We start from the raw sequence: 60,948 nt of genomic DNA, 5'->3' as shown, positions 1-60,948 counted from the left end.
TTGGATGGTTTACGTTGGTGGACTGCCATCTTCAAATCTTTTCACAGATTTTCAATGGGATTTAGTTCTGGGCCACATGAGGACATTCACTTTTTTTCTCCTTCAGCCACTGTGCAGTCAATTTTGCTGTGAGCTTTGGGTCATTGTCATGTTGAAAGGTGAACATTCTGCCCATCTTCAACTTTATGGGCAGAGAGGACTGGAATTTGGCGGTATTTTGTCCCATCCATTCCAGAGAAACACCCCCACAACAGGATGCTGCCATTCCATGCTTTACTGTAGGTATGGTGTGTTGTGGATGGTGCGCTGCATTGGATTTCCACCAGGTGTACCACTTGGTATTGAGGCCAGATAGTTTGATTTTGGTCTCATCTGACCATAAGACCTTTTTCCACTTGGCATCAGAATCTTCAAGGTGCATTCTGGCAAAGCTCAAACGAGCCTTAATGTGGCCCTTCTTGAGAAGTGTTTTTTCCCTTGCAACCCACCTGAACAAGCCACAATTGTGGAGCGCTTGTGAAATTGTTGTCACATGCACACAATGCGCACTCTTTGCCATAAAATCCTGTAACTCCTTCAAAGAGGCCATTGGCCTCTTGGTAGCCTCTCTTACCAGTTTCCTCCTTGCTCTTCCATCCAGTTTGGAGGGACAGCCGGATCCAGGGAGGGTACTAGTAGTACAAACACTTGCCACTTCTTTATTATGGACTTTGGGATTGATAAAGCCTTTGTGATTTCTTTGTATCCATCTCCTGCCTTATGTCTGTCCACAACTCCATCCCTGAGATCTTTTGAAAGTGGCTTGCCACCCATAGTTAGTTGTTTGCCGTCAGTTGCACTACCAAGCAAGCGAATGCTCCAGGAACAGCAGTTTTTATGCTTCACTAATCACACTGAATACAACTGATCACAGGTTTAAGCCAGTAACCATGGTCTGCAATGGAAATGACGCTTACTTACACCTGATTGAGTTTAGGAGGGCGGTGATCCTTTATTAATCTCAGTATTTCTTGTTTTTTGATTTTTTAAAATTCTTCTAAACTGTAGCTGTGATATCTTTCCCTTGGATGTTATAGACTGCACTGAGTAAGTAAAGCTGGAAAAAATATTGGTTTGGGTGTTTTCATTTAAGGATGTAAAGCAAAAAAAAAAGGGAATATTTTGAAGGGGATGATTCTTTTCTATACCCACTGTATATATACACAGACTTATTTTGCACTTTATTGGCTCAGTGAAGTTTGTGTACATTTTCTTCATTCCAGTAAATCACTTTCCATTTTGTTACAGAATACAAACTATAAGAAAATAAGAGAAACGTATCCCCCCCCACAACCAAATACAGTTAGTTAGGCCAAATAAAAACTAATATGGGCTTCACAAAGAGGAAAAAAGTGGAATAGTAAATAGTTCAGCTGTCCTTATGGAATCCTGTCACCAGTCTGAAGAGAAATGTGTGGTTTCGTCGCTGTTGTAAAACAGCACGGTCAGCTTCTGCAGTTCCTCCTCATCAACACCACTCTGTCTTTTGCACCGTATTAGCTTTTCCAGCCCAAGGCTGCGGTCTGTATCAGCCCAGTTAGCAACACTATTTACCCAGCTCAGTGCAAGAGAGGCAAGTGCTGGTATCCGGGAAGATGCATGTGTCCAGAAAGCTTGCAGGTCAGCCTCCCCTGTAGAACCACATACCAGGATCTGTTTGTACATCTCAAACTCCTCATCTGGAATGCTGTCCCAGCCAGGAATCACGTTGTAGTCTTCTTTTCTCTGTGATAGAAAGTGAGCTTTTGCTGGAGCAAAGATTCTCACTGCCTTTAAAAACTCATAACCGGGTTGCCCATCTTCCATAATATAATGAGCAAGCTGGCAACTGGCTTCCTGGAAGGCATCTCGGAAGAGTTGGGAAAGTTCAGCTTCAAGTGCCCTAGAGATGCCAGGCTCTTCCCAGCTTTCTGTTTCTACTGGAAGCTGTGACTCCAGGTATGCACGCAGTTCATCCAAGGTGTCCACTACTTCCGTTGCAACAGGTACATGCAGCTTGAAGCGACCAAGTAGGTTTGCAATATTTTCTAATTTTTCTGAGATAAAACTTAGCTGCAGTCGTAGAAGGCATCCCTCATCATCAAGCATCTCCTAGAATTGGACAAGAAGCAAATGATTGGTAAAAGTGGGTGCTAAGTTAATGGGGAAGCCCACCTTTTCACATATGCACACAACAACAGGGCATGCTGCTATACAACAAACTGCTTTATGTCAGTGTTTCTCTTCAACATTTTCAAGTTTAAGGAGAACAAGTAAGTACTCATGTCTCCCTGTTTTACTATATTATTAAAAGCAGGTTAGTATTGAATTCTAAAAAAAATATTTTTACATTTTGACGGATTAAGAAAAAAGCATGAGTTGATGTTCTCCTTAGTGAAAACTGTATTTTTTAATCTTTTGTTGGTTCTGTGAGGTTCACTGGTCCTTGGGGTCATTCTCAAATATTTTGGGAATGTCTGCTTGTATATATTGAACCTCCATGTTAATTTTCCATTAGGATGTAATTTGGAACAGATTTTGTAAAGGTCAAATTTAATAGTAATACTTTGAGAAAAATGTCCTAGTATAAAAAACAATACTTGCAAAAAAGAGCTATTCACCTATTCTGTGTTAGGGTACTGGCAACAGAAAAAAGAAATTGGAAATAATGTGGAAATAAATTAATGGCCTCTCTTCTTTCTCACCAAAATAAAATACATAAGACTACAAAAGCACTTACTGTTATGATGTTCTTCAATAAAAATAAATAAATGTACTACACAGCATGTCATATCTATATACCTTCAATATTTAGAATATATATTTTATGTATAAAAGTAAATGTTTTGAAAATTTACAAATATTTTAAATAATGATTCATACCTTAAGGCTTTGAAGTGTGTGACATGGAGTTTTCATTTGCTCCATTTCTTTCTCAACAAACTGCTGCTGAATGTCAAAGTGCTCACTGTGGTACTTCGCAGCAGCAAGGAATGAACTGCATTCAGACAGGCGCACTTGTGGGGGAATTGTGGCAATATTTGAAGGGTTATCTTCACGCAGGCACTGCAGGTAGCGAGACTTTATTCCCCCTGGCAATGCAAACAATTTTTGAAAGAGTTCCACATATTGGCGGGCCAGCCAAAATGGCTTCTGGAAAGCAGATGTCACAAGCTCCACTATGTGTTCCAGACGTGTGACATGAATGCAGTTTGTCAGAAGCCCTTTCAGTACGCAGCTGTAACTTCTCCTCATATATGTAGTATTGTCTGTATCCAAAATGTGGACATCATCAAAATCTATGTCATACTGGGACAATATTTGTACTACTGATTGTGCTACAGAGCTGTGTGAAATAGTTGACCAAAATTTTGTTTCAAGTAAATACGGTTGGAGGTGACCTTGACCATCTCTCTCCATTGGTGCAGCCAAGATGCTGAGAACTTTCCGCTCATCGATGTCACTAGCTTCTTCTACAATAATAGCCAGTTTCTTTTTGTGAAGCTTTAGCCTTATTGTATTTTTCTTTTCATTGTACATCTCTAAAATGTATTTTCTACGCAGCCCATCTGCCCCTGGGATAGAAGTGCCATTGTTTACATGTGTCAACAGAAAATTTCGAATTGATGGGTGATCTGCCTTCTCTAATGGAATTCCAGCTTCCAAAAAAGATATAAATAAATCCCTGGCCACATCTCTGGTTCCCACCGAGTGCCCAGGCCCAATCTGCTGAAATGTTGTGGTCAGAGTTCGTTGTTTCTTCCTGAAGCGGTCATCCTCCTGTGCCTGCTTTTCCCTCTTAATGTGTCCCTGTGATTTCAAGTGATCGATGATGACAGAGCGGCGAGTGTGATCAAGAACTACACTACAGCATGTACAAAAAAGCTTGCCACCATCTTCATGCAGCTTGTTTTTGAACTCAAGGCTGCGGTCCTTTGCAGTAATACGTAGCACCTTCTTTGTGCGTGCACTGTCCACAACAATGCCTTTTGACAAAGAACGATCTGAAGAGGGTACAACAATTGCATCCAGTTTGGAAACTTCTTTTGGTTTCAGAAACACAGCCTGGAAAAGCAGAAAAGAAAAATCAACAAATGTCAGTAGACATACACTGTATTTCTCTCAGGTTACTATGTATGTCAGCTTAATGCTTGACTAACAGTTTAAATTTAAAAAACTGATGTGATCTTTGAAATTTTCTTTGAACTCCAGTTGTTTATCTCACAAACAACAAAACATATATTTCAAGTCTTCGCAAGAAAGGTTGAAGAAAATTATGCTAATGCCAAGGTAGTGGAATTATGTCAACTACATCCCACCTGATAACTGGTTTTCAACAATCAATAAGAGGATGAACCGTAGAAGTATTAAATGCACTGCAATACAAATTTAAATAATTGAGATTACCCTATCAGATTGTTAAATCTGCATAAAATGAGCAACAAGTAGTACTGTTTATTGTTTCAGAACATCACAAAATTGGTAGTCTACCATGCTGACAATCTATCTCTCTATTATATAAAAAACAATCCTGGAACAAGACAAGACAAGACTTTTTTCAAGAGATTTTTTCAAGTCACGCCCTCCTCTCAACCATTTTTAAACCACGCACACGGTACTCTCACCTCCCATTCGCGTGAATGGTTTTGACAGACACAGTTCCTGCACTCTCAGCTCTTATAAATTTTAACCTAGACGAGACCAAATAACTCCAAACACAGAATCAAAATTCAAAGTGATATTGACAAAAAGTTAATTCAAAAAATTGTTTTTACTAAAGTTTTACAGTAAAAGTGTAAGTTTATAAAGTATTTGCGTGTTAATTTCAAAGCCAAACAGAACAAAATCATATTATGCAATGAATAATTCTTAATGTAACATGAAACATAATTTACTTATAAATTATTACGTTTTTCTATGTTTTATTATGGTTAACTACTCGCTATAATGTAAAATAGTTAGTTCTATTATGCATTTGTAACATTACCCATGAAAATAACAATCTGTTTAAATTGTACATCCACATTCCCATACGTGAGCAGCAGAACTGCAAAGAGGCTAGTGCGTAGCGCAGGCCCAGGGGTTGGCAAGCAAAGCAACCAGGGGGAAAAACCCCCTAGTATTTATAAAAATTAAAATAATGACAGACCAAATGTAGGCTCTTCACAGCAAAGACCTGTAGAGTGAGGCTATGGAGCAAATGTGTAGAAATCCCATTAGAAAGGACGTCATAGGTTCTGAGATGAGCCAATCCATGATCTTACAACTTTAACAATCCAATTGCCGACAAGGGAAAAATGATACAGTCAAAAGAAAATGGATCTTGAAATGATAATACGGATTTTGATACTCACATTCTCCCTGATGTCTTAAGTTTATCTAGCTACATTAGACAAAACCCCTCAGCCTGATATTAATAACATAACCAAAAGAGCTCTGAACTTATAGTAAACCCAAGTTAGAACTACCTTTGTGCAAATACTTATTACAAAAATGTCCTAATCTTATACTATACTAATACTATCCTATACTATGGATAATCACACAACTGCTGCTCAGACAGATTCACAGTTGTTATTCTTTAAGATAGTAAAAGGTCTCCTTGGTTATTAAAATATATTACAACTTTCGAACAAACTTTTTTGAAATTAGCAATGAGTGCATTTCATAACGCTCTTGTTTATAGACTTTGATCATAATCACATTCTGTAAACAAAAAAATCACATTTATTGTATTTTATATGCACCCAGTTACATAGTACTGTCCCCATGTTTAATCCAGTCAAAAATAGTAACATTAATAACTAACACTGTAAAAACATGTCCCTTCCACACTGTCATCTCAATTTTGTTCATGACCTCCAAAGGATAAAATCATTTACACAGCAACTATGTATTTGTCATGAAGCTTAACAATATGGAAGCTATCAGCTCACTATCTTCAGTCTCTTTCACTCTCTTTTAAATCCTTGTTTCTGGTTCTTGTTAACTAAGGCAAGGAATATAGTAATGCAAAATAAGCAACCCCTGGATCGAAAGTTCTATGAAGAGTTAAAGTAATGCTTTCTTTCCATCTTGTCTGCTTACTTCCTACCAAGTATCTGAAAAATAATGACACTTACTGTGGACCAAGCAGTGAACAAATTCAATATATACAAGGTTCAGAACAGTGATTTTAGTTTAAAGTTCTATATGGTTAATAATTTGGGTGTAGTTCCCTTGACATGAAATTTTAAAGTCAATCAGAAAGTGGAAAGGCAGAATAAAAAGGACTGGTAGATCCCACTGATCAAAGTGGTTAGCCCATCTATGAAGACCATCGGCAGACACAGTTCTAAGAATTAAAACCAAACATAATGTTTGTAAGTTTTTATCAATTTTGTTAATAAAACTTTTAGTTAACAAAGTGACTCTAAAAATATATTTTTACTTACACATTATAATTTCAAAGAAATAAGTCCAAAGAAATAAAAAAGCTTAACTGAAGATGTCTTCAGACTTGGTGAAAGTGGCTAGGGTTGGCTTAAGTTTTGTTCTGTGAGGTAGAGTGTTTAGTACAATGTTAGGAGAACTTCTCACTCTTCACACATCAAGTATCACTGGCTTCTGCTCTCCCACCAACTTTCCTTTTAATGCCTTCTTTCACCAGTATGGCCTGTATCCTTACATTGCATGTCTGACATCTCCAACAAGAATTCTCGTTACATTGTGTAGAAATAAATCTCTGCATTATAATAAAAAAATCCTGTAACGAGATGAGACTTTTTAGCCTGAGAAAAGACGTGACTTTTTCAGAGAGATACTTTCACGTCCTGTGAGACAAGACTTTATGCCAAGAAATTTAACCACGCCCGGGGCCGGAAATAAAAGACAAAGAGTAGATGACAAAGAAGAGAATAGTATTCAACTTCAAAATTCTAAAATGTTGGCGCGATACACATGCGGAGTAGGTTAGAGATAATGAAAATGCTAAAATATGAAAGCCTCAAAAAAATTATAGTAAAGATTCCATTTGTGCAAACAAACGGAAATTATTACCTAGTAAAATAACAGAACAGTGAAAAGAGATTGAATATATTGTTTAGATTTAAACTTTAAGTCGGAGACTTGTAGATCATCTAATTCGTTTTGCCATCCGTGAAAAGTACTGTTTCTTCCCAATGAAGATGCGTATCTGTGAGAATTAAAAGATTTGTTGTTTGGCAAAAGTCAAATCCACAAAAGTGAGCAGCAGAGACGTGAAGTGGCTGGCGCATAGCACAGGCCAGGGGAGTTGGCAAGAGAAGTGAGTGGGGGCAAAGCCCCCTAGTATTATAAGATAGTGAGCATTTAGCGCATCTAGTCACACTGGCCCGTGACAGCCTAAAAAAGCTTTGCCAATGAAGCCCTCCACCTCTTCAGGATTTCATTGCACAACTACAGTACATCCTAAATTAAAAATATGCCATTTTGCATGAATATTTGTTACACAGAACAAACACACTAAACAAACGTGTAAAATGAAATGAAAAAAAAAACTTAATGTTCCATCCTTTTGTTTTCTTTAAATAACCTGTTACGTCCTCATCATTTTGTCTAGAGTTTCAGTTCCTGCAAGGGATTCATAGTAGTCTAATACACATGTGGGCTTAGCATTTTTATAACCTATTTGAGAGATTTTTAAACAGATACCTGTGCATGGCGGTCAAAATCAGAATCTCTCTTTTGTCCATGCACCAAACAACATGCACTATGTCAAACCTAATACTGGTCCACATTTCAAATTCATCCCATTTAATTTTGTTTCTCTGTAGATCCTGTGCCATGTTCCTCTGGTTGGGAGGAAATTTTGGAAATCAAATATGATGTCAGTACTACCATAAAAACAGTCTGTCTAGAGAAAACAGACTAGGTTCTCAAGTTCTCTCACCATTTCCTTCTTTTCTATGAGAGATTATTAGGTTCCAAATGGTGCCATCTTTTTAGAATTAGACTCACTTACTGTGAAAAGTTTATGATAAACCTTCATCTTCTTTCCAAAAATGTGTTCTTTAAGGTACAGCCTTATTTATGTAGCACATGATACTCATTTATGCACACGTTCTTCTCAGGAATGAGAATTGACTTAAGTGCAAATAGTACAGGGTAGTTAACAACTGTTTAAATTTTCCATAGCTTCCCAAAAGACCACAGGCCATAATCACTAACATCCATAAAATGCAAACACGGAAATGTCAAAGAGATGCTAACGAGACATCAGTGTCTAAATTCTGTTTTTTTCAGCAAAACTTTTAGTGCTTCAAGTTGGGTTTCTACATAAGTGCAATTATGATGAACACAGAAAAAAAAACACCCAGAGATCAATCAGGGAGATTCTCTAGAAAGTGAACAGTCCATGTGCAGACACTGAGTACCTATTTGTCAAGAATAGCTCCATTAGAGACGCATTAAAATAGAGAGGGGAAAAACGGAAGTGGGCTTTTATCTGGCATATCAACAGTTAGCCCAGGATTTGAAGTGAACAAAAAAAGATCACACACTTTCTGTCCCCTTCTTTTCTAACCAAATCATTCAGCTCTAGCTGTAGGCAGTGTCTTCAATTCCTAAAAAAACAAATGTAAAAATTATTAAAAATAAGACAACTTCACAATAAAAGAAACTCATTCCTCAAGATTACAAGCTGATACCAAAACTAAGAACACAGATGAATGCTATAGTACACTGCTCACTTCCTCAGATTTGAGGAGAAACTGACTTTCAGCTATGAATACAGTAAATGCCTTGTACAGTATGTACAAAACAGATAAATTAATTTCAAGGTCATGTGCAAAAACAAATCAAAGAAGAGGTGCAAGCAAAAATACCCTAAAAAATCAATGAAGTACAGCCAGAGACCTGTGAAACTAAAAGGCATGCACATTTAGTTTTGTAAACAAAAATTTTAAAATAAATAATGCTGTAACAGCATAATAAACAAACACATTTCTAATCTACCCAGCAATTCTAAGTCAAATTAATTCCATATGGAATTTAAAACTCTACAGGGTTCAATTTATAAATTAACTTGTGTGTCGCCATTTTCTTTGTAGACAATAATCAGAAAGTCCCTTAAAGACACTTTCTAGACAGTGAGGCTAGGTTCACAGAGATACTTTATACTGACTCTCTTTATAGGCACCATTAACTCCCAAACAGTCAGCTGTAATTTTCAATGCCTGTTTTTATACTTTAAAGATAAACTAAATAAGCATTGCACTGGAATTTACACATGCTTGATCCTAAAATCACAAGTTTCTAAAATGAAAAAAGGGATGTCAATCAACCTTTCTTCTTAAAATATGGACTTACCCTCAAATTCAAATTTTAAAGATGTTTTCTTAGACATACTGTATGTGGACAACAGTAAACTTTATTTTTCAGAACACTTGTCCATTATCCATTATTTTTCACTTTAGGTCAAAATCCCTTTTTAATGAAAAGTAGTGAATTGGAGTAAAATTCACTAAATAAAATAACAAAATCTCAATGAAGATCTGCCAGCTATTTACGTCTATGAAGATGAAGATGCGCAGATTAATAAATTGACAATATACTGAAACTTTCACCTGCTCCAGAAACACATGCTGCGATATTGCTTTTAGAACCACTGTCATATTCTGTTCACATCAAACTTCGAGTCTGTGATCTAATGACATATAATAAGAAATGCATAATCATCAAGCAAAATGACTATGTCATGAGTTATTTATTGTATTAACTGAAAGAAAGAGTAAAGTGACAAACACATTAGGAAAGACAAGGTTTTACTGTTTGTGCTTTATTGTAATGAATAAAACAATGAAGGGCACATTAAGTATACATTATGAATTTATCTTGCAAATAGAGTGTAATTTCTAAACCTTAGAATCTAATTCTCACTTTCTATTATGACAACAAGAGCAACACTTTACTTCCAATTTACCTATTTCATTTTACTTAATACTTTAAAAAGCAAGTGACTATACCTACTGGTGTATTTTCTTTTCTTTTGATGGTTGTCTTAAGTAATACCTTTGCTATATTGCAAATAAATTAAATGAAGTTAATTAGTAACAAAAACTAGTCACTAATTAAGAAAATGGTTCAAATGAAAACCTGTAGCCGCTGTGGCTCTCCAGGATCAGAGTTAGCCACCCCGGCTATATATGGTGGATTTAGGAAAAGTATTATTTTGAGTTATTGAATCTATACTAATTTCATGATGATCTCCTAATGAATATGTCCTGGCTAAAGTAATACTTTATGTCTGATAAAAAACCTTATACCTCTCAATACTTAGCTATTATCTTGCCTACATACTGTCAGCACACGGTTCACTTTGACTGAGTGAGATTGGGGCTAAGGGTACAGGAGTGCAGAATACTGAATTGGTGAGAAGTAAAGAGAGGTACAGGAGGTAAGGCAGGGGACTAATGATGAAAGTACATAGGTCAAGAAGTTGACTAGCTACCTAAAAGGCAGAGCGACTCACCTAGTTAATGGAAGGCCCAAACAGGCTCTTGGGTTATTTCATTATTTTTGTTATACTCATTTACATATCCCTAACTAATACACATTTTGTATAATCAATCATCATTTTTCTATACATGTTCTCCTTGGTGTTACTCTGGCTTCAAGACTGTTAAAATATGAGTATCTTTGTTTACACTTGGCTTTGAAGATGCAGATTGAGCCATTCTACTCCCAGACATGTTGAAGAATTAAATTAGGTACTGTAGGTACACTGTTTTCTGTCTGGCGGGAAAGAACTAGGATGGCAGAAAATGAGCAGCTGTGCCAAATGCAATGATCTTGCTAATGGGTGCCAATTACAGTATATAGACTGATGACAAGATTAAAAAACATTCAAGAAAACATCTATGTAGCCAAAATACACAGTACATGAGGAAGTAAGGGAGTGACAAAAGTGTACCCTTTATTATACTGTACATATTGGATTTTTGAAAATAAAATAATCATTTTGCACAGTTTTGACAATCCATGACTAGCATTCCCATTTAAATATTGTATTAGTGTAGCTAAACAAAACTTACTAAATATAATCATTTGCAGGTTGCTCTTTTCAGCTCCTTGCTTTTCCTACTGTTTTTCACATCAATAACTGGAAAGAGTGGATACAAATTTCAGACTATAATGTTTTTTAATAAGCAAAGTATTTGTAGTAATTCATAATATGCCTAGCATACCAATACATTGCTTCTGTTCCATGTCTAAATATATTAGCCTGACTTTGCTGTTCAATGAAAGAGGCAAATGATCCACAATTCTTTTTCTTCCATCAGTTCCAATTTTGCCATTCTTTGTCCATCTGAGGGGCCTAAGGAAGGGGGCAGAAAATGAAAAGTGTACTTAGTACAGTTGGCAGTTCTATGCCACTCTACTTTGGATAAAACTGAGGTATATAAAGCTCACTTACCCTCATCCTTTTCACAGGTGGCATCAACTAAGTCCTCTGAATGCTCCATGGTATCAACATCTGTCATCAACAGTTCCCTTTTAACACTTACTCTAATGCAAATGTAATGTAATGTAGTGCTTCTTCTGACATTGAAAATTATGTACTATGCCAGTTAAGGTTAACCACAAAAGGCTCTTTACCATGAATTATCTCCTGACTTGTTGGCTTATAAAGTCACAAAAGGTTGTATGTTGGTCTCCCCTTCTTCCTACCAAAGGGGAATTTTGTAAGTTAAATGTCCTAACAAGTCACAGGACATTTAGAGAGGAACACATCCAAAGAAGACATAAACAAAATCCCTTACTTTAATTGTATAAAAGCAAAAGCAATGACTCTTTCACCTATAACATTATGTTGCTCTTCTTTTATTAAAACTATAATGACTTCTAGAAATAAGATAAAATTGTCACTAAATATATTGTATAAACAGTAACACCCAATGTTGCCAAGTGGTTAAGATGTGAATCTAAAGTATAAGCCTGTTAACTGAATACTAAGAACAGTAAAACATTGATAATCTGAGCCCCAATCACCTAAACCACTGCCATCTCCCCACTCCACCCAAAAGTTACAGTATCTACTTTTGGTACACTAAGATGTTAGGCTGAAGAAAAGTACTCCTTCTGCTTAATGCTTTCATCGCCAATTATTTATTCAACGATATATGCAGTAAAGCTGTTGAAGGGCAAAATAGCAAAGTTTCATTTCACATAATTTCTCAAAATTACCCCCAAAAAATGTTTTGCATGTAATTTTTCAACTGTGAAACACTACACTCACTTATTTATAGTTGAAACACTCTAAAACAATTACATAAGTTCAAAATAAATACAATACACATTGTTTATTCAAAATATTTTGGTTATCGTTTACAAGCCATTTTCTAAATCAATGATTTACATAATACTTCATACTGTATTACAAAATCAAGAAGCAATAACCTTGTATACAATAATTTAACTGTAAGAGTAATTACACTTTTTTGTATAAACTAGGTATACTCATATATGTTTGATTAGCCAGGTGAACCCTACATGCAGGTATCTGAACATTAAAGTTAAATAAAGGATAGATTGCAAAGACCTACAAGAAGCCACCACAGAAACGGATTTTAAAGTTAACATTGAAACATCACTATCAACCTCCGCTGTCTCCAGGCAATGCACAGAAGAAATCAGAAAGGCAATTAAAATATTAGATTATATTGCATGAAACATATATATATACTAATTCACAGTGGATTCAGAAAGTATTCAGTCCCCTTCACTTTACTTAAATTTTGCTGTGTTGCAAAAGTTTAACCTCTGAGACATAGAAGTGACATTACATATGAAGTGCTATGTGCACTTTTGGTCACCAGACTACAAAAAAGACTAAACAGCCCTAGAAGATTTGAAGAGAAAAACATATCCCTACCCACCTTAGCCTTGAGCACAGAAGGCTACATGGGAAACAACCCTCGTCTTAAAAATTTTCAAAGGCATGTTACACATTAAATGTCTGGTAGCAGAGAATGATACATATTAATAAATATTGATTATATGTAAACTTAGTTCTACTTTAAAGGAACACAACACCCAAAAATGATATATTTTAATATGTTACCTACCTATGCTATATGTTATTTGTTTGTAATGATGGGTGAGAAAAAAATTTAATCTCATATTTCCACTGATACAACAGGTGTCTACGGTGGCCAAGGCTAGACAACAGCAAACATCAAAAATACTGATGAAAAAATCTCATGTTACTCCAATCTCATATTAATTTCACTTTATATGCTATGCTTTATACATCAACTATCATGTCAGAAAACTATTATAAAAGAAAACTCATCATTCACTTTGAACATAACATATTGACACTGCACCAGTTTGAGTTAATTTTGAATTTTAAGCTTCCTTTTTAAGAAAGACGAGTATAAATAAAGTCACTCTGTACAAATATATTTTAAAACATTTTATTATTTTACTGTATTAGATTTACAAAAATGTACTTTCTCCCTTTTTCTCATTTTCCTAATGAGGCAAGCATGTAACTTTTGGTTTTATGTGCTATAATGATGCTTTTGTTTGAAATGCTCAGGCATTTTTCCCTAGTATAATGTGGTGCCCTTGCTTTTTGGTCATGGATATTACCTACAACTGCCAGATGCCACACTGCATGGTTAGTCTTTCCCCACCACACTTTATGTGTCATTCCATTTGGTCTTTAATTTTATAATGCCATTGTCAGATGCACAGAACAAAAATTATGACTTGAAATCTCTGGGTTGAACACTAGTTAGAGCCATGTTTATCTGTACAGTCTGCCTGCATATAGATTCTCTAGCTGCACTTCCAAAACATATTTTTTTCTCTCAAGAAAATACTGAAACAGATTTCACAAGTGCAAATTACGTTATTGGTAGCTTTATATTGTTCCTATTTCCTCTATTTTGTGTACAACACTGAACTGGTGGAGTTGCTTAGAAAAAATGTGCTAAATCAAAAACATCTGGTAAATTTCAGCTGGCTTTGCATGCATTTCACCTTCAGTGTCCATCTTTACTTATTACCATTGTTTTGAATCATGCACTTTGTAGAATATTCAACAGCAGCAGACACACTCAAAGAAGTCAAAGTTTATTCATCAGAAGCTCACCTTCACTATTCTTAATCAATGTACAAGTCAATGATATGTGGATTCTAATAAACTGGTACCACCACTGCAAAACAATTACACATACATACATCAACCATGAAATCAATACATTTATCTGATCTAAGAAGGCCTTTAGTCTGATACTTTAGTTTGGCTTTCTAGATCCAATCAGAGTCTGCAAAATAATTAAAAACTTTTAGAGAGCAGAATTTCTGTCTTCATTTCAAGCACAAGACAGAATCCATCCATGATGGGTTTCAAAAGCAGAAAATGGACTAGGATAGGCTTCTTTGATATGTGATATTCAGAGCTAGTAAAAGAAAGAATTAAAATTATCAATATGGACACCATATATAGAAATATAATACAATATACTTATAATATAAGTTATATAATATATGTTATATAATTAAAGCAATACATAAAATCTATATAAATCATGATAATCAACGGTTAACGTTAGTATAAAGTATGCAAAATAAACAAAATAAATGTATAAAGAAAAGACCACACATGATCAGTATTGTCCCGTTATATCAAAAATTGGTATGCTGCTAATAAAATAAAACAGAGAACAACAATGCACTATCCTGACAGTGAAGACATCAAATGGTATAAATAATGTTGTTTTCATGCAACTTACAGGAAATCATCTATGAAGTTTGGTGATGAAATCAAAACAATTTTGGTACATTGTGGAATACAATATATAAATGTTCATTGCTAACAACAGGAGAAGACCCTTTATGCTTACTCTCCCCTAATACCAACAGCCACTATTATAATATGAAATAAACAATGCAGAAAGCCAACTAAACTAAACATAAAAGGAAGCAAACCAATTAAAGAAAAATACTTACAGGCCTGTACACTCTGAAGCAGTCAATTCTTCATCCAGTTGTTAAATTAAATGCCGTAGATACTCAGGGCCAAAATGTAAAAAGTAGCAGGTCTGAAGGCCAAGCTAGGCAATGAAGAGCACAAACAACTAAAAGGATGAATAAGTATCAGACGTGATTAGACTGGGAAATTTACTTTTACTCACTGCAAGAGCAGACATTTCAACTGCATTACTTTTAATAACTTTCTAGCAAATGTTCACTTTTTTCATGAAATTATCATAATTTGAAATTAGAGTTTTTTCAGAAAGCCTTTCTTTGTTGATTGTTTAAAGCTGTGAAAAAATATTTCAAAAGCTGTATCCAGCAGGGGGCACTTGTTCTCTGGGATTGTGTTATGCAGAACAGACTTAAGCCATACATATCCCTTTAGTAACCATGGTGGAAATAATCAGACGAGATCAATATGGTACAAAATGAGATATATGCACATTACCTGCTTCAAAATGTAGCTTCCACCCCGAAAATACAACGCATGATTATTTATACATACATATACAGACCGGAGAAAAGCCAACGGAACACACAGTCATCATTCAGTTTCTTCAAAGGGGAATGCTGACAGCTAAATGAGCCCTGTCCGGCAGGGTGTTCAGTAGCATGGATACGGCTTCTGGCTTCATGATGGATCCAACCATTATAAACACTCACATATTTATATATAGAATTTCTTATGGACCTTGCCAGGTATGGTATACTGCCATCTGGGCTGTCTATGTTATTTCTAGATTGCACCTAAATAACACCTTCTAGTCACTCATGGCTTCTGCAAATAGTGGCCCTTGGTCATTCTGGCCATATATTGATTTAGCAAGCGTCAGCATTTTAAAATAACCTGTTTATGTCTATCTTCCTGGCCATTTTCACCCTGCCAGTTTTTAATGGCTTTGAAATAAACTTTAGATATTACAGTGGCACACTTCAAACCTATTATTACATTTCCACCCTTTGACAATGTAATCTGTGAATAGTCTCAAAAAGCTTGTGCTGTGTTCCTAGAGAAGTGGAGTGTGCATAGTTCTTATTTGGTTCCTTTAGCAAGTATACATAATTTGTTTACAAATTATAACTACAAATGACAACATACTGTAATTGAATAGACAGTTATATTTTTGCAACAAAATATCCCTGGGCCCTTACACTGGGTATTATCACCCCTCTTTTACATTATGATTAGTCATGGCACATGCAGATATAATGCCTGTCTAAAGCACTTCAGTGGAATTTACTGCTATTTGGCGCCAATAACTGTCTCCAGCGAAGGTGTGTAAACATACATGCCCACCCTCTGGCATGTGATCCCTTCTTATACGTTATATAACACAAGCGTGTTTTTTTTGTATTTTTTATTTTATTCTTTAGAACGATGATTTCTGCCTTAAATTTGATGCTTCCATATCAGTCATGGCACTAATTTGAACTAACATGACTCAGATAGATGGACTGTTGCATTTAAAGATCAAAATGTGTAGAATTTATGATTTATCTACTTAAGTGTGCTGAAAGATTCTGCAATGTTTAAAAAGAGAGCTGATAAAAACCTGTAAAAGCCTTTATGACAGAAACAAAATAGATGTTCAGATGTTACAAAAATATAATACATTTCAATATATTAAAAAACAGAAAATACTGTTTAAACTTTCATATGATGTCTATTACATTTACACAATTTATGTTCGTATTAAAACAATTTCCATAGTATACTAATTCTCCTATCATCAAAACAAAGCCTTTCCCTTTAATTAATTAGCATGTGGAACTTGGCAAAGCTCTCTTAACATAATGGTTCAAGATACTTTGTTTTTGTTTCAAACATACTATTTCATGACATGACAGATACATCTAAAAAGTGAAAAAACATTTTAATCAGCCACCTCTTGATTTTTCACATATTGGGTTATATTAAGACAACCTGAAGTAACTAAACATGGACAATGGGGGTTGAATACCTTTTTTCTTGTTCTCCCCATCCAAAGTCAAATCCTGAGGGTACTGACCAAACCAGGATAAACCGATGTGCAACACCAAGCATTCCAGTCTTTGAGTGATCCTCCATATGCTTTTCAATGCTTTCACCTCTGCTTAAAACAAAAGTACTTTTTCTTTATTTATGTTTCTCACTCTTCAGTTTTAACTGTGCTCACATTAACCCATTAGCTGCTCATGTGCCTGCGCAATAGATATCCACTTATTGAAATTTCATATAAGGAGTGAAATATAGCAAAAGTAAATACTGTATACTGTAAATATTTCACTATATATATTTTAGTATAACTTCACGGAGACACATTACTACAACTGCAAAATTAATTTGCAGATTGCCCTCACTATGTTCAGGTGAATTAGGTAACAGGATAGGTATAACCTGAAATAAACTAACCAGTATGTATATGATTGTAAGGAGATGTGGCACTGGGGCTTGGGACACTGTAAGTCAATATGTTTCTTATAACTAGATTAAATTAATCTCACTAAACAATGAACCAGACTATGGGAACTTATCAGTGGTCCAGTTTTGACTAATGCAAGGTCTTACATAAACAGCCATCAAAGGCACCCTATAAGTACAAGATTTTAAAAGCATTTTTCAGAGACATCATAAGAGAGAAGACAGTACTGTTTGCCATCTACTGCCCCAGCACTAACAAGTATCACACCTGGCTTAAGAAGACTGCAACAACTAAAGCCACCACCTGATTTGAATCTTGCTGTGTGACTGTGATTTGAATTGTTATGGTTGGAAGTTTTTAATATTCAATATTTATTCCATTTTGTTTCTATAAACTGAATAAATGATTTAAGTAAAACTTGAGCATTACCTCACTGAAGTTGTCTTGTTATTTACTGACATTTAGCAATAACTAATGAGTGTTAATATAGAGCTGTGTTCATCCAGGTTAAATTCTTTCTGGGATAGTGATTCAAGTACAGTCTGATGTTTCTTGGAAACCCCAGTGACTACTGCGAACAGGGCAGTTGGAGTCCAGGGAAGACTGGAGGACAGCCAGGAAAGACTGGATGGCAGCAGGGAAAAACCGCATTGGGAGTGGGCGGCTAGTAACCTAACCCACCAGTCCCTAGTAAGAGGGACACCCACTTAGAACTACAGAAAATACACAAAGACAACCGAGAGGCGGGATGGAAGATGGGCCTAACAGGACGGACCACATGGTAATGGCAACGGCAATGGAAACGGATAACGCGAACATCAGAACTCCAGTCAATGAGCAGAGGATCCTCCGGAAGTGTGTATGCGGATGGGAGAAGGTGACCACCTACAGGGGACTGCGAATCCACCAGGGGAAGGCAAAGTGTCATCAGAAAGGCCAACGACGACCTTGCACCGCAGAAGCGGGTGAGACAAGAGGGACCAGAAGCCAGGTAGAAAACCACAGTGTCGATGGACCCAATATCGTTGAAGGCAGAGGAGGGACAGAGGAAGGAAGCCCCTTGGAGGAGGCGGAGCCTCTGCAGGGGCAGCAACACCCAATCCCCACCACCCCACATGGTACAGAGCCGCAAGCAGAGACCAAAAAACCAGCAAGAAGGAACAAGCTCAAATGGCCCAAGGCGAACGAAGCAGAGGTATGGCACACGTTGGATATAGGCCTGATAAAGATTCTGGAGGAAAGGCTGCGTGGAGGTGCCGAAGCCAAGCTCAATTTGTTTGGAGACGTATTATACAAGGCCTGCAAAAACAGGTTTGGCGAAGCAATCTCCAAACCGAGAACTGCTCCAAGAGAAAGGGGGAGGAGGGAAAGGGAGATCACCCAGCTAGTGCAAAGACGGCGACAACTCCGCAAAAGCTGGACGAAGGCACCCCACGCAGAGAAAGAAGGTCTGAAAGTCCTGTGGGATGAGGTGAGGCGAAGGCTTGCCAGTCTCCGCAGAGCGGAACGCATCCGCAAGCGAAAGCAGAAAGAGCAAGCCAGCTTCTTCAAGGACCCCTTCAAACACGCTAGGCAATTGCTGGAGGGAAACAAGTCCGGGAAGCTTGAAATAACCAGGGAACAAATGGAACAGCACGTCAAAAGGCAGTGCAGTGACCGGTTAAGAAATATCCCATTAGGAACACCAGGGTACGTGCCCCGGCCTGCGCCACCGACGGCTGAGTTCAACATCATGCCCCCCAAGCTTAGCGAAGTCAGGCAAGCCGTGAAGAAGGCAAGGTCCTCATCAGCACCAGGCCCCAACGGAGTCCCCTATAAGCTGTATAAGAACTGTCCCAAGGTACTGGAGCTGCTATGGAAAATAATGAGAACTGTCTGGAAAAAGCAGCTCATTCCATCAGAGTGGCAAAGGGCCGTAGCGGTCTTCATCCCAAAGGAAGCAAACTCCAAGGACATCGGCCAATTCAGAAACATTGCCCTGCTGAACGTGGAAGGCAAAATCTTCTTCTCAGTTCTGGCCAAGAGGATGACCACCTACCTGCTAGAGAATGGCTACATTGACCAGCTGCCAGAAAGCAGGGGTTCCAGGTTTCTCAGGGTGCGTAGAGCACTCTACGATGATCTGGGATCAGATCCAGAAGGCCAAGCAGGAGAAGACTGACCTGCATGTAGTTTGGCTCGATCTCGCTAATGCATATGGTTCAGTCCCATATCAGCCGATCAACTACGCCTTGGAGTTCTTCCACATGCCTCCTTGCGTCAAGAACCTGGTAGTGTTATACTTCAGTGCCCTGCAGATGTGCTTTGCCCTCTAAAACTTCACCACCGGGTGGCAGCAGTTGGAGGTGGGAATTGCAATGGGGTGTGCCATCTCTCCAATCTTGTTTGTGGCAGCCTTTGAGATAATCGTCATCGGAGCAAGACAAGTGGTTGGAGGAATCAAATTACCATCTGGTCAGAGGTTACCCCCAGTGAGGAGTTATATGGATGATGTAACCAGCCTCCTTCAGACAGCAGCATGTACATCTCGGCTGCTGGGAAGGGTGGACGAGTTGATGTCATGGGCCAGAATGAAGATAAAACCTTCCAAATCTCATAGCCTGTCACTCAGAAGGGGAATCAGAAATGACAACATCTTCACCGTCGGGGGAGAGAAAATCCCCCTTCTGGCTGAACAACCCGTCAGAAGCCTGGGAAGGCAGTATACCGCAGATCTGTCAGACAAGCACATGGGGAGGTCCGTCATGAAACAGCTCACGGATGGCCTGCGAAAGATCGATCGGAGCCAACTCCCCGGGAAGTACAGGGTTTGGTGCTATCAGTTCACACTCTTCAGGAGGGTAATGTGGCCCCTGAAAATGAGCGAGATCCCCTCATCCGCCGTGAGTAAGATAGACGCAAAAGCCAACTCGTTCATCCGAAAATGGCTGGGATTGCCACGGTGCCTTTCCGAAACGGGCCTCTTTGGGAAGAACACACTACAGCTCCCACTGCAGTCCATCAGTCTGGGTTACAAGCAAGAAAAGTCCAGGCTGGCGCTCGAGCTAAGGGAATCCACCGACCAGTCAGTGAGGAATGCCAACGCCATGGTTTCCACTGGCCGGAAGTGGAATGCCCAAGCGGAGGTTGACCAAGCCATCAGCAGGCTGCAACACGAGGAGATCATGGGCAGAGTCCAGGTCGGAAGAGCAGGGCTAGGATGGGGAGAAGCGCCATGGTTCTGGTCTAAGGCTAACTGCAAGGAAAGGAAGGAGATGGTGGTGGCAGAGGTGTCGAGGACAGAGGAAGAGCGCTACAAGATCAAGGCCGTGTCGCAGGGCCGACAAGGAGGCTGGACGACCTGGGAGGGAGTCGTCAGCTGGAACATCAGTTGGTCGGATCTGTGGAGGATCCTACAGGCAAGGGTCAGCTTCCTGATTCGTGCAACTTATGACACGCTTCCCTGTCCTCGCAACCTCAACCAGTGGTTTGGGAATGAGGAAAGCTGCGCACTCTGCAACGCGCCCAATGCAAGTCTCCAGCACATCTTGTCAGGCTGCAAGATCGCACTTTCCCAGGGGCGCTACAGATGGCGCCACGACCAGGTCCTGAGGAAACTGGCTGAGGTGCTGGAGGGGCGTCGACAGGGCAGCACAGGACCACCACTATCAGAGGACTGTACAAGCTTCATCACGGAAGGGGGGTGACAAAGTTACACCAGGCCAAGAGAGATGTCGATGCCTTTTTCCCCCGACCAAGAGTGGAACATGAGGGTTGACCTCAACAAACAGCTGAGGTTCCCCACGGAGATAACAACTACATCTCTCTGCCCTGATATTGTGGTGTGGTCCACCAAAGTAAGATCAGTGCACCTCATTGAGCTGACCGTTCCATCTGAAGGGGAGATAGAGGCCGCCTTCGAGCGCAAGAAGGCCAAGTACTCCGAGCTGGCTGAGGAGTGCAGCGAGGCCGGCTGGAAGACCACCATCTACCCAGTGGAGGTGGGATGCCGAGGGTATGTGGGGCTGTCAACCACACGCCTCCTGAGGGACGCAGGGGTGACTGGAAGGAACCTAAGAAAGGCCATTAAAGATCTGGCAGAAGAGGCAGAGAAAGGCAGCTTTTGGCTCTGGTTGAGGAGAAAGGACAGGAGCTGGGGAAAGAACAAATAACCCCAATAACAGCTGCAGGGGGTGACAGGGAGACGTCCCTGTCACTGCTCCGCCACCAGGAGGCATTCTAGCGATTAAAGGAGCGAAACGTTGGTGAATGGTGGTTCCTAGCTGAAGACCCTGCAGCTGACCCATGGGCACTGGAGGAGGTGCGACAGGCAGCAATGCCAAGCAGGTTATACCACCTACCTGTACACCTACTTCTTGGCAAGGGAAGTCTTTCAAACAAGCCCTTGGCTTCCGTTAAGATTATTTGTACAGCCCTTTCAAAGACAGCTATCTGGGTGTGGAGTGCCGCATCTGTGAATCCTGGATGGAGTACAGCTCTCGAAGAAGCTCCTGACGTTTGCTAAGGTATTCTGAACGATTGCCCTTTTAGGAGAAGTGACCCGGGGGCAGAGATGGGCCCTTGGTCTCTGTTGAGGTATTCTTGCTTTGTATTTGATCAGTATCCCAGCTGTGGTAGTGACAGGCCTTTGGTCACTGTTGTATTTGAGGCATAAGTGATGAGTGAAGGTTAAAAAAAGGTAAGCACTGCAGCATGTACACATAAAACAAGGCTAATAATTTACACATATACAGTATTAACTTGGCCACCAATATAAAAATAACCTTTTAGGTTAAAATAACATTTGTGAACACTTTTACATGATAAACCACAACTCAAACTTGCATATGCATCTAAAGCTGCATTCTTTCACCCAAATTTCAGACTAAAGGCTATGAGCTTTGAAGTGTGTGTGGTATACCTCATCATGAACTTGTGCCGCTTGACAAAAACTAAAATTCTACATATAAATTTGCCGTGCTAAATTTGCTGATATGCCATTTTCTGGACAATGTACCTTTATACATGTGGAGTGCACAGAGTCAGTTTGTGCCAAAATTTTGGTGTGCACAAGCAAAACATACAAAGGAATTAATGAAAAATCATGGGCTATTTTCAAACAAAACACGTTAAAGCACAAATAAAAATACAGAAACTTTACTGTGTTGGGGTGCCAGCGAACAATACATAATGGGCAAATTAATGATGACAAAAATAATTTTGTCATATTTGAGGTAGTAAATTTTTGTGATGAAAAGTCCAAGGTATACTTTGGGAAAGGCATCCATGAATACTGCATGAACCTGCAACAGCTTTAAATGAAGTCACAGACATTAGTGGAGCCTGTGGAGTTTGGCAATCATCGAAGAAGTGTCTAGGAATGTCAGTTTGGCATACTTTTTTAAAGTCAATGGAGTAGGAGAACCTTAACTAGTTTTGAGTGCATTATAATTGTGTAATAGTCTTTAAAGTGTCCCTAAAGGTAAAGGAGGCATCTGCTTTCTATGCTGGACCAATTAATGTAGCTAAAAATGTGACCTGATTTGTGAGACTGCATTACTAACTACTGCGCCACTTTGTCTCCATCAGAAAAAATTGATAGAATTAAATATCAGAGCAGTACAATTTCTTACAGACAATGGAAACTGTATCAGGAAGCATGAATTCACTGAGGCTTGGTCCCCACAGACATATCTGAGATAACAGTGATAGATGATAGTGGAGTAGGTAAGACAGTAGTCACAGAACAGGAGCACTCCAAGGCCGAGCAGTGGAATTGAAGCAAACCAGAGCACTGAAACTTGGGCTCAGCCACTGTGTAACCACTGGAATTTAATATAAGAAACGTTTAATTCATTGCAAACAAAAGGAGCTTCATCTTTCTCCATATCTCCCCAACTTTTATCACCCATAGAGCCTTTAGTACTAATTTAAATGTCTGAAATATACATAAAAAGTAAACAAATAAATAAATGCATGCACCTTTTTCAATTGCCACCTATGGTGCCTGTGTGACTAGCAACCTTTGCATCCGCCATGAGCCGGCAGTCCCTTGGTGTGCACAATATGTAATTTCAAATAATTAACTGATTAAATTTTGTGCTGTTCTGCCTCACTTGGATTTCATCACTTTGTCCTTAATTAGTTCACTCTGTTCCTTCTTTGCTGTCCTTCTCAGGCTACTGGATTTAGTAATCCATTGGGGGCTGTTTTATTGTTACTACCTTCTTAGCACAACATGTGTGACTTCATTAGTAATGTTCACCTTGAGTACTCCCCCAACAGAGCAAATAAGATCAACAATAATGTGCTGTTCTACAAAAAAATTGTGCAGATCTCTGGTTCCTTATTAACAGAAAGTCCACACTCCACACTGGCCTGTCTGTGTGAGAGAAGCAACAGACTGTGTCATACAGACAATAACGTAGAGTATTTGGTATCATTAACCATATTTTAACAAAAACAAAATATCTACTCTGTCACTTAACTAAAAGTCTGTGAATTCTCATGAGATTCTAGCAACAGTTCTGTCAACTGAAATCAATAAACTACGCAAAATGTCATCACATTTGGCTAGGTTTACTTTCTTGGCATCTGCCAGGACTTTTAAGATCTTTTTCATACAACCTGTACATTCCTTCCAATTAGAAGCCACTTGGCTAGCACCTTCTTGAGAAGCATGCTTACCATTACACTGAAGATATTTATACCCTCCATTTTAAACTGCACCTCTCATTTCTCACTAATTTTACCTTCCAACAGCAGTTGCTTCAAAAGATAATCTGCAACAAATCTAGCATCAATTCTTTTCATATCACCATACCAACTCATCAGCTGCAACAGAGTTTGAGCTTCCATCATTATCTGTGCCTTAATAAATCACTGCATTAAACCTCTCAGCAAACAATGCATATCCTCATACAGAAATGGTATCATAGGTGCATCTGTTTGGAATGTGGGGTTATTTGCTTGGTCACTAAGTGGAAAAAGTTACCTTTAGCTGTTACCAAGGAATATTTACTTATTTCATTTACCCTATAATATGGTGCAGTGTTTGGTTCTTTGAATGTCTTCCCACATATTTGTGAAAGATAAGTCTTCACATTAGGCAGAATTTTGAATGCTCTCTTGGGGAAATGAATATTCTCTAACCACCTATGTTGCCAAAAATGAAGGAAAAACGTAACATCTGTGGTTCTGCATGCCTTGGCATAGTCTTTTCTCATTGCAGGTGTGTCACTGCATAACTGGTACAAGGAGGATAGCAGATCTGATATCTTCCATTTAGCACTGAGGAATCCTGCCCTGAAAGTACGATTACTAGAATTGAGTATACAGCTTCTGATGTTCAATAACATGAAATCACAATCTGATTTCAGTTGCTCTTATAATGAATCAATAGATTTCCAAATTTCCATTAATACTTGCCACGGATGATGCAGGATAAGATTCTCCACACACTCATTAAAATACCATAGCACTGTGTCAAGAGTTCTTTAAGGCCCATGAACTGGGAACCAAGATATTGTGTACTGATCTTGTAATTATCTCCTTCTCATATCTGAACATGAACATCTATTTGTTTATGCTGCGATTTCTGATTTAGGCTCTTATTATAAAGGATTACATACATATTAGCTCTAGCCACATGTTAAATGAGAACTGACTTAAAATATGGTACAAGTCCATAACAAGGTAAGTAGGCACATTTGTGTTACACACCAGTAAATTACTTTGCCATCTCACCATTAGAAAACACTTCCTGAAAAAGGTTACCCACATCTTTGCATGACGTTTATGAAAAATGTTTGTCCAACACTTCACTTTTAGTCAAATATGAAGACAAAGATGGTGGAATCATAGAAATATCACTAGACCAACTATAGTTCTCACTAGTGTGGGAAATCCATTGGCACTTTAACAGATTGCTGGTGCAGTGGGCAGGTGTGACAACAGCCCCATAAAAAGGCCAAAAAAATTCTTAACAAAATTACTGGCTTCTTTGCTCTTCTTCAGTTCACCGTGTTTACTTCCTTTCATATGGCTTTTGAAAGTAGACTCATACATATTCCCAATGTTAAACTTCCTCAGTAACAGCATCCAGCCACATGCTTATTTGATTTGTATTGCTGAAGCTAATCTTTATATTTTGGATTTTTTAGCCATTTCATGTTAAACACGCACTTTCCTGGCATTTAGACGGCTCATTAAGTCACAGTGACAAGTCTAATTGACACAGTGTAATTTGACATGCTAACTATATATCACTTAACACAACGTGCAGGCTAATGGCTACTACATATCTATACAAGTTTGTGCATGCACTCACAGACAGAACACCATGATTGATTGATTGATAGATAGATAGATAGATAGATAGATAGATAGATAGATAGATAGATAGATAGATAGATAGATAGCTTTATTAATCCTAAGGAGAAATTCACATACTCCAGCAGTAGCATACTGATAAAAAACAATATTAAATTAAAGAGTGATAAAAATGCAGGTAAAACAGACAATAACTTTGTATAATGTCAATGTTTACCCCCTGGGTGCAATTGATGAGTCGCATAGTGTGGGGGAGGAACGATCTCCTCAGTCTGTCAGTGGAGCAGGAGCTAAAGCTGCTCCTCTGTCTGGAGGTGATACTGTTGAGTGGATTCTCCACGAATGACAGGAGCCTGCTCAGCGCCCTTCACTCTGCCAAGAATGTCAAACTGTCCAGCTCCATGCATACAATAGAACCTGCCTTCCTCATCAGTTTGTCCAGGCGTAAGGTTTCCTTCTTCTTTATGCTGCCTCCCTAGCACACCACCGCATAGAAGAGGGCACTTGCCACAACCATCTGATAGAACATCTGCAGCATCTTATTGCAGATGTTGAAAGACACCAGCCTTCTAAGAAAGTATAGTCGGCTCTGTCCTCTCTTGCACAGAGCATCACTATTGGAAGTCCAGTCCAATTTATCATCCAGCTGCACTCCCAGGTATTTAAAGGTCTGCACCCTCTGCACACAGTCACCTCTGATGACCATGGGGTCCAGGAGGGGCCTGGGTCTCCTAAAATCCACCACCAGCTCCATGGTTTTGCTGGTGTTCAGGTGTAAGTGGTTTAAGTTGCACCATTTAACAATGTCCTTGATTAGGCTCCTATACTCATCCTCCTGCCCACTGCTGATGCAGCCCATGATAGCAGTGACAGCGAACTTTTGCATGTGGCAGGACTCCGATAATGCAAGATGTGGGGGTTTTGTTTAAGAAAAATCAGATGTTTTATCTCATGATGTGTGATTATTGGATTTCTCTTTAATGTTTTACATTACTTTTAAGTACCATTTAAATATTTGTAAAATTTCGAGGTCTTTCTAGTATTAGATTTTGGCTTGTTAATTTTTAAATGTTTTACAGGGCCAGGACGAATCCTGAATATCTCTAGTCAGTTTAGACAAGACCTGATTTTGTTGAGTTTAATGCTGTTTTCAGGTTCCCGTGATAATTACACAGGAAAATGAATCAAACCTATAGATAGATGACTATAGTAGTTCATAATACAGGGTTTTGGACATCAAAGATAAACCATGATAAACCATGATCATATGCATCCCAAGAAAAGTCTTTACTTCTTTTTGTGTTAGAGCAACATGATACTTAGATCGTCAGAAAAGATATTTGAAGAAAAAAGCATTATATATGATCAAAATCAAAAAAAATATTTTCACTGAAATATTTTACTAAATATTATATTTTGAAGCCCTTTTTTATAACATGAATTCCTTGACTTGTTAACAGGGCGCATTATTAAATGTAATTTACAACACACTTAAGGACTACAGATATTTGGAATGATTTATATATATATATATATATATATATATATATATATATATATATATATATATATATATACTAGCAAAATACCCGTGCTTTGCAGCGGCGAAGTACTGCCTTAAAATTTTTATTAAGAAGAAAAGTGAACCCTTTTAAACTCAGGGAAAATATACCAATAATTATTTGTTAAGGATCTCTTTGTATGCCATGTTGTCAGTTTGGCCCTCCGGTTGTAATATGACATGTACAGTTGGTCATGTGAAAAGCAATCTTGCCTCAAATCTCACAGCTTGGATTGCTGCTGTCATAATCGGTTTGAGTTTCATGGTTTGTTTCAATTACGTTAGTATTTGCAGGACTTGTTGTGTTGAAGTGAAATTTCGGCATCTGTCAAGCGTAAGCATACAACCGGTTTCTTCGATAACTTCGCATCCAGCTTTTGAGAGTTTAAACATTCATAAACATCAAAGTGTCCACTACTCAAATCGTCACCTGTGAATCTAAGATGTTTAAGAGGCATTGGCAGTTGTACAAAGGTGTAAAATATTTGGTTATTTCGGTACACTTGAAAGTGACAACCAAACAATTCAACGGCAGCCATCAACTCACATGCAGAACCTGTGTAGTATAATTTTCTCCTGTACCGTCATCAGTCCACACCTTGAACCTGTCCCAGTCATTCAATACATAAGACACAATGTTCCTCCGGATATCAAAAGTGAGTCTGATATGGCCGTGCAATACGTAACAAAGAGAATGGAAAAGGCAGGTGCCATCTCCAGGTATGGAAACCACTCGGTAAGTGACAGTTCTTTGATCGATGGTGATCACCTCGATAGACATTTTAATGGGGGTACAGTTGGAACGATAAAGGAAATTTGTACTTGAACAATATCAAGTAAGTCTAAAATACCTATACAATAACTATAATCGTAATAAACGAACAATAAAACAGCGGAGAAGCCATGGATTAAATAAAAAGGCTGTAGTTATCAGCAGGGAGACGTGAATACCGTGGCGAAGCAAGGAAGGGAATGAAGAGACCGGAGCAATGGACAGCCTTATATAGGCAGGCAGCCAACAACGTGGGAGGAATGGGGATGAGAGACCCAACGCCACCTCACACGCCGACCGAGTTGCAGGCTATGGACGTACATATGTACGTATGTAGGATTCAGTTAGCGTTGCGAACCTGCGTACCAAATCTCTTGAAGATGGGCACATAGGTAACAAAGACCGTTGAATAGTTCAAAATGGCGGCCAACAGTGTCATCATACCACCGAAATAAGTACGTACATCGATTTCGGTTAGTGCAGGGAAGCCGCCTACCAAATTTCGTGAAGATGGGGCTATAAATAAGAAAGTTTAACATGGCGGATGTTGTCGATCGTTATGACTGTTACGCATAGAATTTCTAAATGAAACCTGCTTAACTTTTGTAAATAAGCTGTAAGGAATGAGCCTGCCAAATTTCAGCCTTCTACATACACGGGTAGTTGGAGAATTAGTGAAGTTGGAAAGTTCAATATGGCGGCCAACATTGGCGTCATACCACCGAAATAAGTACGTAGATCGGTTTCAGTTAGCGCAGGGAAGCTGCCTACTAAATTTCATGAAGATGGGGCCATAAATAAGAAAGTTTAACATGGCGAACATTGTCGACCGTTACGCGTAGAATTTCGAAATGAAACCTGCATAACTTTTGTAAGTAAGCTGTAAGGAATGAGCCTACCAAATTTCAGCCTTCTACCTACACGGGAAGTTGGAGAATTAGTGATGAGTGAGTCAGTGAGATCAACAAAGACTGTTGGAAAGTTCAATATGGCGGCCGACAGTGGCGTCATACCACCAAAATAAGTATGTACATCGGTTTAGGTTAGCACAGGGAAGCCACCTACCAAATTTCGTGAAGATGGGGCCATAAATTAGAAAGTTTAATATGACGGACGTTGACGACTGTTATGACCGTAACACATAGAATTTCGAAATGAAACATGTTTAACTTTTGTAAGTAACCTGTAAGGAATGAGCCTGCCAAATTTCAGACCTTCTATCTACATGGGAAGTTGGAGAATTAGTGATGAGTGAGTCAGTCAGTCAGTCAGTGAGGACTTTGCCTTTTATTAGTGAAAAGGCAAAGTCCTCACTGACTGACTGACTGACTGACTCATCACTAATTCTCCAACTAAGTTTGGCACAAACTCAGCAAAAGTGCGAGAGAAACTTTTAAGTGCCAGGTCTTAGCTAACATTAAATAAAGCCGTGGACATCGCAACATCACACAAGAGAGCACAAGCACTGCTGAGAACCTTCGATGCATGTACTCCGAATGGCTCACGTGAACTGACTGTGAACAAAGTACGCAGAGAGCAAGCAAGAGCTCGAAAGAGCACTGAACAAAAAACACTTTACACAATTGAGAAGGCAGCAAAAGAATATTAAGCGAGTGACGCATACAATAAGGGCAGCTACTGCGGAAACAAAGCACGGTGTAAACCTTAAGTTTAAATTAAGTTCATAGACAGGCTGCCGCTGGCGTTTGTCATGCCTACGACAAATATGATATTCGCGAGATACAAGTTTAATGAGAAGACGCAGGGTATAAACGAGACTTTTCATCACTTTGTAACGGAGTTAAAATTGCTGGTGAAGGACTGTGCTTATGCAAACGATTAGGAAAGCAAGGTGTAAATCTTAACTTTAAATTAGGTTCATAGACACGCTGCCGCTGGCGTTTGTCATGCCTAAGACGATTACGATATTCGTGAGATACAAGTTTAATGAGAGAACGCAGGGTATAAATGAGACTTTTCATCACTTTGTAACGGAGTTAAAATTGCTGGTGAAGGACTGTGCTTATGCAAACGAAGATGAGATGGTCAAGGATAGAATAGTGTTTGGCACAAACTCAGCAAAACTTTTAAGTGCCAGGTCTTAGCTAACATTAAATAAAGCCATGGACATTGCAAGATCGCACGAGATAGCACAAGCACAGCTGAGACCTTCGATGCATGTACTCCAAGCGGCCCACGTGAACTGACTTTGCAGGACTGGGAAAGGTAAACCAATGCATGCAGTGTGTGATGTCCCACATTAAGAGGAAGACGAGCTGCTTATTGATGCAGTAGGAAAGAAACAACCCTCTGACGCTAAACAAGCCTTTGTAGACATATCAATAGGAAAGCAAGGTGTAAAGCTTAACTTTAAATAACATTCATAGACACGCTGCCACTAAATATTCGCAGGCAAATCCACAACTTAATACCGGGAATGCCTGTTAAACATCTTAGATTCACGAGTACTGATTTGGGTAGTGATCACTTCGATGAATGAAAACTGCTATTTTTACAACTCTTGACAACGAAGATGAGATGGTCAGGGATAGACTAGACAAACACGGAATGCAACTTGAACACAACACATCCTCCAAATACGAACCTGATTGAAAGAAATAATGATAATCAAATCCTTGATGACAGCAACACTCATAACAATCACAAAACAATTATTTTTAAAATGTTTCCTTTTCTTTTTTATTACTTCTTTAACACACTACTTCTCCACTGCGAAGCGCAGGTATTTTGCTAGTATATACAGCATATATATATATATATATATATATATACAGTGCATCCAGAAAGTATTCACAGCGCATCACTTTTTCCACATTTTGTTATGTTACAACCTTATTCCAAAATGGATTAAATTCATTTTTTCCCTCAGAATTCTACACACAACACCCCATAATGACAATGTGAAAACGTTTACTTGAGGTTTTTGCAAACTTATTAAAAATAAAAAAACAAAGAAATCACATGTACATAAGTATTCACAGCCTTTGCTCAATCCTTTGTCGATGCACCTTTGACAGCAATCACAGCCTCAAGTCTTTTTGAATATGATGCCACAAGCTTGGCACACCTAGCCTTGGAAAGTTTCGCCCATTCCTCTTTGCAGCACCTCTCAAGCCCCATCAGGTTGGATGGGAAGCGTCGTTGCACAGCCATTTTAAGATCTCTCCAGAGATGTTCAATCGGATTCAAGTCTGGGCTCTGGCTGGGCCACTCAAGGACATTCACAGAGTTGTCCTGAAGTCACTGCTCTGATATCTTGGCTGTGTGCTTAGGGTCGTTGTCCTGCTGAAAGATGAACTGTCGCCCCAGTCTGAGGTCAAGAGTGCTCTGAAGCTGGTTTTCATCCAGGATGTCTCTGTACATTGCTGCAGTCATCTTTCCCTTTATCCTGACTAGTCTCCCAGTTCATGCCGCTGAAAACATCCCCACAGCATGATGCTGCCACCACCATGCTTCACTATAGGGATGGTATTGGCCTGGTGATGAGCGGTGCCTGGTTTTCTCCAAACGTGACTCCAGGCATTCACATCAAAGAGTTCAATCTTTGTTTCATCATACCAGAGAATTTTGTTTCTCATGGTCTGAGAGTCCTTCAGGTGCGTTTTGGAAAACTCAAGGCGGGCTGCCATGTGCCTTTTACTAAGGAGTGGCTTCCGTCTGGACACTCTACCATACAGGCCTGATTGGTGGATTGCTGCAGAGATGGTTCTCCTTCTGGATGGTTCTCCTCTCTCCACAGAGTACCTCTGGAGCTCTGACAGAGTGACCATCGGGTTCTTGGTCTCCTCCCTAAGGCCCTTCTCCCCCAATCGCTCAGTTTAGATGGCCGGCCAGCTCTAGGAAGAGTCCTGGTGGTTTTGAACTTCTTCCACTTACAGATGATGGACGCCACTGTGCTCATTGGGACCTTCAAAGCAGCAGAAATTTTCCTGTAACCTTCCTCAGATTTGTACCTCGAGACAATCCTGTCTCGGAGGTCTACAGACAATTCCTTTGACTTCATGCTTGGTTTGTGCTCTGACATGAACTGTCAACTGTGGGACCTTATATAGACAGGTGTGTGCCTTTCCAAATAATGTTCAATCAACTGAATTTACCACAGGTGGACTCCAATTAAACATCTCAAGGATGATCAGGAGAAACAGGATGCACCCGACCTCAATTTTGAGCTTCAAGGCAAAGACTGTGAATACTTATGTACATGTGCTTTCTCAGTTTTTTTATTTTTAATAAACTTGCAAAAACCTTAAGTAAACCTTTTTCACTTTGTCTTTATGGGGTGTTGTGTGTAGAATTCTGAGGAAAAAAATGAATTTAATCAATTTTGAAATAAGGCTGTAACATAACAAAATGTGGAAAAAGTGATGCGCTGTGAATACTTTTCGGATGCACTGTGTATATATATATATATATATATATATATATATATATATATATATATAAATATGTTTTTTGACAAGTGTACTGTTCCTAAATATAAATTGCTCTTACTAGGGAACAGGATAAGGCATATTTGATGGATATCCTTTAAAGAGGCTGTCATGTAATTTGTTCCCTGAAAATCAATATATCTAGATATGGATTGACTGTAATTTGCTAAATAGCTGTATACAGTGGGGGAAGTTATGCAATAACGTCTAATGAATTAATACACAATAAATCATGCCACAAACCAGGGTTTACTGCTATTGTACCTAGATATTTCAAATGATCATAAGAACATCCCAGTGTTATAAGTAAGCTAGTCCACTCACCGAGGAAGATGCATTACCAGCTGTCTTGGCAGCACCTCCTGTTCGGTTACGCAGTAGCTCCAGGTACTGCTCTCTGTGCGTTTTCTTTACATGTCTCTCAAGATAGTGTTCACCAGTGAAGCAAGTCTTACAATGAGGGCAGGGGAAGGAAGTGTTCTTTGCTGAGAAAAAAAGACATTAATTGTTAACTAGCTCTTGAAATATGTTGTTTTACATGTCTACTCTTTGCAGCTGTAGTAATTAATCATTACATCTGACAGAAACAGACGTCTAAATGCCTATTTGTCAGTCACTCAACACACTCCCACAACACCCTTAAAACTTGCTATCAGTTATGTATCCTTACAGATCATAGAAGATGAATTTTCATCCACTCTGTTGATACTGGTAGGGTTCTCTTCTGAATTCATATCACTGTAGAGGACGGCCAAGCCACCACTTGACACTTGGTCCTCAGGAATGGAACTTGAGCTCGTTCCCTGCTGCTCTTCATCAATACATTCTGAGGATTCATCAGCATGTCGTTGAAATTCATATTCTGAGTCCTCACTGAATACTAGGTCTGTCAGTTCTTGTTTAATACTGCCAGTCAACAATTCATGAACCTCATTTTTGAGACTGAGTGGTTCATTCTCAGTTTTTTCCTCTTTCACATGGACAAGCTCTTGTTCAGAAGCTTCCTCTTTTATAGGGACGGGGAGTACTTTGTCTTGTCCTGCAACTACAAAATGCAAGAACAAGTTTTACATTGCTTATAGTGCCTGTAGCATCATGTATATACTGTAATTACCTATTGGGTCAGACAGAAAGAACCTTCAATTAATTTTACTGAAGAAATCAGCCATATTTTAGCAGAAAACTATGCAAGCTAGTTTACTTGTGCCCCAGGCTGTCATTATAGCTACATCTGAAATATTGTGGCAATTGGATAAGCACAGCAAGCCATATAACAGCGATTTAGGATATGAGCAACAAGAATCAAAGAGCTGGCATGACAAACAGCAATGATACAGTAACACAACAGAATATATAAATGTACGAGACTATGTCAATACAGCTAAAAGCTAATATTGCCTATGCCACTGCACTAACAACAATAGTTTATTTCTTGTATAGCCCAAAATTACACAATCAATGTCTCAATGTGCTTTAACAAGCCCTGTTTTTTGACAGCCCCTCAGCATTACCCCCTTACTAGACAGGAAAAAAAACTCCCAAAAACACCTTGTAGGGAGAAAAAAGTGGAAGACATTTTGGGAATGGCATCTCAAAGAGCACTTCCAGCTAGGTTGGGCATCCAATGGTTGTCAACAAATGGGGTAAATATAATATATAAACACAACACAAGTAAGCTAGATGGCAAATCTGCCACTGCCACCTCAAAAATACAATACAATAATACAAACTTTTGTTTTTGTTGCGGTGGGCTGGCACCCTGCCCAGGGTTTCTTTCCTGCCTTGCGCCCTGTGTTGGCTGGGATTGGCTCCAGCAGACCCCCGTGATCCTGTGGTTAGGATATAGCGGGTTGGATAATGGATGGATAAATGGGTTTTGTTTTTGCAGTGTTCCTCACCAATTGCAGGTGCTGGGCACTGTGACAACTCTCAAAGCAAAATTTAACACTAGATTATACTCACTAAATACAGAACTATCACTTAACTTAATAAATAACTTACTAACTTGACCATGTAATCTAAACACTAAAACATAACACTGCAATCTGTACATACTGGAGACATTGTACAGCCAAACTAAACACAGAACTGTACAATGTCTCCAATTCTGAAGCTTCTGAAATATTAAAAGAGATACTATATTTGAAATGGATTCACAGCAGAACTTATGGTGAGGACGTGGCAAGTTCATAAAGTTTGTAAACACATGAATGTAGAATGTAGTACTGATGACCTTTTTATTAGTTACAAAAGACGGTGCTCCTGCAATGACAGGTAAGCACAAGTTTAATGCTGTAAATTATCTGAAGAACAACTCACAAGGGCAATTGACACTGTGTTTAAAATGGCCAACTTTATTCTAAATCAGTCACTATTACATTGAGCTTCATGTCATTACTTGATGAGCCTTGTTGTACACAATGAAGTGATATGGCGAAGTTGGTGAAAACTCTTCAACAAATTTCAGAATTGGAAAACTAATCAGACATTCTTCATTGATTATAGTGCTCATCTGAAAAGGCGAAATCCTCAGTTGCAAGGTAAAAGAAAACATGTCAATCACAAAGGTGTGCAATGTAGAAAGCCTAAAAAGAAAACTAAAACTGCACAGGAAATGTAAGATGCTAATCTTATGTTACAGTTCAGACTGAGACATGTGAACGGACTCAGAAAGGAGAGTGAAAGGGATTTAGAGTCAAATGAGAGAGGCATTTTTCTTACACTGATTCTGAAAAATTGCAATATAACAGTTGTTATGTTTAGGATCCATTCATTTTCCCTGTAAAGAAAATAAAGAACTTGGCGGCCACATTTAAGAAACCTCAAAATATGGTTAAAGATGATCTTATTGATATACAAGACTAGGGAATGACCTATGCAACTAATCAGGGGTGAATTTCCTGAAAGCATTATAACCTTAACAACATGGTAAACTCCATCTTGAGAGCAACCATTAACTTAAGAGTGCTTCTGAGAACTCTTTGTAACTAAAGTAGCCCTTTAAATCCTTTTTAATATATATATATATTCCTTGACTGATTCTCTTATTCAATATGTGCATCTTAATTGGCTAAATCTTCCATTAACCTTGACAACAGACTAATATCAGACATTAACCACTTATGTGAGAGGTGCCCCTCCAATGGGACAGTGCCATATTTCAAAGTGGTTTGTATATGTTGCAAAAACCAACAAGTCAATCAAAAGCAATAATGGTATTTTTACATACCCAAAGGTATCTTGTTTCAAATAAATCATAAGTTTCCATGCCCAAAATATCTTTCGTTATTAAAATATCTGATTTACATAGGTATAGCCCAAGGCAAGCAATGTGTAACAGCCGAGTTAGTCTGCTTTTATCAAATATCCCTCCTTCATCGAGATGCATACATTGAAAGACTCATGACCACTGGATAGCTGAGATCTGAGCATTCTGATGATGTGTGTAGTTGTCTATGATTGGTAATCTGTACTACATGTCACATCTATACATAAATAGCAACAAATATATAATGCCTATGTAACCTCTCATTTTTACATAAAGTGACACATTACTTGAGTAAGATTCTGTAGAAAGTTTTGACTTTATTGAGAAGGTCCTGAGACTATGCTTAATTTGTAAGTGCTGCTCAGTATGACTTGAATGCTTTGCTGCTTGGAGTTTTACAGTTAATGCACCAAGCAAGGGTGCAATTACCATACCCAGAGGCTGTCTGCTGCATGCTCTCCCTGTTAGTTTTCTGAGCAGTGCTCTTTCAATTTCAGATTAAGTGTACAGGCATTGTTTCTTCGTGGAGCGATGAGTAATTGATACGCTGTACTTGTGCCTCTTGAAGTTTCATACAAAGACCCACCTCCCCTCACCAACCCAACCTAATGCCACTGTATCATGCTGCTTGAGCCAGCATATGGAGGAAAAAAAATAGCAGCTAGTCACTTGTTCACAGTATAATCCCCCACCCCCTCTTCACCAGAGAAATAGACAGTGCAGTGAAGTATTTTTTATCCCATTTCTAAGCATGCTTGTTTCACCCTCAGCTCTGCCCAGCAATGTCACCCCCCTGGGAAAGGAGAAGCAGGTGCAATTACAAAAGGGGAATAAAGTCGAACAGCAGCCAGCAGGTTAGGAAGATTTAATGGAGCACGATAAGAAGTGGGATAAAAAGTCTCAAAAAGTCAAATGCTCCTTCGGTAGCATTTCTGGGAAAAAGTAGGGAGCTGGTCATACTCTGAACAAGTTTCATATGCTTGCCTCCTGCAACTCAAAAATAGCTGAAAAGTACTGGTTTGGGTGTGTCTATATGACTTGCTCTGTTCCATGCCTACCAGGAAAGGCTTTGTCCCCACCCACCCCATAACCCAACACTGGATGAAGCTGGTGTGAAAATGTATGCATGCACTTAGTTTATTTTAGACATGCAAGAAAAAAAGCAACACGATCAAGAAAAACAAATAAATAAATATTTATGGGGCAACTGCAACTGTAAATTGCAGCACAGAAACCACAATCTATTGTACAAAATGTAAGCTTCCTCTGTGTCTTGTGGTAGACAAAATTGTTTCAAGGACAGGCATGAAAAATAATTTGGAAAGTAAAGGTTTGGATGAGTACATAATTATACCTATATAGTTACAAATTGTTGCCTTGCTGCTTCAGAGTGACATGAACTGTGTGCATATGTATATTTTTTCTAAATATAAAATAACATACATTGGCAAGTCAAATGCTTGTTTTGAGCGATTGTTTAGGTGCAAGTGACTAAATGTTTTCAAAAAGTTACACTATGTTTCCAAACAGGGCAGCACCTTGTGCAAAACAGTATAACTTTGAAATGCCATGGGTTCTGACATCTAAACTTGGCATAGTGATAGCTGACATATTACATAAGCAGAGTTACAGCCATTTATTTTAGGTATGTAATTTAGGCACAATAATGCCAAATGCCCCTTAATGCATAAGGGATTAAACACCAAAGAAAAGATAAACGTATGAAATACGTAACTTCCAAATTATAGTAAGAAGACAATAAAAAAAAATCTCTGAAAATATAGAATACTAACATTTATACTACACTAATTGGTACAACTTTCATGATGAAATATCATATCATTTTTGTAGGACTTTACTGCATATAAATAATCATTTCTGTTAACAGTAACACATTTAAAAGTTTAAAATGTTTAAAAATCTGTGTTCTGGGGTTGCAGCTAGATTTACTTTGACAGAGACACTTTCAGCATTACAATAGGTTAATGGAGAGAAGCAAAGTAAAAGAAAGGGAGAAGGACCGGAAGTAGAGGAGTCTGGGGACAGAAAGTACAGCAGCGATAAAGAAAACCTACTCACATAATCATTAAATTTTGTGTCTGCGTAACCACAATGTTGCAAATTCAACACTTTCACATTATTTAAGTGAAATCACTGGATTGTAGCTGACACTCATTTATACTCTCAGCCTATTCTCAGCTATTGGTACCTAGTCACACTTTTTATTAAAGCAAATTGGTCTGGGACATTTGGCAATGTATCAGAAGTCAAGATAAGACATGTTTGGTGGTAGATAGCTATGGGGTAGTAGGGGTATCCCCATCATGCATAGCTGTTGAAACCTTTAACTAACTCTGATACAGCAGCAGAAGAACAATACAATGCAGCACATCACCAAACCCACCCCAAGGGTGAAAAATATGCTTCTGCCATCTTTATAAATCATCAGGTAGCATCAGATTTTCACCTCAGCCATGCTACACTGAGGTTATCTGCGCAATACTGCACACAACTGCTGTGATTGCAGATGTATCCCTGTCCAGTGAGAATGAGGAAGAATTCATGGATGTTGGAAATATCAAAATTCCTTATTTTAGAGGAGAAGGTGTATATTCGGCTGGTGCAGAGGTGAAACAGGCTATCACCACTACTGTTGCATAATCACTATTTTTTATTCATTGGTCTGACATTAAAAGGTTTGGTTTTTACTTAATTGTATATACCACTCACTATCTCACTTTACTTTGCATAGGAATAAACGTACAGATAACACGTTTTGGATTCCTTTCAAGCATTCATTACATCATTTACTGTAGTTTACTTATGTTGCATACATAAGACTACATGCTTTGAACCCTGCAAATGTAGTCTTTGCTTCTCTAAGGCAGGCATAGAAAGTGGCTACATCCTTAACTTAAAGAATACAGCTATATTATTTCACCCAATCCCATAAGCCTAGATGCTGCTGATAGTGGAAGTGCTATAAAATGTGACTGAATGGCACTTTGACCATTTGAAGTTTTGAAATTACTCATAAATTTGATTTAACCTATAAAAGCCTATAAAAATTCCTATTTGGTAATACAGAGTATCCTAAACCTGATAGTAACCCCAACCTCCTATCTTAATGACCTCAACTTTAAAAACAAGCCACCTAAACAACGGACACCAGACAAATGTACAAATACTCAATTAAATACCCTGTAATCTAAACATACAAACGGAACACTGCAACTCACCTGACTGTGGCAATGTTTCTCCAGGCCGAACTTGGAATTCTTCCTTGATTTTGATGGTTCTGTCATCTGCCACAACCCATTTCAAAGGAGCTAATGGAGACTTGCATTTCTCACGGTCTGTCTCCATCTTACAGTCTGCAGTCATCTGATCGTCTACTGCATTATTACAGTGCTGCAATAAGTGCAGAGGAAACACATTAAAAAAAATCTTGAACTTCAGAAAACTCAAGCAGATAGCATTGGTAATGTGATGGAGAGAGCTCTTCTTCAGAAAAGAAAAAAACAGTCTTGAGATTAGATGAAATTGCACAAAAGACTTTATTACAAAGTAACAAGCCGTGTCTTAGTCCGCAGAGCAAGCCTCTCAATATAGCACAAAGTTCTTCTTTTATATTATTTTTTATCATCTTTGTATCATCTTAATTAACATTGTGTTTTTACATTGCGCCTCCTAATGTACAAACACTTTTCCATCATTACCTCATAGACATCATTTGACCAAAACTTGTCACCATTATCTCATAGCCTGAGCAGGTGTTCCCAGCATTTGACTAAAACTCATTTATTTACTTCAATTTTTCACCTTGGTGGTTACACAAGCTATTCAAAACAATAAAAAAGAAGAGGCAAATGCCTTTTATGTGTTTGCAAGCTTAACACCTAAGTCATATCTTAATTATGCTTTATTATCTTTTCCAAAGTTTTAGTTAATTAGCTTATAAAAAACATTATACCTAGATTATGAAATACTGTACCATATATTTTCCCACTTTGGGACTTTCTAAACTCCCACCATATTAAACTCAAGGGGAGAGAAGAGGTTCAAAAAAATCAGGGAACAAACATTTTAGCCTTTTTGACTAGAAAGCGTAAAAAATCCCTAGCCAGCCAATTTTAAGAAAGGGATCATCATAGATCATCAGTACTTTAAGCAATATATAAATACTATATATATATATATATATATATATATATATATATATATATATATATACTATATATATATACAGTATATATATATATATATATATCTATTATAAAAAAAATCCTGGAAGGGAGATGAGACGTGATCTTCTCGGAAGACAATTTGACATCCCGCAAGAGAAACTTTAATGTCACGCGAAGACAATTTGGCGTCCTGAGAGAGACACTTTAACATCACTCGAGACAAGGCAGTGAGACAACATTTAAAACAAGTTCACGGACATCTAACATCAAGCAGTTGTTGGAATGCTTTTGGCAGACAGATATCATGTGTTCCCAGCTTTTAAAACAACAACAAGCAGAACACGCAGCTTGCCAGCATCAACAACAGAAAGCCAGCAGATGATCCGACTGCTGCTCCTTAGTGTGCGTTCAGCCCCCACTCCAACCCCCTTCACAACGCGAGCGGCAGAGACGCAAAGTGGCAAAAGAACAGCTGCAGTGCAGGCTTTGAATTGATCGATGCAAAGTGCGACAAGTAGAAAACGCAGCTCGACGGCAGCAACTAGCCAGCAGCCCTAGCATGCGTTCAGCCCCCCTTCACAACGCGAGCAGCAGAGACACGAAGTGGCAAAAGGTCACCTGCTGTACAGGCTTTTAAATGATCGACGTGCAGCGTGACAAAAAGAACACACAGCTCGCCAGCAGCAGCAGCAGAAAGACAGCAGATGATCCAATTGCATCTCCTTAGCATGCATTCAGCCACCACCACCCCCTTCACAACACAAGCAGCGTTATATGTCCTGCGAGAAAGATTTAACCATACCCGGGGCCAGAAATAAATGACAAGTATTGTTTTTACAAAAGTTTTAAAGCAAAAGTGAAAATAATGCATATGTAACAATTCCCATGAAAATAACAATCTCTTTAAATTGTATATCCGGTAAACGAAACCTGGGGGTGGGCGAGCAAAGCACCCTAGTATATATATATATATATATACACACATACACACATATATATATATATATATATATATATATATATATATATATATATATATATATATATATATATATATATACAGAGAGAGAGAGAGAGAGAGATACAGATATAAATAAACTGCTCAAAAAAATTAAAGGAACACTTTGAAAACACATCAGATCTCAATGGGGAAAAGAAATCCTCCTGGATATCTATACTGATATAGACTGGGTAATGTGTTAGGAATGAAAGGATGCCACATTGTTTGATGGAAATGAAAATGATCAACCTACAGAGCCCTGAATTCAAAGACACCCCAAAAATCAAAGTGAAAACATTATGTGGCAGGCTAGTCCATTTTGCCAAAATTTAATTGCAGCAACTCAAAATTGTACGCAGTAGTTTGTATGGCCCCTGTGTTCTTGTATACATGCCTGACAACATCGGTGCATGCTCCTAATGAGACGACAGATGGTGTTGTGGGGATCTCCTCCCAGATCTCGACCAGGGCATCACTGAGCTCCTGGACAGTCTGAGGTGCAACCTGGTGGCATTGGATGGACCAAAACATAATGTCCCAAAGGTGTTCTATTGGATTTAGGTCAGGAAAGTGTGGAGGCCAGTCAATGGTATCAATTCCTTCATCCTCCAGGAACTGCCTGCATACTCTCACCACATGAGGCCAGGAATTGTCGTGCACCAGGAGCCACTGTACCAGCATAGGGTCTGACAATGGGTCCAAGGATTTCATCCTGATACCTAATGGCAGCCAAGGTGCCTTTGTCAAGCCTGTAGCGGTCTGTGTGACCCTCCATGGATATGCCTCCCCAGACAATCATTAACCCACCACCAAACTGCTCATGCTGAATGATGTTACAGGCAGCATAATGTTCTCCATGGCTTCTCCAGACCCTTTCACTTCTGTCACGTGCTCAGGGTGAACCTGCTCTCATCTGTAAAAATCACAGGGCACCAGTGGTGCATCTGCCAATTCTGGTATTCTATGGCGAATGCCAATCGAGCTGCATGCTGCTGGGCAGTGAGCTCAGGGCCCATTAGAGGACATGGGGCCCTTGGGTCACCCTCATGAAGTCTTTCTGGTTGTTTGGTCAGAGACATTCACACCAGTGGCCTGCTGGAGGTCATTTTGTAGGGCTCTGACAGTGCTCATCCTGTTCTGCTTTTCCCAAACGAGCAGATACCGGTCCTGCTAATGGGTTAAGAACCTTCTATGGCCCTGTCTAGCTCTTCTGCAGTAACTGCTTGTCTCCTGGAATCTCCTCCATGCCCTTGAGACTGTCCTAGAAGACACAGCAAACCTTCTGGCAATGGTACATATTGATCTGCCATTCTGGAGAAGTTGGACTGTGCAACTTCTGTAGGGTCCAGGTATCACCTCATGGTACCAGTAGTGACACTGACTGTAGCCAAATGTGAAACTAGTGAAAAACAGTCAGAAAAGATGAGGAGGGAAAAATGTCAGTGGCCTCCACCTGTTAAACTATTCCTGTTTTGGGGTCCATCTCATTGTTGCCCCTCTACTGCACCTGTTGTTAATTTCATTAACACCAAAGCAGCTGAAACTGATTAACAACCTCCTCTGCTACTTAACTAACCAGATCAGTATCTCAGAAATTTCATTGACTTGATGCTATACTCTCATTAAAAGTGTTCCTTTAATTTTTTGAGCAGTATATATATATATATATATATATATATATATATATATATATATATATATATATATATATATATATATATATATATATATATATATACACACACAGTTAGGTCCATAAATATTTGGACAGAGACAACTTTTTTTTAAAATTTTGGTTCTGTACATTACCATAATGAATTTTAAATGAAACAACTCAGATGCAGTTGAAATGCTGACTTTCAGCTTTAATTCAGCGGGTTGAACAAAAAGATTGCATACAAATGTCAGGCAACTAAAGTATTTTTTTAACACAACCCCTTTATTTCAGGGGCTCAAAAGTAATTGGACAAATTAAATAACTGGAAATAAAATGTTCATTTCTAATACTTGGTTAAAAACCCTTTGCTGGCAATGACAGCCTGAAGTCTTGAACTCATGGACATCACCAGATGCTGGGTTTCCTCCTTTTAATGCTCTGCCAGGCCTTTACTGCAGCAGCTTTCAGTTGCTGTTTGTTTGTGGGCCTTTCTGTCCAAAGTTTAGTCTTCAACAAGTGAAATGCATGCTCAATTGGGTTAAGATCAGGTGACTGACTTGGGCATTCAAGAATGTTCCATTTCTTTGCTTTAATAAACTCCTGGGTTGCTTTGGCTGTATGTTTTGGGTCATTGTCTATCTGTATCGTGAAACACCGCCCAATCCATTTGACTGCATTTAGCTGGATTTGAGCAGACAGTATGTCTCTGAACAACTCATGTGTCACATCATCAATAAACACTAGTGTCCCAGTGCCACTGGCAGCCATGCACACCCAAGTCATCACACTGCCTCCACCGTGTTTTATAGATGATATGGTATGCTTTGGATAATGAGCTGTTCCACGCCTTCTCCATACTTTTTTCTTGCCATCATTCTGGTAGAGGTTGATCTTGGTTTCATCTGTCCAAAGAATGTTTTTCCAGAACTGTGCTGGCTTTTTTAGATGTTCTTTAGCAAAGTCCAATCTAGCCTTTCTATTCTTGAGGCTTATGAGTGGCTTGCACCTTGCAGTGCACTCTCTGCGTTTACTTTCATGCAGTCTTCTCTTTATGGTAGACTTGGATATCGATACGCCTACCCCCTGGAGAGTGTTGTTCACTTGGTTGTGAAGGGGTTTCTCTTAACCATGGAAATGATTCTGCGCTCATCCACCACTGTTGTCTTTCGTGGACGTCCAGGTCTTTTTGCGTTGCTGAGTTCACCAGTGCTTAAACCCCCCCACCACCCCCCACCGCGACTCCTGGTGGCCCTCAACGTATCCAGCAGGGCTGTGTATAAATACTACAAAGTCCATGAGGCCCTGCTGGACCTCGGGGCACTATCCTGCTGTCGGGAGGGCTCCTCCTGGCGGCCTGGAGGTGAGGACCGGCATGAGAAGCCGGCGGTCCTCCACAATATATATATATATATATATATATATATATTTTTATATTTATATATATCTATATATATATATCTATATCTATCTATATATATATATATATACAGTGCATCCGAAAGTATTCAGAGCGCATCACTTTTTCCACATTTTGTTATGTTACAGCCTTATTCCAAAATGGATTAAGTTAATTTTTTTCCTTAGAATTCTACACACAATACCCCATAATGACAACGTGAAAAAAGTTTACTTGAGATTTTTGCAAATTTATTAAAAATAAAAAAATTGAGAAAGCACATGTACATAAGTATTCACAGCCTTTGCCATGAAGCTCAAAATTGAGCTCAGGTGCATCCTGTTTCCCCTGATCATCCTTGAGATGTTTTTGCAGCTTAATTGGAGTCCAGGTATGGTAAATTCAGTTGACTGGACATGATTTGGAAAGGCACACACCTGTCTATATAAGGTTCCACAGTTGACAGTTCATGTCAGAGCACAAACCAAGCATGAAGTCAAAGGAATTGTCTGTAGACCTCCGAGACAGGATTGTCTCAAGGCACAAATCTGGGGAAGGTTACAGAAAGATTTATGCTGCTTTGAAGGTCCCAATGAGCACAGTGGCCTCCATCATCCGTAAGTGGAAGAGGTTCGAAACCACCAGGACTCTTCCTAGAGCAGGCCGGCCATCTAAACTGAGCGATCGGTGGAGAAGGGCCTTAGTCTGGGAGGTGACCAAGAACCTGATGGTCACTCTGTCAGAGCTCCAGAGGTCCTCTGTGGAGAGAGGAGAACCTTCCAGAAGGACAACCATCTCTGCAGCAATCCACCAATCAGGCCTGTATGGTAGAGTGTCCAGAAGGAAACCACTCGTTAGTAAACGGCACATGGCAGCCCGCCTAGAGTTTGCCAAAAGGCACCTGAAGGACTCTCAGACCATGAGAAACAAAATTCTCTGGTTTGATGAGACAAAGATTGAACTCTTTGGTGTGAATGCCAGGCATCACGTTTGGAGGAAACCAGGCACCGCTCATCACCAAGCCAATACCATCCCTATAGTGAAGCATGGTGGTGGCAGCATCATGCTGTGGGGATTTTTTTCAGCGGCAGGAACTGGGAGACTAGTCAGGATAAAGGGAAAGATGACTGCAGCAATGTACAGAGACATCCTGGATGAAAAGCTGCTCCAGAGCGCTCTTGACCTCAGACTAGGGCGACGGTTTTTCTTTCAGCAGGACAACGACCCTAAGCACACAGCCATGATATCAAAGGAGTGGCTTCAGGACAACTCTGTGAATGTCCTTGAGTGGCCCAGCCAGAGCCCAGACTTGAATCCGATTGAACATCTCTGGAGAGATCTTAAAATGGCTGCGCACCGACGCTTCCCATCCAACCTGATGAAGGCTTGAGAGGTGCTGCAAAGAGGAATGGGCGAAACTGGCCAAGGATAGGTGTGCCAAGCTTGTGGCATCATATTCAAAAAGACTTGAGGCTTTAATTGCTGCCAAAGTTGCATCGAGAAAGTATTGAGCAAAGGCTGTGAATACTTATGTACATGTGATTTCTCAGTTTTTTTATTTTTAATAAATTTGCAAAAACCTCAAGTAAAAGTTTTTCACATTGTCATTATGGGGTGTTGTGTGTAGAATTCTGAGGAAAAAAATGAATTTAATCCATTTTGGAATAAGGCTGTAACATTACAAAATGTGGAAAAAATAATGCGCTGTGAATACTTTCCGGATGGATTGTATGTCACCATGTTTCCTGAAAAATCAGTTTTATTATTGCAGGTAAATACAAAATCAAAACATTTAATATTGTAAATACAAAAAAAATAGCCAAACACATTATTCAAGGCTTCAAAATAGGATAGCATTTAAATATCCATCCATTTTCTAACCCGCTGAATCCGAAGACAGGGTCACGGGGGTCTGCTGGAGCCAATCCCAGCCAGCACAGGGCACAAGGCAGGAACCAATCCTGGGCAGGGTGCCAACCCACCGCACATTTAAATATTATAATTATAAATCCAGAACATACTGTACTATGGTAAGTGAAAATGCATTCATTCATTTTATTAACTTTCTTATGCCAGTTAATAGCAGGAGAAACGTAGGAAAAATACTATTACATTTATATATTTGGCAGAAACAGGGATAACTGAACATTCATTTATTCATTCTGTTAACTTGCTTATATTAATACAGGCTGTGGTGGGATCATATTCTATATAGAAAGAATGTGGCACAAAGTAGGAAGGAACCATGACATTAATGACCCTACAAACCTATAAACCATAAATTGCATACTCACTTACTGACAATCAGCTAATCAACCTAACCAGGACTTCTTTAGGATATGACAGAAAACAGAAACAAACATGGGGAAAAAGAGCCTTGGCTAATATTTAAATTATAAGACTCCAAAGCTATGAGGTAGCATTACTATTCCAAGTACTATAGCAATACCTTGAATATTAAAAAATATAAAGTAAAAATAAAAATAAAATAATGAATGCATATCATATGGTCTTTGTGTGTTACATTTTGTAATATGCATTCTGTAAAAATAATTAGTCATGTTTTTTTGAAGCAGCATAGCATTCATGAAAGTTGCCTGAAATGTTCCCAGTTATTTTAGCTGAATGTTATAAATTGCTTAATAAGTGGTGGTCAGAATTTGTTCTTCTGCGTTCTCTTTAGGTCACAAAAGAGAATATGTTAACAACTAAATGGCTGCTTACACTGTTAACATACAACGGTATATTAAACATGGTTAAAAATAATTCACTTTTTTTTTTCAATTCCCTGTAAATTTACATAATAAATAAACATTAAGCAATTTTTAATCAACAACAAAAATTAAATAAATCTGTATAACTAGATACCTCAGCACTTCCAGCACAGTGTCTTTTCGCTTCACCCTGGGAGCTTGCTTCAGGCTCCGAAAGAGCTTCCTCTGCTTTTCTCCGCACATTTTCTTTGACAACCACATCACTGTGAATGTCATTTTCGGGCATTTTTTTCTTTGATGAGGTCTTCCCTGACATGCTTTTGAGACATAAAAGAATATATATGACTATAATTCAACCCTCTCCAAAACCAGATACTTTCTACATTCAAAATATAACAGAAATCTACAGGAAAAATGTTGCTTTAGAAAAATACTATGTGCAAGTCTAGGTAATTTTACATCAGGCTGCAATAATACTCATAAATGAACATCACACAATGACCAAGTGTAGCGAAAATTGTATATGTTATGTGGCTTGATCCTACTCTAAAGCAGAATGTCAACTGGAAAGCTTGACTTTAACAGTAGAGTTCAATATAAAATACTCTTTAGCCAGATAAGGGACAGAACCTTCAACTTTGACTTTATGGTGACAAAAAAAGGTGAAACACTGCCTGATCCCCGTTTAATCAATTAAACAATTGCTAACTTCAAGATGCTTTAAACAGATATTATACACACTCAATATGATGCCAGTCCTCCAAAGAATGACTGTCTGGAGATAACATACGTGTTCTGCAAGTTTTCCTCTTTTTAAGTGCAATTTAATTGCATTCATTTTACTGTGATGTTTAACACGCCACATTGTCGAATGAATGAGCAGAACTTCCCAGCAGGAGAAGAACTTTTTCTGTAACATTAAAAAAGTATATTTTTTACAAAGACACTTGATTCCTTTCTTGTGTTAAAACCCTTTGTTATGTTATTTGGCTACTGAAAAATGTACCTTGTCTTTGCATGATTTTGTATTTGCATAAGAATCATCAGACAATTTTGATAATAAGTTGGAAGAGAGAAATAAGAAATGCCTCTCTAAATCTGGTTTAAATCAAATGTATAATGCATTACAGATACCAAAATATATGTATGTTTTCATAGCATGTTTCTAATTACTTGGAAAAAAACATAATCACTCTCTTTCACACTGAGCAAGTTCAGAGCCACCAATTAAAAGAACACATACACACCTTTAGAAATAGTGAAAATCATGGGTTACCAAGTGTAAACTCAACAAAATGTACTAGAACATAATAAGCTTCATTTACATAATGACCAAGTCAAGATACAAACCCAGTCTCATGAAGATAATGCCATTAACTAGTATTATTAAATGATTTACACAAAAAACTTGCAAAAAAAGTAGTACAAAATACATGCTACTCTCTTTTTGGTACACATCACAAGTCAGTTTTATCATTGGTGCCAGCCAGTAATGTATGGCATTGAAGGTAAAATAATTTTTATATTTTTGAGATAATAAATATGTGTTAAACTGGGTAACATATTATTTATTATGCTTTTAATAATAGTTTCCTTGGCCAAAATGTTATAAGTATAGGTACTGTTTCACTATAAATACCAATGACTACAAAACTACAACTTGCTGGGGCAGAGATGGCACCAAGCTTAAATACAGAACAAAGGATGGATCAGCCAAGACTCATGTAGAGCAAAAGGAAACCACACTGTCAAAGGAAAAAGAAAAAGGGGGGGTATGATGTAACTGTAGTTGTTACAGATGGATGGATGAGGGTGCCAGTAGAAGGCAGAAAGACTGGCTATAAATAATAACAGCATACCAACACAAATTCTCCAGGCTGGCAGGTTGCAGAACACTGATGCTGCATGTGATATTGAAGACCATGTTGTTTCTTTAAGAGAACAGGCAGACCAGGGCTTAGCTTACAAACCTGGCTTTTTGAATGAACCATGGGACAGTGAGTTTCAGTTGGGGCAGTTGCCTCAGAGCACCTTGGTTTGTTAAACCTGCAAACTTATAGACTACCAACTAACTTCACAAGCCATTCGGAAGCTTGGTCCAGATGTCACAGGAGATGGGGTTTAAAAGCCATCCTCACACCAGATGAAAATTAGCAAACAGCCAAAAAATTCAGATTTAAAGAAATATCAAGCAGTGCAAGACACTAAAAAAAGCATCTGAAAGGTCTAAAGAGAAACCGAAAACAGAATTGCTGTTGAAGGCAAAACAAATGTCAAACTCTTTCCGGTTCTACTCATGTAAAAAAAAGAACAAGACAATTATTAAAGTATTTGTTAAAGAAGAAGAAAATAGAATCTCAAAATTTACACATTTTAAAACAGAATATTCATGATCCATTCTCTCAGATGTACTTCAAGACCCTCAAGAAATTGAATAACAAAATTTTACTAGTTGTACAGAAATTAAACATTTATTAAGCATATTCTAACAATAACTTGTGAAATGAAAGAGAGACCTGATAACAGAAAACTTGCAAATATGACTCTAAACCACAAAAAAGCAGACAAAATAGATTCAAGTAATTACAGACAAATAAGCTTTATTTCTATACCATGCAAACTTGTGGAAATTATAATAAAAAATAACAGCCAGTATTGGGTTTATGAGGAAGCTCCAGATAAACCAATCTGTTAGACGTTTTTGAACAGGCAACTGGGATAAAAAACAAAAGCAAAATTTGTGACATACTTTAGAGTTTCAAAAAGCCTTTGATACAGTTCCATAAAGAACTAGTGGATTCTGGCATCAACTGGATTGTTGGAAATACAATGTATGAATAAAAGAATGTTCCACAAGGGATGAAGTCATCAGTGGAGTTAAGATGGGGTTTGTCTTTGGACACTGACATACTTTCTGATATAGTTAATAAACCTGGGAAATTCACAGATGACACTAAAGCTGGAGAGATATTGCCTAGTGGAGGAGGCAGTAAAAGCAATTCAAAAAGATTTGGAAAATCTTTAAAACCAGTAGAACACTTGTAAAATTAAGTTTAATGTAAATACAGTACAAAGTACAGCAGGGCAAGAAGCAACCGCTGAAAAGGATTTAGCGGTTGACATTGAATGATCATTTAGGTGCGATGCAGAAGCAATTACAAAGAAAATGAAAGAGTGCATTATATTGTAAAAATTGTTCAATATAAATAATGGGACATTACACTCAAACTGTATAATGTGCTAGTCTGGAACACTTGTGCAGTTCTGGTCACCATGCTACAAAAATAGCATAATGCAGCTCAGGAAATTGAACCATTTTAGTTTTGAGCAGAGCAGTCTGAATGCAGAGGTTATGAAAGTTTTTAAAGGCAAGGATAAAGCTGATTAAGCTATTGCTTTTTGCTTAAAAAGCACCTATGGTTATTGAGGGAAAGCAAATTTAAGACTCATGGTAAGCACTTCTTGACACAAAGAATTGTAATAGTCCAGTACAAACTACCAAGTCATATAGTAGATGGGGAACCTTGATACTTTAAAAGTATCTTGTCCAGATGCTTTTTAAAAAGTTAGCATTTAGTTAATCTAACAACACTGAAGTTCTGAAAGTTCTACTCTCATTTGTCAAACTTCTTATGTTCTTAACCAGTGAGTATGGAATCATGAGGTGATTTAGAAGAACTGACCAAGTCAAGAAGGAAGAAAGCAAAGTAATGTTTATATATGTATATGCGGTATATGTTTTGGACTTTACTGACATTATTGTATATAACTCAAAATACCAAGAAATATTCCACTTTCTATTTATTACTAAACATGTATGAACAAGAGGGGAAAAATATAACATCAAATGTAACTGGTCATTTCTAACAGCAAAACAAAGACAAGTACAAACAGTCCCTCAAAGATAAAGGCATGAAATGTTCATATTTTGGCAAACAAACCAGCATCAATTTTTCTGATGTGGCTCTGCCTGCATCTATAAGCTTTTTTTCTGAAGGTTTCAACAACAAAGAGCAAAACAAAGTAAATGTCAAAGGATTAAATAAGACAGGTTCCTCTAAGGTCCTCTCTAATGACATTTTAATTACTTGAACTGGTTCTGGTGCACCTGATTCTAATTTTAGATATTTAAGGTAGTAATATATGTCGGGGTATATTTGTTTTCAAACTTGTGAAATTTGCATTTATGTTTTTTTTAAATTATACAATAGACTATACAATGTAAATGTGGCATGCTATTATTATATCACCTTTAGCTATAGGTTCTGTTTAAATGAAGATCAAATCTTGATATGTCCAAATATATTAAAAAGAAAAAAACATTTCATGGAGTGAATTTACTTTTTAACATGACTGCAAATGATAAAATACAGTTTTATTAACATTCTTGAATTGATCTGTAAACTCCAAGTCTGTGTCCAAGGTCACTTCTAAATTTTTGATTTGAGCGGCTGACTACAAGCCTAATCAATTCAAGATTATTGTATTCTCAACTCTTTACAGACAATAATTGGTATGTTTAAAAAAATGCTTGTTTGTATATTGTCACTTATTCAATTCATTAGAATACTAAGAATGATGCTCTGTGCTGACAAAAAGGTTTATGTCATTTGTATAACTGCCTCTCAATTATGTCCCTAGGGGGTAACAAATACAGTAGAGTAGAGAAAACAGTAGAGATGCATGAGGTTTTTCATGAAGGTAAGACTTAATCTTACCAGAATAGTACTGTTTTAGAGGGGCCTATCCAGTCTTTGAAAGAGTCAACCAAGATAACATAGCATATATTAATAATAGTAATAATAGTATGATTATACAATTATATTATTATTATTAGAATAAAAAATGCCTTCCAGAATCCATAGGCTACCTTGCCAGAGCTTGAACTATAAGCAACAGGTGTCCTGCTGTCCAGAGTCCCAGGTTCTGTTTAAAGAGTTAGACAACGCGCAAGTAGACTGACCACTACCACACAATATAGCAGGGAACCACACATGTTGTGAGGAGTCATTCTTGCTGTCTCCCACCGTCATTGTATTATATTAAAGCACCCAGAGCATCCGCCTCTAGGATTCCTCTTACAATTAAGAATCACTCCATTTTCCCACTATGATGGATCAGGTGCACTGGTACAGCCACACAGATTACTGTTGTCAGTAAAGGCATCCTATAGCCTGTTTCCTGTCTTGTAAACTGCCTGAAATTCCAGCTTTGATTGATTCTTCACTACAATCTATCAGCAAGAGTGGTGAATCTGAATGTGGGCTTAAAACAACAAAAAACATAGCATTTAAAGTCATGAACAAACCAGTAAATGACATTCAGCATGGAGCACAATGTAGAAACAAGATATAATGACTGTCAATTTGGCAAATGCACAAAACAATATGCCCTAGACATTTTACATGCACAGCTGAGCAAAACAAGATTCTGAAATAAAAATGATACAGGGGGTGTAACATAGTATCATCGGGCACAAACAATCTACAAAAGAAGATGGCTCAGACAGGCTGTTGAATATATATGCCAGAATCCTAAAGCAGAACATGAAGCCAGTGCTGCTTCTTGCTATATACAGACTATGCAGATGCATGGGGCTCCAAAGTTGCAAGTACAGCCTCAATTTATCTGGGGAGTATTAACATTGCCTGTCTGTTTGTAGCCAGTTAAGGTCCATCATGTATTTGATAAAGCATTTGCAGGCTTAAAAATTAAATGTATGATATATACAAAACTAAGCTGTAATGATAGGGAAGTTTTGGCTTATGTTTGTGGGGTAAAAAAAATCAATGATTCCCACTAGGCTGTTGTGTCGCGCAATGAGTGATGTCTACCAACAGGTATGAAAGGGATGACTCACTGACAGCCACACATCACATGAGAAGGAAAATAGCAGTAACCAAAAACTAATTGATACCTAAGATGGCATCAAAACTGGCTTATCCCTCCTGTGCTGAAAAACGTAGAAAGAAGAAACCTGAAGAAGAAAAATGTGCACAGAATAAATTTCTTAACAATGTCGCAGTGTATTAGAGTTGGGAAGTAACAAAGTAAAACAACTGGCTTTGTTACTGTTCCTAAATAGAATTTTCATGTAGGCTATCTGTATCTTTACTTGAGTATTTTATTTGTTTGAGACTTTTTACTTTAACTCATTACATTTCAAGGAAACAAATCTGCGCTCCCTACAATAAAAAATATCCACAATTTACTATCTTACTAATAAGTTTGTGTCCAAAAAACAGGGGAATCTAGGTCAGATAATTGTAGTATTCACATATTCATGCAAAACTGAGGGACTATCCTATTATTTATTTTAGCATTTTATATCTTTGATTTCTTTGTATACTAAACATTAAGCTTGTAGGAAAGAAACTAAAGAGAAAAGAGAAAGTGAGGCTCTATTGCAGGCATGGAGCTAGACAGTTTGACATCTGTGGCAGAGCGACGGATGCTGAGCAGGCTCCTGTCAATCATGGAGAATCAACTGCATTCAATGAACAGTATCATCTCCAGACAGAGGAGCAGCTTCAGCGACAGACTGCTGTCACTGTCCTGCTCCACTGACAGACTGAGGAGTTCGTTCCTCCCCCACACTATGTGACTCTTCAATTCCACCCAGGGGGGTAAACGTTAACATTAAACAATGTTATTGTCTGTTATACCTGCCTCGCACTCTCCACCTTGCATTTTTTAACTTGCACTGTATTTTTATCCTTCATTAATTAATATTGTTTTTATCAGTATGCTGCTGCTGGAGTATGTGAATTCCCCTTGGGGATTAATGAAGTATCAATCTATTTATCTATCTAACAAAAAAGCAGGAGAGAACAAAAGAGAAACAGCACAGGTAGCAACTGTGATGATTTAAACAGTGAACATATAGTCAAATAAATGCCAAGCAACACTAAACTTATTAATGAGATCAAAGATACAAGTAGGTCAGAAAATATGCCCCATACAAGTGGTTGGCACAAAAACGAGCCTTGGTGAATGCGCTGTCTTTTGTGCCAGCCATAAAAGCACAAGGTGACAGCGTTCAAAATTTACCTTCTGATCTTAAAAAAACACATAGAGGTAAGCATGTTCACATGAACGTGTTTGACTTGCCATTTGGATGTATTGATTATTAAAACAATAACTAAAATCCAATTAAAATAAACTATGAGTATCAGAGAAATATGATTTTTCAATGACATAATTGGGATAGGCTACAAAGTTAATCTAAATATGGTGAGCACATGAGTACGCAAAACAGATTTTTAGTTACGTTGAGAGACATATATATATATATATATATATATATATATATATATATATATATATATATATATAATTATTAAACATCTTTCTTATACCTGATTGTTAATCAGAGCAATTTTCAACTAAAGGAAGTTTTTACTTTTATACTCAAAAGTAAATTAAGAACATGTACTTTTATACTTTTACTTGAGTAAATAAGATTAACTTAGAGTATTTTTATAGATGAGGACTTGCACTTTTATTTAAGCAATGCTTTTTTTGTACTTCTGCCACCACAATGGGTAAATCTTTTAATTGTAAGCTGTGCAGTGCCTTGATACTCACCTCTCTGCCTATCCATCTCTTTCTCTCCCTCTGACTGCTGTGATCATAATGATCCTCTCTCTCTACATCATTAATTTTCTCTTGTTTTTATTACTTTAAAGAGATAAAAGCAGAAGTCTGAAAGTGACAACTTTGAAATTGGGTGCATGCTTTAAAAGGGCACTGTATATTGCAATGTTTAGTTATATTTGTTTAAAAAAATACATTTCTGCATTAATGTAACATAATTGAGAATTTAAGGAACATGCTACTTCTGTTGAATTCAATGGATATAGAGAAACCTCATTGTTTACCTTTTATTGTCATTTTCTGTAGTTTTAAATTGCTTGGGTCAACTTGAGATCATTAACTTGAATTTTATCTTTACAAATCTGGACTGTTTTCTTCTTAAAATGTAACAGTCTGATGCATCAGCATGGATCATTTTAAAGGGCCTGAACTCCCCCATCGTAGTTTTAAAAAATAGGGACAGAACAGAATCTTGTATAGGGCCACCAAAAAAGCTAGAAACAGCCCTGTATGAAGCAGATAATAAGCAGACAGGCAGCACTAGACCTCAATTCATAATTCATAAGAAACAATGAATCAAACCAAGTAACTTGCTTTTATCCAAAACATATAGAAATGGCTATACTAATTAAAAATTATCAAACAATATAGAATGACTGGTTACAGTTTGATTTAAATTAAAAGCAGAAAATTGTATATAGCATATATATATATATATATATATATATATATATATATATATATATATATACAGTATATATAATCAGTTGGTAGAATACAAAAAATATTGGTATCACTTTAGAATTTACATATTTGTGTAATTTGTTACTTCATATTTGGATAGATGATCATTTTAAATTAAAATGCATATAAACTAAACATAACTTGCCAAAATCCTGTGGCCACTTAATGGTGACTCCTTTTCCTATGCCTCATATAAAGGTTTACCAACTGAAAGATCAAGCAGGCAATACATCTTTTACAATGAATGACATGTTACTTACTTCCCTACAGGCAGCACCTTTGACTAGTTATGAAAATAACCTGAAATGTCTGTGGTCAGAGTGGTCTAAAGTTTGAGGAACTGTACTGTGAACCATCAAGGTTACTTTTTCAGTCCCCATATATTTGTGAGCCTAAACATGAAGCTATATGGTAACAACTATGCAAAAGTGATTTGTATGGCACTAGTTAAATATAAGAAAACATTAAAACAGAATAACAATTTGAACTGTAGTTTTAGAAACAGAAAATTACAGTAACTGCCATAACCAGAATATATTTGCTTTTAAAATTATTAATTTAATGAAGTAAATGTTCAAAATGCTGTTGGTTATTTAATTAGTAACTGTCATAAATACTAATCACCACTTTGATTTCAAGTATATTTTGATCAAACACACAATTAACACAAAGCCATAAAAATGTGCATTAGCTTCTCCAACACATCACATTACTTGCGCAATTATTTAAGAACTTAATGATAATGAAATCTCCACATGATACACCTTTGATATGAAAATTTGTTGTATAATAAGAAATACCATCTTTGTATACCAAAATAATACATTGTGTCTATATTGCAGCTGGACTGTCAGGATATCCCAAACTTTCTTGCAACTTGTACAGCCCCAACTGCACCCATTCATGCACAAATGTTAGTCTGAGTGCTTAAAAAAAATATTTCAATTTCTGATGGGTTGGAAGCGTGGTCCATTCTTATTACGCATGTGCCCTTTTAGGTTTTTCTCCACATACTTCAGTTTTTTCCTCCACATTAGGAGAACCTTCAGACGTGTTGACAAGGGACACTTAACTTGGCACATTTGAATAAATATGGATAAGCAAATGTGCCTTGGGATGAAGTAGCTCCCTATGCAGCATTGGTTCCTGCATTTTATCAGGGTACTGAACAAACATGAACATACAATCTGATTATGCTGAGTAAGTGGATAGACTTATTTTAATGTACACTTATTTATTAAAAAACTAAAAACTGAAAAAACTAAACACAATTCATTACACATTGTAACATAAAATTATGTCCTATCATATTTTATTACACACAACCAAATTTATGGATGATATCCCTCCTATTAGTGAATCTATGGCCAAAACAAACCAGTCAGCTCCAATCAGACACTACGCTATAATGGTCGATTCTGGAATATTATCTTTTTATTGGTTTTCTCCTTCATATCTTATCAGTTTTGACTTTAGTTTGGAGTCTGTATTAAATGAATCTATGTCATTAGCTTCGATTTTGGGTTACACACTAAGCCACAGGGTCACTTGCCTGGCAGGCTATAGCTACCCACACTTTTGCTATCGGATTTGCACCGTTTATTTTGTTTCCGTAGACATTTTGTATCTACTGTTTATTGGCATGCCTAAGTACTTTCAGTAATGTTTATATTCAGGTATAATTACTCAAAGCTAAGTGATTTACAGTATTAAAAAACAGAACTGTGTCACGCCTTCGATGGCATTCACTCGCAATGATGAGCTCAACATAATTTTCTTACAGAAAGCATATTCCATTTCTGGTGTTCGCAAGCATTCACAACAATTCAGATACGTAAACATAATATCAGTCCTCCAGGCTGCATACACACTGGCATTTTATTTAAAATAAGGTGCCACTCACTCGAAAAAAAAATCCGCTGCAGCTCCAACACACTGCTCCGGAATTTGTGCAACACACACAATGGCTCCTAAGTAAAGGCGGGCGCTTACTTTACACGCAATCTCTCTACGCCACTGCGATGTGCGGTAACCGTTCATTGGTTAGTATGCGCATACCACTGGCGTCGCTGTCCTGATTTCTCCAATGCGGGCTGCAGTTAGACCCTTCTCGATTACTTTGGATGACGCCCGAGGCGGTTTAGATCAGATTTTTAACAGCTGGAACACTCAGGTTACGTGAGTCGCATTGACACACAGTACAGCGAAGGCAAGCGTTGAACCGACAAGATTTCGCTGCCGCGGTAATTCCTAAGCCACTACTACATCAAGTAGCTTGCGATAGATCAGGTGAGCAATGTTCAGGTAGAATTTATAAAGTTCATACGTAGATAAATATAAATCTTCCAATTCTTATATGACTATACAATACTCTGGGTTTTTTTTTAAATAAAAAAATTAAGTATGGTTCCCTAGAACAAACGATCTGTTCATAGTGTGATTTATATCTTCCAGAAATGGTCTTCCACTTACCCTTCAAACATTAATATTTATTTGAACACACACTCATACAGGTAATCAAAGTTAGACAGAGAAATCCCAGTACATGTTGATGGTGGCATATAGATCATTATGTGTTCAGATTTTTATTTATCAAGCAAGAGTGCAAACAATTCTTGAGCTCTACACACATACATCACTGGGCAGTAAGGAAGATCTCCAGTATTTGATAATATAATGCCCTTTAAAATAAATTTTAAAAATCCATCATACCATTTTCAATATGTCACAATTACATTCAGAGTAATGTCAGGCATTGTTCAGAATAATGACAGGCTGAATGAAGAGGTTTGTTTACACACCAGTGTGTTTATGTACTGTGCAGTGCCCTCCTTAATGTTTGGGACAAATACATGTTTTTCCTTAATTTAACCCGCTGCTCCATAGTTTAAAATTACAAATCAAGCCATTCAGATGTGACAGACCTGCACTTTGCAGACTTTAATTTAAGGGTATTTTCATACATTTTGGTCACACCATGTAGAAATGACAACACTTTTTCTACATGGTCCACTCAGTTATGGGCACCATAATGTTTGGGACATAGCAATGGTAGGTATATTAAAGCAGTCTTATTTAGTACTTTGTTGCATTTCCATTGCATGCAATGACTGCTTGATGTCTGCCCACAATATTGACCTGCCCAAGCAATGACGCCATCATCGAAACACCCTGTCTGAGTGTTTCCAAGCATCCAGCGAAGGGTATTGCTGCAGACCTGAGACATTATGGATGGATCTAGAGGCAGGATAATTGTCAATCAAATTTGACTTCAGTAAATCATATTGTACTAATTCAGAACTTCGAGCCTGACGTACACAAATTTAAAATATGAGTGGCTGAAGTCAAAAATGATATGTTACGCCCACTGTACTCTGGTCTGCAGCAATATCTATTTAAGCGTCTGGGCATTTTTCACATCATCTCCTCTGTGATTTACAAGCGTCAGTCACATCATTCCCTCTGGGAAAAAGAATTGACAGGCTTATTGCAAAGTAGCCTGACACTGTAAGAACTAACAAGTTTTTATTTGAGGTAATGACTTAAAGTCTCACACTATCTAAGCATGTTAAGCACTATAACAATTGGATCACCTTTCTGATATAAAATTGACACACCAATATAGAATCCCGTGTTTCAAACAGAACGTACCTCATGAGAGCAATACTGTTTAGAAACACCATTACCTTTTTACTGTACACCCAGATACATGGAAGTTCTAGGTAAAGATTTCCAGTTCATAAACATATTGCATATTCCTACCAGATAATCATCCATCCATCCATTATCCAACCTGCTATATCCTAACTACAGGGTCACAGGGGTCTGCAGGGTCATTTCCTGGGTCCTCCCTGCGTGGAGTTTGCATGTTCTCCCCGTGTCTGCGTGGGATTCCTCCGGGTACTCCGGTCTCCTCCCACAGTCCAAAGAAATGCAGGTTAGGTGCATTGGCGATTTTAAATTGTCCCTAGTGTGTGCTTAGTGTGTGGGTATGTGTGCGCCCTGCAGTGGGCTGGCACCCTGCCTGGGGTTTGTTTCCTGCCTTGTGGCCTGCGTTGGCTGGGATTGGCTCCAGCAGACCCCCATGACCCTGTAGTTAGGATATAGTGGGTTGGATAATGGATGGATGGATGGATGTTTTCATGACTAAAAGCTGTATGTGTGAAATGTACAGTTCCCACAAGAACGGATTGGTATGTGGCAGCCATGAGTTTTGGGGGTTGGTGGCAAGTTCACACAGCTCTGAAACGGTAGGCAGGAGTCCTTTCTGGTCTCCGCGGGAGTAGCACTGTTGCTGCTGTCCATAGGAAAGGTCCTCGCATTATGAAGGGGCTGAGGGAAAGTCCTCCGGAGCCTAATCCCAGTAAGAGTCAGAACTGTCGGAGAGCCAATGGGGTCAGGCCTGTTGGGGATCAGAACTGGTGTGGTGATGAGGCGTTGTCCACTGCAAGGCAGCACTTGGGGCCCAATTTGAGGCGGCCCATCCGGATAGGTGCGTGAAACTCCTTGTCTCTCTGGCAAAATGATCATCTTCCACTGCTGTCAGAAGAGCTTCATAAACTCCGCAATTCAGTGATGGCACTCTCTGAGGTGCACAGACCTAAGACTGGTTAGATCTCTGTAGGTGGGCACACCTTTTATTGGTCTGGTTGCTCTGATGGCTATCATACTCAGGGAGTATCTGTTGCTGTGGCGGATTGGTTCCTTCTGATGGTGTCCAATGTTGCTCCTTTCAATGAGCATATTATGAGACTCAGAATAAGGCGCTGAGTTCCTTGTCTGTTGTCTCCGTGTTTGCTCTAACCTTGTTGAATGATGTCTCAGTGAGGGAGACATTTTATTTGCAACATCCCTCAGTGGTTGATGGATGCCCATGGGTTGACTCTCCTTTAATCATGGGCAACTTCAATGCAACCACTGACTCTGACAGAACTGGCTACGAGGATTGTGTCCATTCCCATGGGTCTGGCAACCATGGTGAAGGTGGCTACATGTTCCTTGACTTTGCAAAGGTCAGTGGCTGCAGATCACTGGATCTTGGTTCCAGCACCCTGAGCCACATCGTTGGACTTGGTACTGGTGGTGTGGTGAAGGATCATATCCTTGTGGGCAGACGCTGGAAGCTTCTACAGAACTACAGAGTCTACAAAAGTGCCCAGTTTGTGAATTCTGACCACAGACTTGTTGTTGCTACTCTGAAAGTCCAACTTAAGTCCAGTAGGCTACCACCTATTAGGAAAATGAGGAGAGACCTGGCCAGACTTCAAGATCAGGCTGTTTCTAATGAGTTTGCACACATAACAGTTTGTGTGAGGAAAGTACAGACTTGGGTGAGACTCCTAGTCCTAATGTAATGTGGGAGGCCTTCCATGACTAGACCCCGCTTACAGACCAATTGAATCAGTTCCTCGGAGATTTACAATCATGGTGGGTGATACATGATCACTTGCAAACCCACCAGCAACTGGAGCAGTGTGGTTTTATGCCTAAGAAGTCTACTGTTGACTGCATCTTGGCACTGAGGTTTTTCATGGAGCACAAACATGAATATCGGCAAAGTTTCTTTGTAGCCTTTGTTGATTTTCATAAAGTGTTCAACTCAGTTGATTGAGCTGCTTTGTGGGACATCCCACCAAAGTTGCTGGATATCATTGCCAGCCTGTATACTGATCCTGGATAAAAGCCAAGATCCAGTCCTTTAATGACTTCTTGGGCACAGCCACCTGCAGTGTGTACATCTGCGGAGAGAATGTCAACCTTGTTGAGCGGTTTACCTACCACAGTGACTCTTCCTATGAAGTCAGTAGATGGATTGGGAAAGCATGGGCGATGATATAGTCACTGGAAAGGGGTATGTGGTGCTTCT

At 38.4% G+C, this 60,948-nt stretch overlaps 1 protein-coding gene across 1 annotated transcript; it reads right to left on the bottom strand.

Moving 5' to 3' along the window:
* Nucleotides 1-1,001: 1,001 nt before the first annotated feature.
* Nucleotides 1,002-57,066, bottom strand: LOC120542334. The gene is made up of 7 exons (XM_039774715.1): nucleotides 56,986-57,066; nucleotides 46,897-47,059; nucleotides 39,028-39,199; nucleotides 33,191-33,565; nucleotides 32,845-33,005; nucleotides 2,902-4,083; nucleotides 1,002-2,130 (listed from the first exon to the last, which is right to left on the bottom strand). The coding sequence occupies exons 2-7, from the start codon at nucleotides 47,056-47,058 to the stop codon at nucleotides 1,432-1,434; spliced, it is 2,751 nt and encodes a 916-aa protein (XP_039630649.1). The 5' UTR covers nucleotide 47,059; nucleotides 56,986-57,066; the 3' UTR covers nucleotides 1,002-1,431.
* Between the last annotated feature and the right edge of the window lie 3,882 nt (nucleotides 57,067-60,948).

The sequence above is a fragment of the Polypterus senegalus genome, chromosome 13, assembly GCF_016835505.1.
Source record: "Polypterus senegalus isolate Bchr_013 chromosome 13, ASM1683550v1, whole genome shotgun sequence".
Lineage (NCBI taxonomy): Eukaryota > Metazoa > Chordata > Cladistia > Polypteriformes > Polypteridae > Polypterus > Polypterus senegalus.
The sequence above is the reverse complement of the archived record's forward strand: the minus strand, read 5'-3'. Positions and strand labels throughout refer to the sequence as shown.

Coding starts and splice junctions, on each gene's coding strand:
- LOC120542334 (XM_039774715.1), bottom strand. CDS start 47,058: ATGTCAGGGAAGACCTCATCAAAGAAAAAAATGCCCGAAAATGACATT. Junction 33,566..39,027: donor AGAAACATTGCCACAGTCAG/GTGAGTTGCAGT, acceptor TGCATTTTGTAG/TTGCAGGACAAGACAAAGTA. Junction 33,006..33,190: donor AAATTCATCTTCTATGATCT/GTAAGGATACAT, acceptor TTTTTTTCTCAG/CAAAGAACACTTCCTTCCCC.